This window comes from Choloepus didactylus, chromosome 6 (genome assembly GCF_015220235.1).
Source record: "Choloepus didactylus isolate mChoDid1 chromosome 6, mChoDid1.pri, whole genome shotgun sequence".
In the NCBI taxonomy this organism is placed as follows: Eukaryota; Metazoa; Chordata; class Mammalia; order Pilosa; family Megalonychidae; genus Choloepus; species Choloepus didactylus.
In genome coordinates this window covers 54,734,395-54,806,483 of record NC_051312.1, presented here as the reverse complement: position 1 = coordinate 54,806,483, position 72,089 = coordinate 54,734,395, and the positions used below count along the sequence as shown (strand labels likewise).

Sequence of the window (72,089 nt, the reverse complement as noted above, 5' to 3'; positions counted from 1 at the left end):
CATGGCCCCTTAATCAATTCCCAGATTTGAGACAGTTTACAGACCCAGAGCCCCTTGAATGAGGGGAAGGCCGGGTACTCTTGGGGAAGGACCCTGTTACACTGCCAAAAATTTATACTGTTAATCTTCCTCCCAGCCTTCCCCAAAGGGACCTACAGACTTTTATGAGGGTAACTGTGCACTGGGGAAAAGGAAACGATCATATATTTCAAGGATTAATAAACACTGGCTCAGAAGGGACATTAATTCAAGGGGACCCAAAACATCTCTCTGGTCTACCAGTCAGAGTGAGAGCTAATGGAGTTCAAGTGATCAATGGAGTTTTAGCCCAGGTCCATCTCACAGTGGGTCCATTGAGTCCCTGGACTCATCCTGTGGTTATTTCCCCAGTTCTGGAATGCATAATTGGAATAGACATACACAGCAACTGGCATAATCCCCATATTTGTTTCCTGACTCATGGAGTGAAGGCTATTATGGTTGGAAAGGCCAAGTGGAAACCGCTAGAACTGCCCTGCATAGCAAAATATTAAAGGAGAAGCAGTACCAGATTCCTGGAAGGATTGCAGAGATTAATGCCACTCTTAAGGACTTGAAATATGCAAGGGTGGTGATTCCCGCCACATCCCCATTCAACTGTCTTATTTGGCCTGTGCAGAAAAGAGATGAGTCTTGGAAGATGACAGTGGATTATCATAAGCTTAACCAGGTGTTGATTCCAATTGCAGCTGCTGTTCCAGATGTGGTATCATTGCTTGAGCAAGTCAGCACATCCCTGGTAACTGGTATGCATCTATTGATGTGGCAAATCCTTTTTTCTCAATAGCTGTTAGTAAGGACCCCTGGAAACAGTTGGCATTCACTTTGGGTTTTGGAGACAACATATTCCTCATTTGAATGTGTTACTCCAGCCCATTTACTGAATGACCAGGAAAGCTTCTGCTTTTGAGTGGGAACTGGAATAAGATGAGGCTCTGCGACAGGTCCAGGGTTCTGTGCAAGCTGCTCTGCCACTTGGACCATATGATCCAGCTGATCCAATGGGGCTGGAAGTGTTAGTGGCAAATAGAGATGTTGTTTGGAGCATTTTGACAGGCTCCTATAGCAGAATTACATCGTAGGCCCTTAGGATTTTGGAGTAAAGCCTTACCATCCTCTGCAGATAACTACCCTCCTTTTGAGAAACAGCTTTTTTACCTGCTATTGGGCCTTAGTAGAGACAGAACTCTTAACCACAGGCCACCAAGTTATCATGAGACCTCAGTTGCCTATCATGAGCTGGGTGTTATCTGCCAAGCCATAAAGTTGGGCATGCACAGCAGCACCCTATCATAAAATGCAAATGGTATACATGAGATAGAGCTCAAGCAGGTCCTGAACGCATGAGTTAGTTACATGAGGAAGCGGCCCAAATGCCCATGACCCCCACTCCTGCCACATTATCTTCTCTTTCCTAGCCCAGAGCTATGACTTCTTGGGAAGTTCTTACAATCAGTTGATTAAGAGAAAACTCTGGCCTGTTTTACAGATTGTTCTGCATGATATGCAGGTATCACCCAAAGGTGAACAGCTGCAGCACTGCAGCCCCTTTTTGAGATGAGCATAAAGGACGGTTGTGAGGAGAAATCCTCCCAGTGGGCAGAACTTCAAGCAGTGCACCTGATTGTTCATTTAGCTTGGAAGGATAACTGGTCAGAGGTGTGTTGGCATGCTGATTCATAGGCTGTTGCTAATTGATTAGCTGAATGGTCAGGGACTTGGAAGGAACACGATTGGAAAATTGGTGACAAAAATGTCTGGGGAAGAGGTATGTGGAAAGACCTTTCTGATTCGGCAAAAAAAAGTGAAGATATTTGTGTCCCACATGAATGCTCACCAGAGAGTGACTTCAGCAGAGGAAGGTTTTAATAATCAAGTGGATAAGATGACCTGTTTGGTGGATATAAATCAGCTTCTTTCCCCAGCAACTCCTGTCATTGCCCAATGGGCTCATGAACAAAGTGGTCATGGTGGTAGGGATGGAGGTTATGCATGGGCTCAGCAACATGGACTGCCACTCACCAAGGCCAAACTGTCTACAGCCACTGTTGAGTGCCCAATCTTCCAGCAGCAGAGACCCACACTCAGTCCCCAATATGACACCATTTCCTGAGGTGATCAGCCTGCTAGCTGGTGGCAAGTTTACTATATTGACCCACTTCCATCATGGAAGGGGCAGTGATTTATTCTAACTGGAACAGGCTCATACTTCAGATATGGCTTTGCCTTCCCTGCACACCATTCTTCTTCCAAAACTACCATCCATGGATCTACAGAATGCCTTATCTACCATCACAATATTCCACACAGCATTGCTTCTGATCAGGGAACCCACTTCACAGCAAATGAAATGAAAGAATGCTCATGGAATTATCTGGTCTTACCATGTCCCCCATCATCTAGAGGCAGCTGGGTTGATAGAATGGTGGAATAGCCTCTTGAAGACTCAATTATGGTGCCAACTATGTGACAACACCTTGGAAGGCTGGGGCAGTGTTCTCCAGGAGGCTGGGTGTGCTGTGAATCAATGAGCACTCTATGGTGCTGTTTCTCCCATAGCCAAGATTCGCAGGTCCAGGAATCAAGGGGTGGAAATGGGAGTGTCATCACTCACTATCCCTCCTAGTGTTCCACTACGAAAATTTTTGCTTCCTGTCTCTACAAACTTAAGCTCTGCTGGTATACATGTCTTAGTTCCAAAAGGAGTGCTCCCACCAGGAGACACAACAATAATTCCATTGAACTAGAAGCTAAGACTGCCACCTGGCCACTTGGGGCTTCTCATGCCTCTGAATCGATAGGCAAGGAGAGGGATTACTGTACTGGCTGTGGTGATTGTGTAGGACTATAACTACATAGTAGAGGTAAAGAAGAGTTTTCCTGGAATACAGGAGATCCCCATGGTGTCTCTTGGTACTACCATGCCCTGTGATTATTGGAAAACTTTCATGTTGCATGGAAAACTGTAACAACCCAATCCAGGCAGGACTACCAATGGCCCAAAAACTTCAGGAATGAAGGTTTGGGTCACCCCCCAGGCAAATAACCATGGCCAGCTGAAGTGCTTGCTGAGGATAAAGGGAACATGGAATAGGTAGTAGAAGGAGGTAGTGATAAATATGAACTACTATCATGTGACCAGTTACAAAAACAAAGACTATGATGGCATGAATATTTCCTCCTTGTTTTGTTATGAGTATGTTTGTATTTGTCCATAAAGCAAATATCTTTGTTTTCTTCTCTATCTTATCTCCTTGTCATCTGACATAACTTGTATTGTTCATTTCATGGTATTTAAGTTATAGGACATCAAGTGAATGTTACCAAAGGACTTGCACCCTATTCTGGAGACATTTAGGGCATTTCTGATTGTACACAGGACAGCTGAGTATTCTTAGGGGAAACATACGTCAGTTATTGTGTTCTATTTAGAAACTAAGTATAATTTAAGGTGATGTGTATAGCAGCCAAGTTGACAAGGGTGGACTGTGATGGTTAGTTTCGTGTGTCAACTTGGCCAGGTGATGGTGCCCAGGTGCCTGGTCAAGCAATCACTGGCCTAACCGTTACTGCAAGGACATTTGTGGCTGGTTAATAAACCAGAAGGCTGGTTTATTAATTCATCAGTCAATTGACTGCATCTGTGGCTGATCACATCAATAAGGGACATGTCTTCTGTAGTGAGAGAATTCAATTAGCTGGATTTAATCCAATCATTTGAAGACTTTTAAGGGAGAAGAGAGAGAACTTTCACTTCTTCAGCCAGCCAGCCTCTTGGGGAGTTCATCAAAGACCTTCATCAGAGTCGTCAGCTTGCTGCCTGCTCTACAAAATTTGGACTTGTGCATCCTGCCCTAAGGAATTTGGACTGCTGCATTCCCACAGTTGCATGAGACACTTTTATAAAATCTCATATTTACAGATATCACCTCTTGGTTCTTTTACCTAGAGAACCCTATTACATTTACTAAATATGGGAAAGAAAATAAAGTTAGTAGAGCATGGCTAGGCCTGCGCCAAACTAAGGCCATAGCAAGAAGGGCCTACGTTAGAGCAGGAAGCACAGTAGTGAGGCTCTCCTTTCCTCGAAAACAGAGTAATCCAATTCACCATTAAACCATAATCCAAGCAATGGACCAGACATCAATATCAGCTTAGATGCTCCCCAATTGGCTGTTGCCTTATAATGTTCTTGAACTCAAGATTGGTTTTTAATGCTTCAATATTATCCTTCACAAGTAACCAGCCTAATAATCAGTAAAATCACCTAATGTGAATAATATTTCTCTATCACATTGTATTAGTAGTAAGTCAGCAACAGTGGAATTATGTGGTTCCTCCCTTCGTTCCCTTTTTTATTATATATTTTTTCAGTTTGCATTGTGTCAGTGTTTCTCAAAGTATGCCTACAGAACTAAAATTAATTCACTATGTAATTTACTTAGTAAGTCTTTATTGGCTACCAATTAATTACTATATACTATTCTTATGCCAGGTATGGAGTTGTAAAAATACAAAATCAGTAATTTTCAAGGGACTTATTTTTTGACACGAAAAGTAGAGAAAAATAAATAGGAAGAGATGTAAATTATATGAGGTCAGATAGTGTTAAGTTCTAAAGAGAAAAACAAAGAAGACAAGACCTAGACAGCCTGAATAAGGTAGAGGATATAATTTTAAATGAGTTTTCAGGGAAGGGTCCTCCAAAGAGGTGACATATTAGGAGAAACTCAAACATGTTGGTGAATCAGCCATGCCGGAATCAGACAGTAAACTACTACAGGCAGAGAGAATATGCTGTGCAAATATACTGAAGTAGGAGAGTCCTTGGCATGGTAGAGGAACAGCAAAGAGCTCAGCATAGTTAGTGGAGGAAGCAAGAGGAAGAGTTGTAGGGATGTGATTGCAGAGGTAGCGAGCAAGTGGCCAAAGAAAAGGCACATGAAGATGATCCTAGAAAAAAGTAAAGAAGAATTTGTGACAAAATAAGATTTAGATAAGTAAGTTTTACCTTACACATCTTGATTTAGCTCTCTATTGCTATATTTTGCATTATGCTACCATTATGCCAATTTATAAAGTTGATATGAAAAATACAGAGCAGTAGAATATTTTAATAGAAAAAAATGTTGCATGAGGACTTAGTTTTCATTAAGAAGGAAGAAGAAATCTTTTAAGAAAATATAAAGAAAACAGAAATTGTTTATTTAATTAAAGGGTTAGCAATTTTCATTTTGACTTTAAAATGTAAATGCATTTTGAAAATTTGAAAGAAAATATTTTCGTTCAAGTATTTCTAATACAATTTTTTATACTTTTATACATAGCATCAGTGATATTTTGAAGTAATCACTTGGTAGAATTTTGGATGTTAATTATTTTTTCCTTGTTCAAATTGGTTGGTTATTTGTCTTGATTTCTGATTAATGAAAGCTAATTACTTTAGCCATGAATTGTTTATAGCAGTGTGAGAGAAAATAGGAGCTCTGTATGTGGTGGGTATGCACTGCAGATTGTCCAGCTAAGTTGGTGTAAATCTGAAGTACATTTTGAGTTAGATGTATATTTTAAGTCCTAGAGTAACCATTAAGAATATAACTCTAAATATATTTTAAAAAATCATTAAAGGAATTAAGATATTACTTTAGTAAATATCCGCTAAACCAAAAGAAGACCATTAAGGAGAAACAGAACAAAACAGACATGAGACATGTGCAAAACAAAAAACCAAATGACAGACTTAAGTCTAACTATATCAATAGTAATATTAAATGTGAAACAATCCAGTCAAAATACAAAAAGTGTCAGATTAAATAAAATATACAATCCACACATATGCTGTCTGTGGGATAGGCACTTTAGACTCAAATATACAATTAGTTAGAGAGTAAAAGGACTGTAAAAACAGATATCATGTAGACAGCAACTATAAGAAAGCTGGAGGGGGTATATTAATACCAGATAAATAGCTGTTGAAACAAAAAAGCTTACTAAGGATTAAGAGGTACACTTTATGAGGTATAACACAACCATTGGTCTGGCTTCTAGCATCATAAATTGGTTTTGCCTGTAGTTGATTTCATACAGATGGAATCATGGAATAGGTAATACTTTATGTCTTCCTATTTTTCATTCAACTTGCTATTTTTGGGATTTATGCACGTTTGCATATATTTGTAGTTTCTTTTTGCAGTTGAGTGAATTCTATTTTATGAATATACCCCACTTTGTACATCCATCTTTTGAAGGACAGTGGGCTGTCTCCAGTTTAGGCCTATTGTGTATAAAGCTAATATAAACATTCTTATTTAAGTCCATTTGTGGACATGTTTTCATTTCTCTTGAATTTCTGGGTTACCGAGTGGATACATATTATACCTTATAAGAAACTGCCAAGAAACTTTCCAAAGCAGTTGGATTATTTTATACTTACTCCAGCTATGTACGAAAGTTCCTGTGGGTCCTATGTATGATTCTGCCACATATTTATGAATTTAACAAACATGTATTGCAAACACTGTGCAAAGCATTAAGCTCAGCAGTTAGTGTTTGTGGGAGTCATGATGCTGATGCCATCCTATGTAAACTTACATTTATGGAGGGTCTAACAAACTCACTGTTAGCCCATATAAGTTATTGTTTAAATATCACATATATTACCTTTCTTACTTACAAGTGGGAGGACTGCCTATTCAGAAATTATGACTTACTCATTATCACATTGAGAGTCAATGGGAGAACTAGGTTATGAAACTAAGCATGTCTAATTACAAATCTCAAGCTTACTGTGCTTGACTTTTTTGAGAATATATAGTCATTTCAGAATTTTTCTTTTCTTGAAACCTGTATTCTCTGTCTAAATTTCAGATAAAGGAGCTCACTTAAGTATTTTCATAAGAACAATAAGAAACGAAGAGAACTATTTACCTAAGTGTTTTTTGTGGGTTCTGAATGGCAACATAATTCATCACTATGTGTAGCAGTATAGTAGCTTCAAAACAATACTAATTCAAAAGAAAAGAATTAGTCCTTAAATTCTATATAGAAGTTATATTGATTGAAATAGACCAAACAGATATTCATATTTGTAAAAGCCTTCAAAGAAGATATTGATGGAAATTGCAAGTTGCAGAAAAATATGTGTAGTATAATATCATTCAGAACAATTTACAGAAAAAATACTTGCTTACAGATAAACACATGTGGAGCAAAGGCATAAAATATTGGTGCAAAAGATACACTTCACCTTCAGGGTAGTGGTTCTTCTAGGAAAGGACTCTGAAGAGCTATAAAGAAGACTGAAATTGTGATAATAGTTTATTTCTTAAAGAAATTATCTGTATTGAACAGGGAAAAAATGCTATCATATGTTAGCTCCAAAAGTTTATCCCTTGATCTAGTAATTTAACTCCTGGGAATTATACTATAAAAATAAAAACGCCAGTGCATCAATATTGGAACGTCTAAATAAATTGTGTTATGTTCAAACCATATAATGAAATTTTAAAATATCATATGACTTAGAATAATTTCCATAGGAAACTATTGAGGAAGCAAAATCAAGACTCAGACTAGAATGCATAAGATATGCTTTCTGCAAAACTACCTGCGAAAAAATATGTGTATTGGCAGTTAAATAATTATGTTAATACAAAGGCTCAGGGGGTAAATAGATTATGGAATCAAAATTCAAATCTCAACTCTTAATAGCCATTTTACACCTCTTTTGTTTTATCTTATGAGGTCTAACTGAGTTGAGATGCTGGGTCTGGAGAAAGACATTTGAAAATGAACTCTGTGGTAGGGGATATTCCCTTCCCTGGGACCTACAAATACAACCTGTGCTCAGGACCAGGTTATCTCAGCCTGGCAGGATAAAGCACAATCCCCTAGTAGTTAAGGGGAGTGTCTGCACATTCCTTCCCCTATTGACCTGAGCATATGTAAATATTCACTGGAGACCATCTGACTCTGGGGGGCATGTTTTATATAGCCAGGCCATAACCACATGGGGAGGGAGTGGGCTTGCTCAACTACAGGGAACACAAACACAAGAGAAGGGTGCTCTGAATAGAGCGTTTCCCTCTGTGGGCCATCCATTGAGATCTGCTGGCTATGGGGAACCACTCCTACTAGTGAAGCTGACCTTGCTCTGTCTCTTCTCTATGAGATTAAAACATTTTACCATCCAGTGTTGTGTGAGCCATGCTTCTGTTGGAGACTCCAACACCTGTCTTGGAGTGGGTTGACATCTGTGAAGGTGTCTCTCCTTCTGGCCAACACTCTCCAAAAAGGCAAATTTTGAAGACATGTATCAATTATTTTAGTTTAGGTTTCTGAGTGCATAGCCTTAACAATGCCTTCTTTTATATGAAATGATAAATTTATAAAGTCAATCTACAATGTGCTTTAGCATATTAAAATTATCATAGATTCACTTAATGTTTAAGTGTCTGTGCAAAAATTGTCAAGATTTATGTAACAAACACACATTAATAATAATAATAATATTTTATATCCAAGCTGAAAGCCAGTATACAGCAGAGCCCAAAGTGAGAAGTAAAGTGCTGACTTTCTATTTGGTAGTTAAAATATATAGGACAGTGAGTATGAAAGAAAAGAAAATGTGAGGCGGGGAAAAATGTTATCAATGAGATGTGACATATTGCAGCACTATCTACAGCTATGTGATATTCCACAAAGAACCATAGCAGATTGTTCTGCAGGTGGCTTCACTTAGAATATGGAAATTCTTGTACTAACTGCAGAGAGAAACCATTACTTCAAGATAGAGGGGAAAGGGGGAGAGATGTTTCTCTCTGTCTCTCTCCCATCTCTTGATCTCCCCTGTTGAAACTTCAACCCATAGGAAATTCACTCCCCTGCATTTGAGGGTTGCATCAAAATACCCCTTCAGTGGCTGCTCAGTACTTCATACCCCACACCATGTGGTTTCAAGTTTTATTCATATTTGAAAGTAGAGGCAATCCAGAATGAATGGGGCAGAGACAGAGACAGAACAAGAAGGGAGTGGCTGAGGGGATCTGAGAAAGCTCATAAAGTCCCTGACTATCACAAGCAGCTTGAGTTTAGGTAAGGATTCAATGATTTGTCTAAGAAAACACTATTAGAAATATTGCCTTTTCGTAGGAAAGTGAGAATTTACTTCTATAAAGTTAAATCCCAATAATAATTAAATAAACTAAGTCAATTCAATTAGGGACTACCAAATATGTTAATTTTAGGAACATAAGGAAAACTCCTCAAGAGAAAAGAAAAAGCACACAACGGCTTTTGTTTCCCAAGCAGTTTTATCCAGTTAGGATCCATGTTATACAATGCCTCATGACTGCAAGTGGATCTGATGTAAAAGGGCCAGCAGTTCATTAATTGTTTATTCACACTTTAATAATTCACTTAAATGGAAGGAATAAGTTTGACTTTACTTCGTTGAAAAATAAAATCAAACTGAAGACTTTAAAATTCTTTAAAATGAGAGAAATATTCTAATAACATTTTTAAAAGAAATTTTATTACTAAATCAGATAATATTTTCTAAGGACCAAAAGATGCTTGCTCAATATATTTTGGTTCAGCTTTACACTCCATGTCACCCACCCCCACAAATGTGGGTTTGTAACATGATTCAATTTAGTTACGTCTGGATGACCCGCTAACTTGCAACCTTTATCAGGCAGAATAATTGTCAGTCAGAAGGAGAGACAACAAAAGGGATGTCAGCCCACTCCAATACATGTGTTGGGATCATCAACAGAAGCTTGACTCACACAGCACTGGAGAGAAGAGACAGAACAAGGTAACCTTCACTAGTGGACACTGGTTCTGTATAGCCAGTAGTGTCTCAATCCATGGCTCACGCAGGAAGATGTTCTACTCAGAGCACCTCCTCTCTTGTGTGTTTGTCCTATAGTGGAGGAAGCCCACTTCCTCCCCACCAGGGGCAGATGTACCACCTACCACCAAGGCATGAGCCAAATACCATATGACATGCCCACTTCAATCAGACACTCTCCAGTGAATATTTACATATGACCTGACAATAGGGAAGGAATGTGCCAAGCCCCCTCACCTACTAGGTGAAAGAATTTATCCTGCCAGGTGACACATCTGGTCCTGAGCACAAGATGCATTTGTGGGTCCCCAGGAAAAATAGCAGCCATGCTAGAACTGTCCTCTACCACAATAACAAACAGCAGGTTCAAATGCTTCAAGTCTGGAAAGAATTGATGAATCCAAAAGAACTGAAAAAAGGCATTGTGGCAGAGCAAATATGTTCTTGATTAAAAGGTTTGCTTATTATTTTAAGTTTAAAAGGGAAGCCAGTGAAACGTTATAGGCAGCGAAATATAAATCTTATGTACATCTGACAAAGATTTTGGGTTGCTAGGTAGATTAGAGTGTATCACGAGTGAAAGCTGGGAGATGATTCGAAAGAGGTGCCCACACTGGAGTCAGCCCTCATTTAAGGATTGGTTGATGTGGGGATGGAAAACCACAGCTCCTTTTCCTTAATTCAAGACAATTCTGAAGGGCCGTCTGGCTTCCATCTGGAACTAGCTGATACATGGTGTCATCTGTGTCACAATTAAATTATCCCTCTATCGCACCTTCTTCCTTCCTACTTTCACAAGTAGTGTTCTAGTAATTCTCCCCATAATATTCCTGCACACATCATTTCAGTCTGTTTCAGAGGAAGCACAGATGTAAGCCACAGATTGCATTCAATTTCAATTTATAAATAAACTAACTGTATATTTTTTACCTGTCATATCTAAGAACTGTGCTGCAAAGAAATAATATTCAGTAGGAGCAACTTAAACAAGTCAAAAGAGGCTTCATGGAGGCACTAAAACTGACTCTGCTTCTGAGTTCACAATCACCTGCCGGGCCATTTCTGAATAGCCAGCCAATGTCCCATGACTATTAAATGGTGGATTGTAAAGGCAGGCTCATTTTAGCCCAACTTGATAAAACTCTGAAGGGCCATTTTAGTTCTAGAACTCTGTATTAGATGCCAGTATTGTCACCAGGCTTACACAACTAGACTTGTCTTCTGTGATGGTGAGGTTCACGTGTCAACTTGACCACGTGATGGTGCCCAATTGTCTGGTCAAGCAAGCACTGGTCTATGTGTTGCTGTGGTGACATTTCATGGACTTAAATCATCAATACATTGATTGCATCTATGACTGATTACATCTGCAGTGGACCAAAGGGAGTGTCTTCCACTATGAGAGATCTTTAATCTAATCAGTTGAAGGCTTTTAAGGGAGAGGTGATAGCTTTAGCAATCAAAAAAGAGACACTTCGTCTCTACTTCAGCCAGCCAGCCTTTCCTGGGGAATTCATCGAAGGCCTTCATTGGGTTGTCAGCTTGCATCCTGCCCTACAGAATTTGGACTTGTGCATCCCCACAGTTGCATGAGACACTTTTATAAATCTCATACTATTTACAGGTATCTCCTGTTGATTCTGTTTCCCTAGAGAACCCTAATACAACTTTCTATGACCATTCTTACTTGCTTTCACTCCCTTAAAAAGGTGCTGATTTCAAAGACACTCCTTAATAATTATCCTGCATGCTAAATTTCATCTCAGAGACTGCTTACTGAGGAACCCACCTTCTGATAGTATTTTTAATCTGATACTTAAAAAATCAATACATCGTAATGACTGGCAATCTAGAGAATAGGAGCCTGAAGAGGAAAGAATAAGATTTTTGAGGGAAGTCCAATAACATTCTATTTCAGTTTTGTCAGCAATCATTTATTGAATAGTTCCAATATACCAGAAACAGAGTTATGTTATGTGCTTGGGAAATAATGGTGAACACAAAGATACACAGGCCCTACAATCAGACTCCTTACAGACATTAGTAAAATAATCACAGAAATATGACATTATACAATATTATCATGAAAGAGGAAACTATTGTTGTATGGGACAGAGAAACTTACCTGAAGAGACAAAAAGGATTACCAAGACAAAGATTTTTGAACTGAGACAGGAAAATAATATTAAAGAGATTCAGTGTATGGGAATGGCAAAGAATTTCAGGCAGAAGAAATAGTATGTACAAAGGCAGGTAATATGATATATGCAAGGAACTGAACCAGACCAATGTGGCTGGAGCTCCAGTTATGGAGTAAGTAAGAAATGCAAGTGGAAAACTAGGAAAAGGCCTAATCCTATCGGACCCTGTAACCAGCGTTGTCATATAACACAGTAATTCCTCTCCTAGGCATATAACTAAGATAAATGAAAACATATATCCATGCAAGAACGTGTACATGAATGATAACATAGTAGCATTATTCATAACAGCCAGAATTTGAAATAACTCAAATGTCTATCAGTTTATGATGGGGTAAATAAAATATGCTATATCCATGCAATGGAATCAACATGGGTAAGCCTTGCTAAGTGAAATAAGTTAATCACAAAAGACCACATGTTATATGATTTTCTTTATATGGAATGTCCTGAATGGGCAAATCCATAGAGTTAAAAAGTAGATTAGGAGTTGCCAGGGACTGGGAAGAGGAGGGAATGGAGAGTGACTACTAATAGGTATGGGGTTTTTTAATGAGATGATGAAAATGTTCTACAATTAGATAAGAGTGATAGTTGCACAACTCAGTGAATATACTAAAACTCACTAAATAGTACACATTAAATGGTGAATTTTATGATATGAAAATTTTATCTCAGTAAAGCTATATGAAACAATTGGCTGCTGTCAGATGAGTTTATGGGATTACTGGAGGTATCTGTAATTTGTATCTGTTTTTGCTTAGGGCAAATCAATTCAAAGTAGCTTAAAGAAGCTGTTAAATTTTATGATGAGATGATGGGTGACTAGTAGATAAGGTAAGAGCCTCAGTGTAAAGTAACATCTGGCAAACTAACAGCTGCAGTAAATTGATTTTTGTTTACTGCAGCCATGCATTTACTAAGTGTTTTAACGAGTGTGCAATGAATGAAATGGATTTTAATAGCTAATTTTCCCCCTTCTCTTTGTTATATCCTCTTTTTGCATAAGGTTTTTGTGGAATAAAAAAATAAAAAGCTAAAACATTGACTCATCCTAGTGAACAGGAGGAGAAACAAGATCAATATTGTAATTAAGGAAAAATTGTAAGAGGAAATTATCTTTCAGACTTAATCAACACATAATTATTTTTCTCAGCAACATTTGAATTATTTAAAGAGTTAGGGATTTCTGCAACTCTGTATGAACCAAATATTGCAAGTCTTGAGACTAAGCCAAATGCTGCTCTTTCCAAATGTGAATTTCAGTATGTAGTTGCCTGGATTTGTTCTTTCTTTTTTCTGAAATTTTTGAAAATTGAGGATACTTATAACTAATCTTGATGGAATTTCTTGCTCATTGTCCATATCACATTCCTGTTTCTTGTTTCTCCTTTCTCAGGACCAATCTAATGTCTGTAACCTATATATTATCCACTCACTGTCAGAAGTCAGAGCAAACTCACTTTTAAAGTGACCCTCCTACTAACACAGAAATAAAACTCTCTTTTCTATGTTTTCTAGTGTTTAAATTCAGGACTTTAACAAAAAGAATAAAAGAGTATCCTTTTATTCTGATGATTAAAGAGGTAAAAACATACTATTGGGGTTTAGCTAGAGAAAACAAAGTTTAAATAGTTTAAATAGTTTAAATCTATAAATTCTTGAAATTTCCTTGTTGCCATGATAATCTTAACTAAAATGTTTTATTATTTCAAATATAAATATAAAAATGTAATGTGTAACATGAGATTTTTAATGACCCAACATTCTGCTATAAGAAATTATAACCTTGATCTAGCTATATAATGTTTGTTTCAGGAAATTGTATTGTACCCTTAAGCTGTGAACAAATTCACCACATTTATTAAAATTCACCCAACACTGCCAATTATCTCTTTATCTTTATGTATTTTATCTTTTATTGACCATTGCATCTAGATTCTCTTAGCAGTCTGGAAGCTTTTTTGTGTGTGTGCCTTTGCTTTACTTTCATCTGAAAGACTACTAGGATTTAGGAGGGCTTCTAATACCTTCCAATCCTAGCTTCATGAAGCTCCATGTTTGAGTGACAACAGCAAGAATGCTGTGCAATCTTTTAAACTTAAACACTTCAAAAGGCTCACAACAAGGAGGATCTTGGTAGATTAGGCCTCCTTAGGGATCACTGGAAGTTTGGCCTGCAAACTCCCACAAATTATTTCTCACATTCAATTTCTAGATTCTCAAAAGGATCTGTACCTACCCATCTACCCTCTCCAAATTAAGAACCACTATCTTAAGAGGTTATTTCAGTGTATTACAGCAATGGTATTGGTTATGATGACAAGGGTGATGAAACTGGATCATCTTGAGTATTTGATAAACTTACAAATTTTAGACCCCACACATGACTACTTCAATGTGTCTGTGTTGGGGGTTAAGAATTTCTTTGTTTTGAAACATCCATAAAGTATTTCCTTGCAGTCAGTTCATAAACTAACATTTAGGGAAAAAAGTATCTAAATCCTACCAAACCATGTGTGGTTAGCTGTGTCTTGTCTCCCACAAAGACATGTACAAGTTCTAACCCCTGGTCCTGTGTGTGTGAACTCATTTGTAAATAGGATCTTCGAAGATCCTGTTAACATGAGGCAAAGTTGAATCAACTTGGGCCTTAATCCAATATGACCAGAGTCCTTATAAGGAGAAAAAAACCCAGACAGAGATCCAGATGACTGAGCAGGAAAAATAGAAGCCAGAGGAAGACAGAGAAGGAGACATTGCCATGTGACAGAGGCAGAGACTGAGTTAACACCAGAAAGCTACAGACTTTGGAGAAAGCAGGGCCTGCTGATAGTGTAAGGACTTCTAGTCCCTGAAACTGTGAGACCGTAACTTCCTGTTGTTTAAACCAAACAATCTGTGGTGTTCTGTTATAGCAGCCCTGGCAAACTAAGACACTGGGGGCTTCTGATTAGCACATTTATTGTATAATCTTTAAAAGTATTGTATACTCTGCTTATAAGAGTTGAAATTCACTTTTCGCCTCCACAACCAATGTCTTTCTATGTAATCAAAAATATGAAAGGAGAAAGACTCAACATAGGGACTCTTTTCACCTTGTCTTTATTTTCTACAGTTTCTATGTCTGAACAGTCTCTTTCAGAAGCAAGTTATAAAATCAGGATTAATAAAGATTAAAAACAAAAGACCTGATGCAACTTAAAATGACTACCTAGAATAACCCCATCAGAAATGAGACTCAGCAAAGTTATATGACTTTTCCAAAGTCACTCTCCTTCATGGTTTCAGAATTGGGATTTATATAACTCTTTTGAAATTCAGCTCAAAACACTTCTTATTATACCATACTGTTCTGTAAGTAAAGAAATCAAGGACTTATTGCTTGATTTTTTCTATTATATGAAAAATCCAGGTATTCCTTTCCAGACATAATGTCATGAATGTCATAGCCACAGGGAATTTGGACATTTAATAAACCTATAATAATGCAAAATTTTCACCCTTTCCCCATTTGGTTAGCTAAGGTTCCTTCCCAAGCCCCTCTAGGCCCATCACTCTAACACTTTAAAGATCCATTATATTCTATTTAATTATTTTGAAGTAATTGACGTGATCTATCTCATGTCATTCTTGGCTATTCAGAAATATCTTGTCATTTTTAACAGGTATTTTTAAGAAATATGGGCCTTTAAAATGTGGTTTATTCTGTGGAAAACACATTTTTTTCTTTTATAGCTTTTTTAGTCAAATTTACTAGATAGTACAAAACAGAATAATTCATACCAACTATTATACTACAGTTTCAAGAAACGGCAGAATTCTTTAGGGATCCATCAAATATCATATTCATACAGGGGGATTCTAATATTTGTGCCCAGATTCATCTTGTGAAATTGTATTTTCATAGCAAAAGCTCTCTAGACCATAATTTCTAATAAATGATGGCTTCTCTTCCATACAGCATCATAAATCACAGAGGCTTTTATGGCAGTGGGTAACTGATAATATTTGAAAATAATTTTCAGATACTTCTTGTGATTTATAGAAAGTTAACTGCCATGTTTTTGTACTATTCAGGACTGACTCTAAAGATATAATTTCATTAAGCATCCTTGTCATTTTACCTTTCATATTCCATGAAAAATTAGAATATTGTCAGTAGTAATTACTGTTCATGTAAGTCACAGTAAATGGTGTAATAGCAAATTAGTTACCTTACAGTTTGAACAGATGGATACAAGTGTAACAAATTGTTCACAGGGATAGAATGAATTGACCTCTAAAATGGGTTCATGAGACACAAACAGAATTTCAGGGACTCGGCTCTGCATCTGTGAACAAAACACATTTATGGATTTGATGACATATTACCAGCATTATTAAAGAGCAGCATAACTTCATTTTATGAGAAAAATAGTTGTTTGGTAAATGGTCAATTTTTTTCTTTTAATTTTTGTTCTACTAACGTATATACTATCTGAAATTCCCCTTTTAACTACATTCACATATATAATTCAGTGCTATTAATTATATTCACAGTGTTGTGCTACCATCACCAGCATCCATTACCAAAATTTCACAATCTACCCCAATAGAATTCTACACAATTTAAGCATTAATTACCCATTCTCTTTCCCCAGTCTAGCCCCTGGTACCCTATATTCTTGATTCTGACTATGAGGTTGCTTATAATAATTAGTTCATATCAGTGAGATCATACACTATTTGTCCTCAAGTATCTGGTTTATTTCACTCAGCATAATGTCCTTAAGGTTCATTCATGCTCTTGCAGGCATCAGGACTTCATTTCTTTAAACAACTGTATAATATTCCATTGTATGTATATACCACATTTTGTTTATCAGTTTATTGGTTGGTGGACACTTATGTTGCTTCCATATTTCTGCAATTATGAATAATGCTGCTATGAATATTGGTGGTAAAATATCTGTTTGAGTCTTTGCTTTCAGTTCTTCTGGGTATATACCTGGTAGAGGGATTTCTGGGTCATATGGTAATACAATGCTTAGCTTCCTATGAACCCCCAAACTGTTTTCCACAGCAACTGCACCACTTTCCATTGCCACCAGAAATGAATGAGGTTCCTATTTCTCACATCCTCCCCAAAAGCTGTCATTTTCCGTTTTTTTAATAGTAGCTATTCTGGTGGCTGTGAAATGATATCTCACTGTGGTTTTGATTTACATTTCCTAGTAGTGATTTTGAGCATCTTTTCATATACTTTTTAGCTATTTGTATATCCTTTTTGGAGAAATGTCCATTCAAGTTTTTGACCATTTTTTTTTTTAATTTGGGCTGTTTGTAATTTTATTGTTGATTTGTAGGATTTATTTATATAATCTGGATATTAAGTCCTTATCAGATATGTGGTTCCCAGATATTTTCTCCCATTGAATAGGTCAGCTTTTTCTTTTCTTGATTACATCCTTTGATGCACAGAAGTTTTAAATTTTGATGAGGTCCCATTTGTCTATTTTTTCTTTCATTGCTTGTGCTTTGGGTGTAAAGTCTAAGAAACAATTGCCTATCACAAGATCCTGATGATGCTTCTCTGTTTTCTTATACTTTTATCATTCTAGTTCTTATATTTAAGTCTTTGATCCATTTTGAGTTAATTTTTGTATATGGCATTAGATAGGGTCTTCCTTCATTCTTTTGTACATGGATATCCAGTTGCCCAGCACCATTTGTTGAAGAGGTTATTCTTTCCTAATTGAGTGGGCTTGGCAGCCTTGTAAAAAATCAATTGGCCATAGATGTGAGGGTCTGTTTCTGGACTCTCTCAAGTTGATTCCATTGATCTATATATCAGTCTTAGTGCCAGTGTCATGATGTTTTGACCACTGTAGCTTTGTAATAAGTTTTAAAGTCAGGAGGTATGAGTCAGTCTTCCAATTTCTTCTTTTTCAGGATGGTTTTGACTATTCTTCTGGATGAATTTGGTGATTAGCTTTTCTACTTCTGCAAAGTAGGTTGTTGGAATTTTGATTGGGATTTTACTGAATCTGTAAATCATTTTGGGTAGAATTGACATTTTGACAATATTTAGTCTTCCAGTCCATGAGCATGGAATGTCCTTCCATTTATGTAGATCTTCTTTGATTTCTTTTAGCAATGTTTTGAGTGTTCCATGTGTAAGTCCTTTACATCCTTGGTTAGATTTATTCTGAGATATTTGATTATTTTTCTTGCTATTATAAACGGATTTTTTTCCTAATTTTCTCTTCAGTTTGCTCATTGCTAGTGTTCAGAAACATTACTGATTTTTGCCTAGGATGGAAATCTCTTACTTGGTTTTGGTGTTTCTCTTTTTTTTCAATTCAGCATTTGTGGAGTCTATCTCTATTTTGTATCATACTCCAGGGATCCCAGAAAGTGATATTTTCCTGTTAATCATTGATTCTGAAGGGAGGTATCTTATGTCACTATATTGATGAAGTCACTAGCATAAATGATCAATTTTTATCTTCAATCATTTTAAGTCAGTGAATCTGGAAATTGTAAGTTGACCCATCTACTAGAAATCTTCTGTTGGCCTTTCCAATAAAAAACTAAATTGTTTTCTGCTCTAGTCTGTGCCTAACATAGCTGAACTATGTAAAAGATATAGACTTTCTAGCTTCTGACTCTTGTTTGGGTTTCACCAATGGAGAGCACCAGCAATAAATAGAAGAGAGAGAAAACAAAAACAGCCAGTAGATTTGTTTCCACAGCTTCATCACTGAATTTTGCCTGAGGAAGCTTCATCCTTTGAGCAAAGACCACAGTATCTGTCAGATGGTCCTCTCTCTCCACATATATCTATCTCTTTGTTCAGGTAATTGCTATCTGTTTTTAGCCATAGGGATGTTGACCATGTCCTGCTGATAAGAGCCCCTTGGAATTATACTGACACTTGTGGTTTTCTTGCATCCTGCCCAACCATTTGTAAAACAAACAAAAAACCCTTTATTATAAATGTTCTTTAAACTACCCAGTTTGCATCTGTTTCTTGCCCTATGAATAATATAACTCATATCCTTTGTTTTGCTTAAACCACAAATAGAGCGCATTCTCTTACTTATTTTACTACCCTTCTCCTCTGCTGACAGTTCTTCTTCCTATATCCCCCTGTCTTATGGCAACATTCTAAACAAAATATCAAAATCCAAAACTAGGAGACTTTACATCCCAGAATTTTTCCTGTATCTTACTTCTAATGACTAACTACTTATGATCTATAGCCTATCTTTGCTGATGGAGATCCCTCAACTTGGAAAGCCTTTTCTCCTTTTTTCCCCTGGAAAATTACTATTTTTATTTTAAATACCAGTTCAGGTAAAACCTCTCCCAGTTTTACCTGAAATGATCCTAAACCACTCACCCATCCCAGGTCTAACTAATTACTCCCACCATGCCTAAGAATCCCATTGTTTTTCCTATTTTTATTCTCATTGCATTGTACAGTGTTTTATTTGCTATCATACCAGGTTTCCAAAACCAGGTAGAGAGTTCCTTGAAGGCAAAAACATATCTTATTCATTTCCTATCTCAGAAGTTTACCAAAGAGCCTGAGAATGTGTAAGTGCTCAGTGAATGTTTATTAGTCAACCTAGGGTAAAATCAATGTCTGATTTGTTATTTTTCATCCAACATCCTCAAGATATCAGAATTCATAGGCCATAATTTTAAAAGGTGAAGGAGCACCTTGATCTGCATTTCTTACCTACGACAGATGGTGGGGAGAAGAAGGAAGTTTCTAGGGAACCAAGAATTAAAAAACAGAGGGGTCAAAAATTACTAAAAACATTCCAACTGTGACAAATCTGACTGCTGTACAGAATGTGTAATATTAGCAAAATGCTGTAAATAATGTTGTAAACAACTCTTGCAGTTCTTGAGATGATCATGTGTGTTTTTTCTTCATTCTATTAATGTTGTGTGTTACATTGATTGATTTTCTTATGTTGAATCACCCTTTTAATCTCTTTTCACTTTTTTACATTCTTTTTCTCTCTGATCCTCAAACCTAGTAATTTCAATAGAACTATCTTTAAGTTTGCTGATTCTTTCTTCCACCAGCTCCAATCTGCTGTAGGGAATTTTAAAATTTTAGTTACCACAGTTTTTCATTCCAGTTTTTCTGTTTGTCTCCTTTTTATGATTTCTATCTCTTTACTGAAATTCTCATTTTGTTCCTATTTGTTTTCTTAATTTCCATTAGTTCTTTGTTCACGTTTTCCTTTAACTCTTTAAGGCTATTTAAGAGGCTTTTGTTTTTGTTTTTGTTTTTGTTATTTAAGTATTTATCTGATTTGTACAATTGTCTGATCTTCCTCATTGTTGGTTTTTGTAGCTTTACTTTGTTCTTTGGGTGGGTCATCATTTGCTAGTTCTCTGTGTGCCTTCTGATATGTTTGCTGCATGCTGGACTTTTTAATATTTTAATACATTATATCTGGAATTTTTTCACTGAGTATTTGTTCTTTAAACTTTTATCTAGCTGGTTTTATTACAAAGATTTCTTTGGATGCCAAGAGTTAACACACACACATGAAAGAAAACACCTTTTCCAGTCTTTGAAGATTTGCTCTTTGCAAGTACTTTCCTTTGACATTTAGCCAGCGTTAAGTGAGCCTAAAGAACAGTCAGATACAAAAGCACAGGGTCCTATCCAGTCTTTCTGAGCATATGTCTTATGACATGCACATGTGTCCTTATGAATGGATATGGCACTTTTAAATGGATATTCTGAATGTCCCTCTTCCCCCAGAAAGTTTGCAGTCTTTCCTTTCAATTCCAAGGTCTATACTATAGGTCTCAAAGCCAGTAATCCTTTGCCCTAACCAGATGTGCTTTGACTGTTTTCTTACAGCATTTTAGCTGCCCTGTAAACCTCTTCAACATACAAAAAAAATTCTGGGACAGTGAAACAGACACAGGCATCCTGGTTGTTACTGAGGCTGTGATTAGATGGGTTGATACAGACATACACACACCCCAAGATGCACATAAAGGTTATCTGCTCCCTCTGGAACTGACTAGTGAACCACAGTGGGAGTGTGTACTGGCTCTACACTGAGCTTTGAAAGGGTGAGGTAAAGGTGAGCCAGGGTGCCACAAGTTTTTCCTACTGCTTTTAGGTTACAGTTCTCTAGAACTTCACCTAGTTCCTGCAAACTTTCCATTGCTTTTTGAAGCCCTGAGAAAGATGATTCCGCCAGTTTTTGCTTGTTGTTCAAGTATTCTGTGTGGGGACGGAACTCTGGAGTGTATCACTCTGTCATCTGGTTGCTGTCCCTTCTGCACCAATATTTTGACCTAGTTTAGGTCAAATATCACTTCTTGTTTATTCTATTGGCCAAACAGAGTAGTAAGGCAGAGTAGATAAGGAGGAAGGAAGTTAACCCCCCACACACACACTTAATGGAAAGATTGTCAAATAATCTCCTGCAGTTTTTAATCTACCATAAACTTAATACACAGCAAATTTTGTGTTGAATGGTAGAGTTATTTTAATTCTTTCCCAAAGTGTTGCTACGATGACCTATTCTGCAAATAATCTAGCCTTTTCCAACAGAGAAATGAATCAAGGAGAAAGCTCTAATGTCAGTGAAAGTAATAGAGAACAACAACAATCACAAAATCTTGGCACAGGCTATTCAATGCTGTTCAGAAACTCAACTTTTGAAGAGAACTGGCACTGAGGAGTGACAAATTGCCATGCTTGCAAACATCAATAATGTCTTGAAGGGGAAGAGAAACAAAAACAATCAGAGGGTCAGATACCAGGCAGCTTATATTCCTGTTCCACTTATGGTACAATGGACTAGAACACAATGTCTGGACATACTGTTTTCCAAAATTTTAGATCATACATCTTGGACAAGAGTGGGAAAGAATTTATATTGCATCTTGAAGAAATCATATGCCCTTGTAGTAGGCAATGGCAAACTTTTCCAATGTCCATCACAAAAATAGCAATTACAGATGTGTGTGGTAATACTTCAAAGCTATGTATAAACTCAGTGACATAAGGTCGAATTTAACTCCTATAAGCCAACAAATTAATGAGTAAGTATGAAATAACTAGACTGCCCTCTATTGAGGCTGCTTAACTAATCCTTTTCCCAAAAAAGTAATTGAGACTTTATACTGTACCCGTGCTGGTCCCTGAGGATACAAAGATGAAAAATGAGAAAGTGAATGAAAGATGTCTGATATAGCACCCAGCACAGAGTAAGTTTTACCTAAATGGGAGTGGCTTCCTTCTAATATCCTTTAATGTTCATTAATTTTGGGCATTGAAATCAAATTTCTTTTTAGAAGGTATCTGCATTATACCATGAAGATGATTTGCCACTCCTGTAGATCAACATCAACAACAAAAAGAGTTCTAGTTTCTTTTTTTAAAAACCATATCATCAAAACATCTGCATTAAAATACTGAACACATAAATATTTTATTGCCTTGATGTTGATCAACTGGAAAAACTGGTCTTCCACCAGGTATTTACTGGGCAACCTCCCTGAAGATACTATCAAAAAAAAGTAAAAAACGGCTCTTGCTTACAATGGCTTTGCATTATAGTACAGATAGGGAATGTTCACAAAAGGAAATATTAAAGATGAAATAGAATATCTGAAAAACAGAATCATGGATTAAGAGAACACCATAAATTAATTGTTTCAACTAATATCCATTTGGGAAATGGGGTTGAAATTTCATTGAGACATGCTTATGTTGGCAGGCAATGCTTCATGAATATTGTCCCATTTCTGCAAATTCTGGGCTTTATGAGTGAATAATAAACATATCTTAGAAGTTAAAGATATTATATTGTTCTGGAGGGATTTCAAATCTGGAGTCATTTGCTTACTTGCAGGGTAAAGATTTTCCCACTTTCCAGAGTGAAGGCAAACATCTCTCTTTATCCAGAGGGGTGAGGAGCAGATATGTCAGTTGCCTTATATATACCTCTGAACTTCACAATTTAGGAGTTCCTCTCCTGTTATCTATGACCCTCATTGCGTCACATATGGGGTATTTAGGTGTGGAGTAGTGATGCAAAATGCTCTGTCATTAAATGGCCTGTTCCTTGATCCACAGTTCTCAATGAACACACATTCACAAACACATACACACACACACAACTGTGGCAGGATAACTTGTTAGTTCATATGTTGCAAGTAGGATATTGTATTAGTTAGGGTTCTCCTTGGAAGCAGAATCAGTGAGAGATGTCTCTTATTATCAAATTGTAAAAGTGACTCACGCAACTGCGGGAGCACACGAGTCCAAATTCTGCAGAGCCGTCAACAAGCTGTCAACTCCAAGGAAGACGTCCGACTAACTCCTCGGAAACGAACCGACAACTTTGACGAACTCCTCAGGAAACGAACCGACAACTTTGACGAACTCCTCAGGAAACGAACCGGCAACTTTGACGAACTCCTCAGGAAACGAACCGACAACTTTGACGAACTCCTCAGGAAACGAACCGGCAACTTTGACGAACTCCTCAGGAAACAAACTGACAACTTTGACGAACTCCTCAGGAAACGAACTGGCAACTTCGACGAGCTCCCCAGGAAAAGCTTCACTGAGCAGCTGAAGAAGAAGTGAAGGTTCTCTAACCGTCCGGCTTATAAGCCTCCAACTGATCACCCGGACCAAATCCAGCCAATTGCATTCTCTCACTGTGGAAGCACACCCCTTGATGAGTCATCAGTTAGCTGCAGTCAATTGACTGATGATCCAACAAACCAACCAGCCTCAAATAGCCTCACAGCAATCATCAGGCCAATGCCCGCTTGACCAGACAGCTAGGCCACGTAGCCAAGTTGACACATGAACCCAACCATCACAGATATCATCTCAAATCTTTCACAGCTCCTAACTTAACAAGTTACCTTCCTGTGCCAGTTTGTATATACATTATGTCCCCCAGAAAAAGCCATATTCTTTGATGCAATCTTGTGGGAGCAGATTGATTGATCTTTTTGATTAGGGTGTGACCTCTTGATTGAAAGTTTCCATGGAGATATGACCACCCAACTTTGGGTAATACCTTTAATTAGACTATTTCCATGGAGGTGTGGCCCCACCCATTCAGCCTGGATCCTAATATAATTGCTGGAGGCCTATAAGAGCTCAGGCAGAAGGAGCTCGCTGCTGCAGCTGAGACAGATATTTTGAAGATGGCCATTGAAAATAGACTTTTGCTATTCCAGAGTTTGCCTAGGAGAAACTAAGAGAATACCCCCAGATGCCTAGAGAGAAATGTCCTTGGAGAAAGCCATTTTTGAAAGGCAAACTGGGAGCAAAGGAAGAAGACACCAGCCACCTGTCTTCCTAAACAACACAAGTGTTCCAGACACCATTGGCCATTCTTCTGTGAAGGTACCCTATTGTTGACGCCTTAGCTTGTATGTTTTTATGGCCTTATGACTGTAACTTTGTAGCCAAATAAACCCCCTTTATAAAAACCAATCCATTTCTGGTATTTTGCATAATGGTAGTATGAGCAAACCGGAACACTTCCCCAATGAGTTTCTAGTTTTGTGGAGCTTACAGGAGATAAATGTGAATATCAAATTGGCTAAAACATGCATCAGCAATCACTGTGCATTCTCATAAGTGCCTTTGCAGAAGTAATTGTAGTGTGATATAGGAAATCAGAGAGGGAGCTTACTGATAAGCCTAGAGGTAATGGAAGTTACTGATTTTGTTTGTTCATTTACTTTTCTTTTCTTTTTTTTTTTCTTTTTTTGACTCTAATAAACACAGAAGAGTGAAAACCAATGAAAAAGGAAGAAAACTTTCCTAGTAAAAGGAAACAGCATGAATGAAAGGCAGGGAGGGAACGATTATGTGATTCATTCAGATTAAACTGAGATTATTAATTGTGAAGCAAAAACAATGTATGTATTATGAAGAGAATATCTCTCAAGCTCCTATGTTCCAAGTACTAGATAATTTACATGTATTAAATTATTTAATCTTCACTATATTCCTGCTCTGTGAATTATTATCCACATTTTATAGATGAGGAAATTAAATAAGAAATAGAAAAGAAACAGTGGAATTAGAGTACAAACTTGTGTCTGCCTGACTCCAAAATCTGAACCCTTTCTATTAGACTATGACACTGAATAATTAAATATTAAGACAATGACAAAATATTTCCAAAACTTTAGATGTTCTCTATTTTATATGAACTGGGCAGATTTACCCTTACTATTATTATTTTTAAATTTTCTTTTCATAGTATCTAATTTTGAACAGAGCTCAAATAGGGGATCAAAAAGAAATATATGCTGACTCAGAGGTTAGTTCACATATTCATTTGAATTATTTTTATTTGGGGTGAGTCATGTGAAAGCTCTCTCCCATTACCATGAATAAATCAGAGATTAATTATGAATATCAAATCATTTCACTATTAAAAGAAACTGCCATAAATAAATAAAGCAATTTACTTAAAATAGAAGATTGATTTTTTTTCCCAGAGAGCATTCATTATCTAGTATAAAACTGAATGATTTACCTGATGAATGGATAAGCAAAATACAGTATATCCATACTATGGACTATTATTCAGTCATAAAACAGAATGAAGTGCTGATGCATGCTACAACATGGGTGTGCCTTGAAAACATGTTAAGTGAAAGAAGCCAGACCCCAAATACTGCATATTATATGATTCAATTTTTATGAAACATTTAAAATAGAGATGGAAAACAGATTAGCTATTTCCAGAGGATTGGGGGAGGGAGGAATTGATAGAAATGGGGGTTCCTATGGGGGTAATGGAAATGTTCTAGACCTATTAATGATGTTTATACAATATTGTGAATCTAATAAAAAATAAATTACAAACTTTAAAATGATAAAAATGCTTAATTTTATGTTATGTGTATTTTACCTCAATAAAGTATTTTTTAAAAATAAATGATGTGATATCAAATACTGGTACAGGTTACAAATATTCTCTTCTATGCTGATGGGAGACATTGCTTACCTCTCAGAACAGTCTGCTCTCTTAAGTGTAACAGAGCTTTAGAATTCTTTTCAATACATACAGTACTCCAGGAAGTTCAGTGGACCAAATAGAGAATCTATGTTGATATTTATCTGTCATCACTGGTGTGGTTAATCTCTAGAGTGTCTTTCAACCTTAATACGCCCTAAAATATTATTGTGGATTGCTCAGTAAATGTTTAATTAATGTGACTATGGCAATACAAAGTAGTGAAGGAATCCCTAAATGCTAGAATGTACATGGTTCTCTCATCTCTGTGACTTCATGGAGAACTGTTTCCTAGATGAGGAAGTGAAACTCCTCAAGAAGTTGGGCAACCTGCTGTACGACTTCCACAGACTGGCCAGTCTGGGTGAGTAGCTCTTTGAAAGGCTCACCCTCAAGCATGACTAGGAGCCTCTGGAGCCCAGAGGCCTTCAGGGGGCCCTCTGCATTTCTCTGGCATCCAGTCTTTTGCCTGATCCCCTCCCTCCAGCCAGGAGGCATTTTCCCCCAATTTTAGTGAGATATATTCACACACCACACAAACCATCCAAAGTATGCAATCACTGACTCACAGTATCATAATATAGTTGTGCATACATCCCCATGATCAATTTTAGAACATTTTACATTACTCTAGAACAGATATAAGAATAAAAAATAAAACCAAAATCCTCCCATACCCCTTATCTCCTCCTATTGTAGATCCCTAGTATTCATGTAGTAAGTTTATTACTGTTGATGAAATAATATTAAAATATTACTGTTAACTATAGTCCATAGTTTGCTATAGCTGTGTTTTCCCCACATACTCCTCTATGTTTTTTACATTTGAAGTACTTCATGCAAGAACTCATTTACATAAATGATTTTAAACTACCACATTCAATAGAATTCTCCTACAATATATTACTATTTCTTACAATCCCAAGAATGAGCTACCATCACCTCTATTCATTCTCAAACATTTAAGTTCAACCATGTTAACACTTTGGTACGTATTACATAACCACTCCCCCTACTCTAGCTACTTTGTATCTCTAGTTACCTTATATTCTACCTTTTTTCCCCATGCATGTCTTTATTTTATTTCTCATCTAACCATACTCTGTGTGCTGGTTTGAATGTATTATGTCCCCCAGAAAAAGCCATATTCTTTGATGCAATCTTGTGGGGCAGACAGAATAGTGGGGATTAAGTTGGAATGTTTGAATTAGGTTGTTTCCATGGAGATGTGCCCCACCCAGCTGTGGGTGGTGACTCTGGTGGGATACTCCCATGGAGGCATGGCCCCACCCATTCAGGGTGGGCCTTGATTAGTGGAGCCATATAAATGTGCTGACTCAGAGATGGAAGTGAGTGCAGCTGTGAGTGACGTTTTGAAGAAGAGCAAGCTTGCTAGAGAAGAATGTCCTGGGAGAAAGCCATTTTGAAACCAGAACTTTGGAGCAGATGCCAGCCACGTGCCTTCCCAGCTAACAGAGGTTTTCTGGACGCCATTTGCCATCCTCCAGTGAAGGTACTTGATTACTGATGTGCTACCTTGGACACTTTATGGCCTTAAGACTGTAACTGTATAGCCAAATAAACCCCCTTTTTATAAAAGCCAGTCCATCTCTGGTGTTTTGCATTCTGCAGCATTAGCAAACTAGAACAGATTTTGGTACCGAGAGAAGTGGGGTGCTTTTGCTGCTGAGTTTGCAAATACCAAACATGTTGGAATGGCTTTTTAAGTGGATAAGGGGAAGACTCTGGAAGAATTGTGAGGAGCTTGATAGAAAAGGCCAAAACTGCTTTAAAGAGACTGTTTGTGGAAATATGGACTCTAAAGATACTTCTGATGAGGCCTTGAACAGAAATGATGAATGTGTTGTAAACTGGAAGAAAGGTGATCCTTGTTTTAAAGTGGCAGAGAATTTGGCAAAATTGAGTCCTGGTGTCAGATGGAAGGAAGAATCTGGAAGCAACAACCTGGAATACTTAGCTGAGGAGATCTCCAGACTACATGTGGAGGATGTATCCTGGCTTCTCCTTGCAGCTTATAGTAAAATGCAAGCAGAGAGAGATAAACTTAGAACTGAACTCTTGGGTTCAAAGAAACCAGAAGCTGATGGCTTGGAAAATTATGAGCTTCCAGGGGGTGGAATCCCAGAAACTACAGCCCAACATGAGGATGTAACCAAACATGGAACCCAGCCACCATTTCAGTACAAGCCAAGATTGGAAAAGGAGTTAAGCAGAAAGGATTTGTGGAAAGTCCTATTGTCTGATGGCTTTGACCCCTGTGTGCTTCATGCAAAGCCAACAGAATTTTTGCGAGATCTTTATAGACGGAGCCATTGCCAGTCTGGACTGGAGGAGACAGACAAGGAACAAACTGAAGGAAAAATTTCTTCAAAGACAGAGCCATGGAGGTTGAGGTCTGGAGTCAAGAGGTCTCGGACTGGGAGAGTGGAGCGGCCCACATGCATGGCAAGGGTGAGTTTGCCCCAGAAGTCGAGGGTGGTCTTTCCTCCTCGATGCTCTGGAGGAGTTTTGCCACCCCAAGCACCAAAGAGGGTGGAGCATATTCCCAGGGAATTGGGGAGAGCCTGGCTGCCACCACACTGTTCTGAAGGGGTTGAGCGTGTGCCCCGGAGATGGAAGGGAATCCAGGAGCTGCCCCGATGTTTGAGGAGGGTGGGGCTGAGAAGGTGGTCTCCCCAATGTGTGGATATGTTGAACACTCACCCAAGCATTTGGAGAGGAAAGGGCTGCTGCAAAGGCCCTTAGGAAGGGTTAGACTCCCGCTCTCTCAAGCCCCAAGGATGCAACGTTGTTCTATAAATGACTCTCAGACTTTGAATTCTAATGGAGTTTGTCCTGCAGGTTTTAGGAACTGTTTTGGTCCTGTTAACCCTGTTTTCCTTACTCTTTCCCTTTATGGCAATGGGAATGTTTATCCTGTGAATGTCCCTCCTTTGTATATTGGAAGCATATAACTTGTTCTAAGTCCACAGATCCAAAGCTAAAGGAGAATTGTGCCTTAAGACCCACCATGCCTGTAATTGATTTTGATGGGATCTTGTACTTAATTTTTGTTACTGAAATGATTTAAGTTTTTGTGATATTGTGATGGGATGAATGTATTTTGTATTTGGAAAGAATATGTTTTTCTGGGGTCCAGGGGGTGGAATGTGCTGGTTTGAATGTATTATGTCCTCCAGAAAAAGCCGTATTCTTTGATGCAATCTTGTGGGGCAGACAGAATAGTGGGGATTAAGTTGGAATGTTTGAATTAGGTTGTTTGCATGGAGATGTGCCCCACCCAGCTGTGGGTGGTGACTCTGGTGGGATACTCCCATGGAGGCATGGCCCCACCCATTCAGGGTGGGCCTTGATTAGTGGAGCCATATAAATGTGCTGACTCAGAGATGGAAGTGAGTGCAGCTGTGAGTGACGTTTTGAAGAAGAGCAAGCTTGCTAGAGAAGAATGTCCTGGGAGAAAGCCATTTTGAAACCAGAACTTTGGAGCAGACGCCAGCCACGTGCCTTCGCAGCTAACAGAGGTTTTCCGGATGCCATTTGTCATCCTCCAGTGAAGGTACTTGATTACTGATGTGTTACCTTGGACACTTTATGGCCTTAAGACTGTAACTGTATAGCCAAATAAACCCCCTTTCTATAAAAGCCAGTCCATCTCTGGTGTTTTGCATTCTGCAGCATTAGCAAAGTAGAACACTCTGGATAAAGGGGGTATCAATCACAAGGTTTTTACAATCACATGGTCACAAGATAAAAGCTATATAGTTATACAATCATTATCAAAGATGAAGGCTACTGGGTTGCAGTTGAACAATTTCAGTTATTTCCTACTGGCTATTCTAGTACATTAGAAACTAAAAAAAAAAATCTTTTGTTTAGTAACGCTAAATCATTTGTTAAATCCTAACTTCTCTGTTACAACTCCTCCCTCTCATTTGATCAATCTCTCAATCTTCAGGGGTATTTGGGCCATGGCCATTCTAACTTCTTCATGCTGAAAAGGGGTATCAACATTATGGGGTAGAGGAATCCAACTGGTCACTGTATTTGGAGAGACTGGTACCCCTGGGTGTCAGGTCTTATCTGGCATAAGAATAACCTGGAGGTTTTAAGTTTCTGAAAAAATGAACTCTACAAATAAAATTTTATAGAGTCTTAGATAGAGCCCATAGTATTCTTTAGGGTTTTCAAGAATATTGTTGGTTGGGGCTTGGCATCCCATGGCTATTTGCTATATCTGGCTGAAGCTTGCATAAGAATAACCTCTGGAATCTCTGAGCCACTGAAAACTTATTTTGAAATCTCTTAGCCACTGAAACCTTATTTTGTTTCATTTCTTTTCCCCCTTTTGGTCAAGAAGACATTGTCAATTCCACTGTGCCAGGGCCAGGCTCATCCCTGGAAGTCATGTCCCACATTGCCAGAGAGACTTACATCCCTGGAAATTATGTCCCATGCAGAGTTTGACTTAGAGAGAGAGGTCACATTGGAGCAACAAAAGAGGTTCTCTGGGAGTGACTCTTCGGCCTAATTATAGGTAGGCTTAGTTTCACCAATACAGAAATAAGTTTCATAAAGAGAAGCTTCAAGATTGAGAGCTTGGATTATTAAATTGGGAGTCCATAATGCTTGAGAGAATATTAGAAATTTCCCAGGTGGGGAAGTTTAATAGCTCTATATATTTTCTCCAGTTCTTCAAAGGGACTTTGCAAATATTGTGTGTGTGTGTGTATGTGTGTATCCAAAATACTCTGGGATGTGTCAGGGTATTACATTAAACTACACAGAATAACAAGGTATCATTCCCTACTCTAGGCTCCATGTATTTAGAATGTTTAAATAACCTGATCTGACAGGTTAAGTTAGATTGTGTTCTACAGAAAATTTAAGTTTTGGACAAAATAAGGACCTCTTCCTTTAGTCTCACACAGAAGTTGAAGATTGAAAATACAGACAGTATCATCCTTTACCCTGTATTCTGCTTTTCCTCAGCCCTAACCAGATAAGTTTCATTTGTATCTCTAATTGAAGTCTGATCTCTTTTTTAGCTTCTTTAACAGTTGCTGTGTGGAGTAATGCTTTCAGAGCTGCAGCACTCTTACTCTGAGTCTTAGGTGTCACACAGGTGCACAAAATTCCAGGGAAATACTAAGTTATGAACGTAAAGCACAGCATCTCAGAATTTGGAAAAAATAATTAAAACTCAGGAATAAATGTGACTGCTACAAGAACTTATAACCTAGGCCCTAATTTTCTTAAAAGCATTTTCTAAATGAGACCATAGAATATTTCTCCGTTTGTTTCTGCCTTATTTCATTCATCTCATTGCATGCCTCACAACTTCATTCCTTTCTGTAGCTGCACCATATTCCATCATATGCATCAGGATGCATCTTTTTAACCAGTCATCTTTTACCATTTTATATATCAACTCCATCCATAATTGCTTTATCAAAAGCACAACATTTTAGCATGCTGGGAATGCTTTGACCTGAGTCACTCAATTAAAATCATTGTATCTTATATTTTCTTACCAACATAATTTTTTATGTCTATACTCACCATCTTCCTCCACCTGTGTTTTTTTCTATTACATTATTTCTATTCATTCTCAAAGTATTTAAGAGTGAATACATGAAATAACCACAGAACAATCTTAGGTAAAATGTACTATAAAGACCAAGTGCTTTAGAAGGGATTTGGAATTCTCTCAAAGGAAGGATGTTAGCATTTGGAAATCTTTCTGTGATAATTGTAGCTGAGCCATGTACTTTGCATTATAGCATTCTTTATCCACCTTGCATATGGATTATTGAACCAAGTTCAGAGTCACTCAAGGCTGCAGTGAGATCCAAGTGTTTCTATTTCCCATTTTTAAGTGGAAATCCAATTGAATTTTGTGACATTGTGGTGCGTCCAAATGAATTCTCCATTGTAGAATGATGACAAAAGGGTGCAGATGTTTAATTGCATTGACAGGATGAGATCTGGAGCATAAAAGCCAGGAGACAGTTTCACCACTCAAAAGCACAATATCCACTTATAATATAATAGCATTGATAACAGCTCTGCAAAGCAAGGGTACTTGGCTGAGGATGTTAAGGATTGCTGCTTCTGTCATGTTTTATCTCCTTTGTGTTGGATGCTAACTTTTGTGAAACTCTCAAAACACCACCCACTTCTTTTGCATGAGGGTCAACAGTTCCCAGAGGGAAATATTTAAATTCACTTTATATTTATTAAGCCACTTACAACGTATATATCCATGTGTTTGGCTATTTGCTCACCACTTTATGTCCTACTAAGTCATTTGCTGCCCTCAAGAACCTCAAGAAGTGTGTGTGTTTGTGATGGGAGATAAGGGTGCTGTATGCTCACAATTAACTGATAACACAAGGGAAAAAGGTTCTCCTTATTTTCTCTCTAGACTGAATCAGGCTTAATTGTCCTACAGCTTGTACCAGCTACCTGTTTCAAGAAAAACATGCATGTTTCCTCTTTGAAAATTAGCATGCAGGAGGCGGGGCAAGATGGCGGTATAGAGAGGAGTGGAAGCTAAGTAGTCCCCCTGGAACAACTACAAAAAACCAGAAACAACTAGTAAATAATCCAGAATAACTGCTGGGGGACAAATGAGACCATCCACTCATCATACACCAACCTGAATTGGGAGGAATGCCCAAGAACACAGCATAAAATCTGCAGATCCAAGTCGTGAGACCCCCTCCCCCATGGCCCGAGCTGCAAAGCCTCGTGGTGCCAGAGAGAAGCTCTCTACCAGCAAGCGAATATAGCTCAGCTGAGCTCCAACTGGGGTTTTAAGTAGCGAGTGTGAACTGCTCACTACAGGTATGCATCCCCAAAAAACAGAAAGAAGCTTTGGGTGACAACTGACCTTGGAGAGCTGGAGGGTCGCCTTGGACTGGGTCTGAAGGGGACTATCTGTTTCTTTTTCAGCTCAGTGGAGAAAGCCCCAGTCATTTTCAGTTTCCAGGGCTGTGACTCGGAGAAGGGTGGAGACAGCACAAGCAGAGAACGAGACCACTGAAATGCTAATGACCTCCACCTGGGGGGTCTGTCTTCTCTAGGAGGAAAGGGGTGGGGCCCTCTCCATTCAGAACCAGACCCCAGAGCCTGGGGGAACATAGACATACCTCCTCACACCAGTCAAGAATTATAGGCTCACAGGTATCACCTGCTGGGCAGAAAAGCACAGTGACCTGAGGCATCAAAGGGTGGAGCAATTTTTTAAGACACACCCACAGGGAAACCAGATACTGAATATTTCTTCCCTCTGGGACCTGAGCCTGTTCTGGTCTGGGAAAACCTGATTTGGATAACCAAGGAAACCATGCCTAGACAACAGAAAATTACAACCTACACTAAGAAAAACAAAGTTATGACCCAGTCAAAGGAACAAACGTACACTTCAACTGAGATACAGGAATTTAAACAACTAATGCTAAATCAATTCAAAAAGTTTAGAGAAGATATTGCAAAAGAGATAGAGGCTGTAAAGGAAACACTGTGCATATATACGGCAGAAATCAAAAGTTCAAAAAACAACTAGTAGAATCTATGGAAATGAAAGGCACAACACAAGAGATGAAAGACACAATGGAAACATACAACAGCAGATCTCAAGAGGCAGAAGAAAACACTCAGGAGCTGGAGAACAAAACACCTAAAAGCCTACACGCAAAGGAGCAGATGGAGAAAAGAATGAAAAAATATGAGCAACGTCTCTGGGAACTCAAGGATGAAACAAAGTACAAGAATGTATGTATCATTTGCATCCCAGAAGGAGAAGAGAAGGGAAAGGGGGCAGAAGCAATAATAGAGGAAATAATCAATGAAAATTTCCCATCTCTTATGAAAGACATAAAATTACAGATCCAAGAAGCGCAGCATACTCCAAACAGAAGAGATCTGAATAGGCCTACGCCAAGACACTTAATAATCAGATTATCAAATGTCAAAGACAAAGAGAGAACCCTGAAAGCAGCAAGAGAAAAGCGATCCATTACACACAAAGGAAGCTTCATAAGACTATGTGCGGATTTCTCAGCAGAAACCATGGAGGCAAGAAGGAAGTGGTGTGATATATTTAAGATACTGAAAGAGAAAAACCGCCAACCAGGAATCCTATATCCAGCAAAGCTGTCCTTCAGATATGAGGGAGAGCTCAAAATATTTTCCAACAAACAGATAATGAGAGACTTTGTGAACAAGACACCTGCCCTACAGGAAATACTAAAGGGAGCACTACAGGGTGATAGAAGACAGGAGTGCGTGGTTTGGAACACAATTTTGGGAGATGGTAGCACAACAATGTAAGTACACTGAACAAAGGTAACTATGAATATGATTGAGAGAGGAAGGTGGGGAGCATGTGAGACACCACAAGAAATGAGGAAAGATAAAGACTGGGACTGTGTAACTTGGTGAAATCTAGAGTATTCAACAATTGGGATAAAATGTACAAATATGTTCTTTTACAAGGGAGAACAAGGAAATGTCAACCTTGCAAGGTGTTAAAAATGGGGAGGCATTGGAGGAGGGATGCAATCAGCATAAACTAGAGACTGTAACTAATAGAATCATTGTATTATGCTTCCTTTAATGTAACAAAGGCGTTATATCAAGGTAAATGCAGATAAGAGGGGGGATAGGGGAGGCATGTTAGACACTTGACATTGGTGGTATTGTCTGATTCTTTATTCTACTTTTATTTAAGGTTATTTTTCCTTTTGCTGCTTCCTAGCTGTCATTTTTTTTCCTCTTTCTTTTGCCTCTCTACCTTCTTTGACTCTCCCTCCTGCCTTGTGAAAGAAATGCAGATGCCCTTATATAGATAGTGGTGAAGGTGGTGAACACATAAATGTATGACCATGCAGAGAACCATCGATTATTTACTTGGGATGGAATGTATGGCGAGTGAACAAAACCATATTTAAAAAAAAGGGGGTTGATGACAAAACCTCGAGGGCAATATACTGAGTGAAATAAGCCAGACACATAAGGACAATTATTGCAAGGTCTCACTGATGGGAACTAATTATAATATGTAAACTCATAGACATGAAATATAAGGTACCAAGATATAGGACGAGGCTTAAGAATGGGGAGTGGTTGCTTAGTATGAGCAGAATGTTCATTAGGACAAACTTAAATGTTTGGAAATGAACAGGGTTGTTGGTAGCAAGATGTGAGAATAACTAACAGCGCCGAATGGTGTGTGAATGAGGTGGAAAGGGGAAGCTCAGAGTCATATATGTCACCAGAAGGAAAGTTGGAGGTCAAAAGATGGGAATGTATAAAACTGAATCCTATGGTGGACAATGTCCATGATCAACTGTACAAGTACTATAAATAACTTCCATGAACCAGAACAAATGTATGACAATAGAATTAGAAGTTAATAATAGATGGGCATATAGGGAAGAAATGTATACCTATTGCAAACTATATACTATAGTTAGTAATAGTTCAACATTTTTTCATAAACAGTAACAAATGTACTATACCAATACTACGAGTCAACAATTGAGGGGGTTTGTTAGGGATAGGGGAGGATTAGAGTTTCCTTTTCTTTTTTTCTTTTTTCATCTTTCACTTTATTTCTTGTCTGGAGTAATGAAAAGTTTCTAAAAATTGAACAAAAATTAAGTGTGATGGATGCACAGCTGTATGAGGGCACCCAGGGGCAAGTGATTGTACACTTTGGATCTTTGAATAATTGTATGGTATCTCAATCTCAATAAAAATGAAAAAAACAAAAAAAAAAACATTACACCAAGTGAAAAAAAAAACAAAAAACCAAAAAAAAAAAAAAATTAGCATGCAAGTTTTGCCTCAAATTATGATAACATGTGAATACAATCCCATTGTTTTTAATGCTAAATAGCCAATGTGAAATGGATTTATTGTCTGAGATGGGGACAGAAGTGATTAATCCCTGGTAGTGAATGGACTTGGGTAGAAACTGGTGATTACCAGTTTCCTCTTGAGTGTGCTCCATCTGGGTTACTGCCTTCATGTCATTACTAATGCAAACAAATCAGTGGCTTATTAAATGCCAGGGTTTGTCTTCCAATCCTTTATCATGTCAAATCTTCCATAAGCTGTTTATTTCACATCTTCTTGAACTTATTTTTTGCACAATTCACTACCTTGTTCATTAATCTGGGTTGTTCCTTGAGTTTCTCCAGCAAAATTTCTATTTGGTTGTGATTATATACAGAGCATAGAATGCAGCTGGCATGACAAAATGATGAATCCTACAGGCACTGAAATAAGGTTTCATACATTTGGCCACAGACGGTGAATTAAATTTTCTTTCCTTCTTTTTATACAATAAAACCAAGAGAACAGACCCAACCTCTACAGAGTTTTTCAATAATTCTGCAATTTACCCAGCATTTGGATCATCCTGAAAAGCCTAATCACTGTCAAATTCATTCTATGCTCAGCAAATTCATGATTTGTGGCAATAAATATTGAAGCATATATGGTTATACACACAGAGCACAGCATCTCAGAATTTAGAAATAACATATAAATAACAGAATTTAGAAATAAATATATATTTATGGTTAAACTTTCAAATGACTTCTTGTGCCTAAAATTACTCATCAAGGGAAAGCTGTGTGATCCTGTTATATCACAGAGGTGATAAATTTACTTTACTATCACTGGGACAGAGCTGCTATTTTTCCTTTCTGTCCTCTCCTCCAACCTAATTCTTAATAAATTTCAAGATTTACTCAGTGTCTACCTATCTAGCTGTTTCTGATGATTTTAACTCCCATCAGAGGTGAAGTGATGTAAAGTCTTAGCCCTGAAGGCAGACAGAACTGGATTGAAACCTTGGCTTCATCTATTGCTGGCAGTGGAACTTGGGCAAGTTTCGTATGTCTTTCATCTCATCTTCCTCACTTGAGAAATGAGAATGCTCTCAGCACATTTATTATAAGGTTGTTTAGAGAATTACATGTAAAGAACATGGCAAATGTATAGTGCACTTTAAATATTCAACTTGAACTACCATCATCATCATCAATAGCAAAATTTTAAAATTCTGACTATATCATCTCTACCCCTCTCTGGACCTTTCTTGTATTATTTAATTCTCCATACATTTGTACTTTATCACTTTATTTTTTGTTTTTTATTAGAGAAGTGGTGGGTTTATATATAGAACAATCATGCATAAAATACAGGATTCCCTTATAACCCCCTACCACTCCAACTCCTTGCATTGGTGAGGAACATTTTTTACAATTGATGATAGGACATTTTTATAATTGTGCTATTAATTAATTTAAGTCCATGGTTTAACTTAGGGTTCTCTGTTTGTGTAGTATAGTTATATGGATTTACAAATTTTTCATTCTCTGATATATATATACATTATAACATTTCCCCTTTTAATTACATTGAGATATATATTTCAGTGCTGTTAACTGTGTTCACAATGTTGTTTTACCATCACCACTATCCATTACCTAAACATTTTCATCATTTCAAATAGGAACTCCATACATTTTAAGCCTTAACTTCCCATTCTCTATTCCTACAGCATACCCTGGTAACCTATATTCTAGATTCTGACTCTGAGTTTGCATAGTCTAATTGCTTCAAATTAGTAAGATCATACAATATTTGTCCTTTTGTGTCTAGTTCATTTCACTCAACATGATGTTCTCAAGGCTCATCCATGTTGTCTCATGCAACATGAGTTCATTACTTTATACAGCTGAATAATATTCCACCGCATGTATATACCACATTTTATTTATCCATTCCTTGGTTGATGGACACTAGGGTTGCTTCCATCTTTGGGCAATTGTGAATAATGCTGCTAAGAACATATGTATATCAATGTGACTATATCACTTCATGGCCCTGCTTTTAGTACTTTTGGGTATATACTTAGTAGTGGGGCTGCCAGGTCATATGGTAGTTACATACTTAGATTTCTGCAGAACTGCCAAACTCTCTTCCACAGCAGCTGAATCATTTTATATTCCCACAAGCAATGTATGAGTGTTCCTATTTCTCTGCATCCTCTCCAACAATATTATCTTCCAACTAGTTATTTTCTGTATTTTTTTTATCAGCACCAATCCAATGGATGTGAATTAGTATCTCATTGTGGTTTTGATTTATATTTTCCTGATGGGGAATCACACTGAGCATCTTTTCATGTGCTTTCTGGCCATTTGTGTATAATTTGTTGAGAGATGTCTGTTCAAGTCTTTTGCCCATTTTATAATTGCTTATCTTTTTATTTTAAATTGAAGGATTTCTTTATATTTTTTGGATATTAAACCTCTATCAGATATATGGTTTCCAAGCATTTTCTCCTGTTGTGTAAGTTGTCAGTTTGCTTTCATGATACAGTCCTTTGAGGCAGAAAAGGTTTTTTTTTTTTTTTTTAATTTTTTATTTTTTTTAGTTTTGAGGAAGTCCCATTTATCTATTCTTTTCTTTTGTTGCTTGTGTTTGGGTCTAAAGTCTAAGAGACCATTGCCTAACATAAGGTCCTGAAAGTGCTTCCCTATGTTTTCTTTTAAGAGTTTTAAGAGTTTGATAGTTCTACAACTTGTATTTAGATCTTTGATCAATTTTGAGTTGATTACTGCATATGGTGTGAGGTAGGGGTCCTTCTTCTTCTTCTTACCTCTCTCTCTCTCTCTCTCTCTCTCTCTCTCTCTTGCAAATGGAGATCCAGTTTTCCCAGCATGATATGTTGATGAGGCTTTTCTTTCCCAATTGAGTGGTCTTTGCCACTTTGTCAAAACTCAGTTGGCCATAATGTTGGGATTGATTTCTGAGCTCTCAATTAGAGTTCATTGGTCCATATGAATGAAATTTCCTTATGCCTCTACCATACTTTTTTGATTAGTGTGGCTTTGTACTAAGTTTAAAGACCAGGAAGTATGAGTCCAACTTCATTCATCTTTTTCAATATTTCTTTAGCTATTCAGGGCCCCTTACCCTTCCATATAAATTTGATTTCTTTTCCTGTGAAAAAGGTTGTTGGAATTTGTATTAGGATTGCATTGAATCTATAAATTACTTCAGGAAGGATTAAAATTTTAGTGAAAGGTAGTTTATCAATCCACGAACATGGAATGTTCTTCCATTTATATAGGTCCTCTTTGATTTCTTTTAGAAATTTTTTGTAGTTTTCTGTGTCCAAGTCCTTTACATACTTGGTTAGATATATACTTACATATTTGATTCTTTCAGTCACCATTGTGAATGGAATTCTTTTCATAATTTCTTCTTCAGATTGTTCATTGTCTATATTAGAAACATACTAATTTTGGGGTGTTGATCTTGTACCTCACTACTTTTCTGTATTCATTTATTAGCTCTAGGAGCTTTCTTTTGGATTTTTCAGGATTTTTTGTAATAGGTTCATATCATTTGCAAATAGGAAAAGTTTTACAACTTCCTTTCCAATTTTCATGGATTTTATTTCTTTTTCTTGCCTAATAGCTCTGGTAAGAATTTCTAGTACAGTGTTGAATAACAGTGGTGGCAGTGGGCATCCTTTTCTTGTTCCTGATCTTCGAGGGAAAATTTTCATACTTTCACCATTAAGTATGATGTCAGCTGTGGACTTTTCATAAATGTCCTTTATCATGTTTAAGAAGTTACCTTTTATTCCTAGTGTTCTAATTGTTTTTATCATGAAGGGGTGCTGGATTTTGTCAAATGCTATTGCTGCATCAATTGAGAGAATCATGTTATTTTTTTCCCTTCATTCTGTTAATGTGGTATATATTACATTCATTGATTTTCTTATGTTGAACCACCCTTGCATACCAGGGATAAATCCCACTTGAGCATGGTACATAATTCTTTTTACAGTGTCATTGTATTTGATGTGCTAGTATTTTGTTTATGATGATTGTATCTATAGTCATAAGAGATATTAGTCTATAGTTTGTTTTATTGTGGTATGTTTTATCTGGCATTGGCATAAGAGTGATGTTGGCCTTGTAGAATTTATTAGGGAGTGTTTCCTCTTCTTCTATTTTTTTGGAAGATTTTGAGCAGTATTGGAGCTAAGTCTTCTTTGAATGTTTGGTATAATTCCCATGTGAAGCCATCTGTCCCTGGGCTTTTGTTTCTTGGGAGGTTTTTTGATTTCCGATTCAATCTCTACTAGTAATTGGTTTGTGGAGATCTTCTATTTCTTTTTGAGTCAATGTAGGTAGTTTGTGCATTTCTAAGAATTTGTCCACTTCATTTAGGTTATATAATTTAATGGCATAGAGTTATTCATAGTATCCTCTTATAGTCCTTCTTATTTCAGAAGGGATGGTAGAAATGTCCCCTTTTTGATTTCTGATTTTCATTATTTGCATCCTATTTCTTTTTTTCATTGTTGGCCTAAAGGTTTGTCAATTTTATTGATCTTTTCAAATAACCAACTTTTGGTTTTATTGATGCTCTCTGTTCTTGGCTTTGTTGTTGTTATTTGTTTGTTTGTTTGTTTTTGATTTCATTTATCTCCACTCTAATCTTTGTTAGTTCCTTCCTTCTGCTCATGTTGGGTTTAATTTGCTCTTCTTTTTCTATTTCTTCCAGTTTTGAGGTTAGGTCTCATTTTTTTTTAACAGGAGCATTTTTTAATATAATTATTTAGAGCTATAAATTTCACTCTCAGCACTGCCTTCACTGCATCCCTTAAGTTTTGGTGTGTTATTTTATTTTCATTCATCTCAAGATATTTTCTAATTTCACTTCTGATTTCCTCTTTAACAAATTGGTAGTTTAGAGCATGTTGTTGGGCCAACTGGGACTCCAGAGTCCAGTGGCAGCAAGAGGTTTGTAGGTAGATGTCTGACCCCATGACCTTGCCTCTTTCCCCCTCCCTTTTCACCCTGAGGCCATGATACCACTGGGAGGAGTTCAGCCACATAGCCAACAAGCTTAGCCTTGCAGAGCCTGTGAAGGCACAAGTGATTCTCAAATATAGGCATTCTGATGGGAGTCTGTGTATTAAAATAACAGATGATTTAGTTTGGTGTATAGAACAGAACAAACTCAAGATGTAAAGAAGATTGAGAAATTCCAGTCAATTAATGTGACTTATGGTAGCCAAGGAATCCTGTAGTGTTGCCATGGAAACCAACCGAATGGTTTGAAATGAAGACTATGTGTAAATAAATATCTTTTGAATTTGAGGAAGTGTTGGGACAGAAAATACTTTTTGTAACTGTTCTGATTTGCTAATGTTGCCATTAGGCAAAATACCAGAAATGGATTGGCTTTTATAAATGGGATTTATTAGGTTAAAAAGTTGCAGTTCTAAGGCCATAATAGTGTGAGGTGAGGTCCACATCTTCACAGAAACAACCCAAAGTCCTAACCCACAGTTGGGTGAGTCACATCCCCATAGAAACACTCAATCAAAAGGTTCCACCCTAATCAAAAGACTAATTTGTCTGTCCCAACAACATTGCATTAAAGAACATGGTATTTCTGGGGGACATAATAGATTCAAACTGGCACAGTTTTATATCTCTAAGTGAGATATAAAAAACCAAGAGATCATTTTTTGTACTTTGGTTTTTAATGTTTACTTTAGACAGTGATGAATGTAAATGCTTTCAATTAGAAAGCTTCTATTTTTTGAAGTTAAACATGAAATGCATCTATCTGAGAAAATTTTTGCAGATTATTGAATGTTAGGCAAAATATTTAATTATTTTTTTGGTAAGTTTTTGTCAGTAAATTGAAAAGATATCAAGAGGAGCCAATCTTCCCTTAATTTATTGCATCTTTCTTTAAAAGAAAAATAAATCTAGCCATTTTACAGGATCAATAATTCTTTTGGAGCATAAAAATTGTGCTGTTGATGACCAGTAAATATATAATATGGTACATGGAATTACCATGCATAGTAATAGTAAGTCTAGTAGTGTAGTCTCAATTATATCTAAAGGCAATGATGAATTATAAGTATTCCTTTAGCTTAAACTTTCCAGATTTAAACTATATTTTGAATGTAAGTTATTTATAGTATCCTTAGCTCATTGAGCTATAATTTATTTGAATCCAGTTTTCAGTGATCAAAAATAACTGCAATTACTTTGAATGCATGAATTGAATGACTGAAATGACTGAACCAGTGGCTGCAATCACCATATTACAGAAATATTTACTATATATACTTTCTAAAATTTCTCAGAAGGGCTAAGGATTATTTGAACTGTTAAATTTTTGCATACCTCTGTTACACCCATGCCCATTTTCTCTTTACTCAACCAAGGTGTTAGGCAAGACTGTCAAAACTGTTGGTTTTCCAGTGAATCAGAAAAATGACACTAATTGACATTAATCTTGGAATTTGTTACCGGAGTTTTACCACCTAAGTGTAATTTTCACATGTTAATTCCTCAAGAGTAAAATGAAGGCACTATACATCAAAATAATTTTTGTTAGAAATTTTTCATATTGAGCAACATTTTAGCATGGAAAGTTATATTGGCAATTATGAATTCTGGAATATTTCAAAGAGGTCAGCAAATAAAAACATATGAATATTTTAAAAAGAGTATGTTGTTTAATTTCCACATGCTTATGAATTTTCTATGTCTCCCTCTATTATTGATTATTAGCTTCATTCCACTGTGGTCAGAGAAAATGAATTGTATGTTTTTGATATTTTTGAATTTATTGAGATTTATTTTGGGACACAACATATGGTCTATCCTGGAGAATGATCCATGTGCACTTAAGAATGTGTGGTTTATTTTGCTGGGTGTAGTGTTCTATATATATATCTGTTAGTTGGTTTACAGTATCATTCTTACTTAATGATCTTCTGACTAGATATTCTGTCCGTTATTGAGGGTGGTATATTAATGTCTCCTATTCTCAATGTAGAACTGCCAGTATTTGCCTCATATATTTTTGGGCTTTGCTGTTAGGTGCATATATATTTCTAATTGTTATGTCTTCCTACTGAATTGTCCCCTTCATCAATATATAATGACCATTTTTGTCCCTCATAACTGTTTTTGTCTTAAAGCCTATTTTATCCAATATTGTCATAGCCACTCCAGCTCTCTGTAGGTTACTATTTGCAATATATATATATATATATATATATATATATATATATATATATATTTCCCTCCTTTCACTCTCAACCTACTTGTATCTTTGAATTTAAGGTGTGTCTCTTGCAAACAGCTTATAGCTGGGTCATGCATTTTTCATCCATTCTGCCTACTTCCACCTTTTAACTGGAGAGTTTAATCTATTTACATTTAAAGTCACTACTGATGATACAGAACTTTCTTCTGCTTTCTTCTTCCATTCTGTCATTTAGCCTTTGAACACCTTAAAACATTTTGTCCCTCTTTCTGTTTAATGCCTACTTTTATATTTATTTGATTTTTTGCATTGTACCATATTGAATGCCTTCTCATTTCTGTCTGGATATATTTTCCATCTATTTATTTGTGGTTACCATAGGGATAAGATTTAGCAATGTAAATATATAACAAACATGTTTAGTTTTACATCAACTTAACTTCAAAAACATGCGTATACACTTTTCCTATATCCCTCTTTCCCCCCACCATTTTTTGTACTTGTAACCACTTATATCTTTGTATACTGTACATCCAAAAACACAGATTTATCATTACTTTTTGTGCATTTGAATTTTAGTATCTGTAAAAAGAATTGGATTTACATACCAAAAAGTACACTACAATAATACTGACATTTATAATTACACAAATGGTTATCTTTACCACAGCTCTTTTTTTTTAATTCCACTTTGAACCAGTCTAGTTTCCCTTTCTTTCAGTCTTAAGAACTCCCTTTAACACTGTTTTTAGGACAGGTCTATTGGTGATGAATTCCCACAGGTTCTGTTTATCTGAGAATGTTTATTCTTTCCCTCATTTTTGAAAGAAAGTCGTGCTGGATATAAAATTCTTGGCTGGCAGTTGTTTTCTTTCAGAACTTTTATTATTTTTCCCTCTGTTATTTATTATTTCAACCCATTGCCTTCTTGCCTCTATTGGCTTCTGATGATAAATTGACCACCAATCTAATTAGGACTCCCACATATGTAACACAGGGCTTTTCTCTTGAGGCTTTCAGAACTCTCTCCTTGTCCTTTGCATTCAATAGTGTGATAATACATGATGGGGTTCATTTTTCATCATGTTTATCCTGTTTGGTGTTCTCTGGGTTTCTAGTACATACATATTCACATGTTTTGCTAAGTTTGGGAAGTTTTCTTCATTATTTCTTTGAATATCCTTTCTGTCCCTTTCTTTCCTTCTTCTCTCATAAAGAGAAGACTCCCATAATGCATATACATTGGTGCTTTTGATGATGTCCCAGAGGTGTCTTTGGCTATTTTCACTCTTAATATCTCTTTTTTTTTTAATTTGTGGTTCTCAGCTTGTCTCATTTCAAGTGTATTGTCTTCAAGTTAACCAATTCTTTCTTCTGCTAGCCCCAATCTGTGCTTAAAACCTTCCTGAGTATTTTTCATTTCAGTTATTATGGTCTCTGATTGCACTAGTTGTTGTTGGTTCTTGTTTAAAATTTCTATGTCTTTACTAAGACTCATATTGCTTGTTCATTGTTTTCCTAAATATACATTAGTTCTCTCTTGGTATTTTCCTTCATCTCCTTGAGCATTTTTAAGATCATTTTAAAAGAATTTGCTTGATATGTCCACATTCTTTTCTCCTTAATTGGTGTTTTCTGGATTTTTATCCTCTTCCTTTCGGTGGGCCAGGATTTCCTATTTATTTCCATGTCTGTACACTTTTCTTGCACACTGTACATTTTAATATCTTAAAATGGTAATGTGATTCATTCCCTGAGATGTCTGCTTCTGAGTGTTGTAACCAATGAGTGATAAAACAGAGGTTTCCTTGAGCTTCCAGCATTCTTATCAGTAAGATCTGCCCAAGGCAAAGCAGTGTGAAGGGATTTCTATGTCTTTCTGGGCCTCTGTCTTGACCTAGGTTTTTGCTTGTTAGTTTTTTTGGAGCTCCCCTATTAACCAGATTTTGGTTTCCCCTTTGTTTTCCAGGAGACAGACTGTTCTCTCCTGGATGTTTGAAGTTGGCAGGCCTTTCCTCTTAGTCTGTCCATGTGGTAGTTAGGTTCATGTGCCAACTAGGCCAAGTGATGGTACCCAGGTGTCTGGTCAAGCAAGCACTGTCATAACCATTATTGCAAGGACATTTGTGGCTGGTTAATAAACCAGCAGGCTGGTTTATTAAATCATCAGTCAATTGGCTGCAGTTGTGACTGATTACATCAACAAAGGGTATGTCTTCCACAATGATAGAATGTAATCAACTGGATTTCATCCACTCAGTTGAAGACTTTCAAGGGAGGCAGATAGAGGACCTTCACTTCTTCTTCAGCTAACCAGTGGAGCATTTCTTGAGGAGTTCATCCAAGTTGCCAGTTTGTTTCCTGAGGAGTTCATCAAACACTTTCATCAAAGTTACCGGTTCACTGCCTGGGGAGTTCAGCAAATATCTTCATCAGAGTTGCCAGTTTGCTGCTTGCCCTATGGAATTTGGACTCATGCATACCCCCAGTTATGTGAGACACTTTTATAAAATCTTATATGTATAGATATCTCTTGTTGACTCTGTTTCCCTAGAGAACCCTAACAATAGAGCTTGGTATGGGGAGTAGTCCTTGAGAAACAGAGCATTAAAATGGGCTTTTACAATTGGTTTTCTACTCTGATTAGATTCAAAGGCACTAAAGACTCCATTTCCAATAATCAAGATGGCACCAACAGTCCATGGCATGAATTGGCAATGGAGATACACAAAATATCACCATTTGATTCTCCTACTCATACTCTTGTATAAAATAAGACTCTGGGTGACAATGTTTTTGACATCTTAACAGAGTTCTGCAGAGTTAAGATGTATAATGATGTTGGCTGGTTGCTCTTAGATACACCGGATAAAGTTATAAGAGAAATGGATGAGCTAAATGTTTCAAATTTGAAACTTAAGTGCTGTATGATAGATGTAAATGTTTCCATGTGTGCCCTGAAAGAAAATCTTAATTCCTATGGCCAGAGACTTGAGATTTCTGAAAACCAGACCCAGAGTCTCATTGTGTGAGTGGCAGATTTACAACATAAACTAAAATCTCAACCTCACAGAGTGTCAGCTATTAAAGTAAAGGAATTGATTGGAAAGGAATGGGATCTTGAAACTTGGGTTGGGTACATATGGATTGATAATAATGGCAGTGAGGACATTGGAACCCTGGATTCTGCTGAGTCTTTGTTAGATATACCTGCAGTGGTTTGTCCTGAGGAAAGAGCTCACCCACCTCCAGTCTGCCCAGAGGAAACAGCTTCCCAACCCCCAGTCTGTCCTGAGGAGCCTACCATCCAACCTCCACCTAAAGAGATTAACCCTTCAATGCCTGCTAAACCTATAGTAACCTCCCCTGAGGAAGGAGTCTCTCTCTGGAGAGATTAACCCTGTTTCAGGAGATGAACTGCAGCAGAATGTCCTGAGGTAAATGGCTTGAGAGATACTTCCAATTCTTTTCATGACCCATCCCTAACACTAGTCTTTGCTTCAAGGCCTATAACTAGACTAACAACAGGCCCTGACGGGTGAGGTACAAAGTGTGACCCGTGAGGAAGTACACTACACTCCAAAAGAACTGTATGAGTTTTCCAACTTATACAGATAGAAATCAGGGGAATATGTGTGGGAATGGATATTAAGGGTTTGGAATAAAGGTGGAAGGAAAAGAAAGTTGGATCAGGCTGAATTTACTGATATGGGCCCACTAAGAAGAGATTCTGCATTCAATATTGTAGCTCAAGTGGTTAGAAAGGGTGTTAACAGTATGTTTGGGCGATTGGCTGAAACATGGATCAAAAGATGGCCAGCAGATGGAAGGGACTCATCAGTTGTGGCAGCGGTTTCTGCGCTGATTTTTAGTGTTCATTTGCTGCCTGAGGGTTGGATTACACGGCTGTAGCATGGTCGAGGTAAAGAGACACTAAAATGGACAGGGGAGGTGCAGAAACATTCTGTGAACACACTTGTAGCAGATAAAGGGAAAACTGTACCTTTGGATGAAGAAGGATACAAATGAAAAATGTCAATCAAGCTTCATAATGAATATGGTCCTGTGTTGCATATGCCTACTTCAAAAGAAAATTTTAAAGAGATGAGCCCTCCAAGTGCAGCAGATTCGTATGGTCATAAACAATATCCTGCCAATCAGGGACAAGAAGTTGAATATTTGGTGACAGGTACACATCCATATCCACCAGGGCCTTGGGTCGCTTTGACAGCCAATACTAAAATCCAAAGAATGCCGAGTGAATCTGCTGCACAGTCCTTAGCTGTGGCATTACTTTCTTCTCAGGCTAGGGATGACGCAAATCATACTGCACCTGGTGGAACTGAATATAGACATCCTGGGGCTTCTGATTATTCACAGCCTGCAGTGATGACTTCAGTTATTATGGAGGCTGGTAATACCAAGAACTCTGCACTGATGGCCAAAAAGCTCCCACAATGCCAAAACCCCAGTGGCATCCACCTTGGAAACTCTACCAGGTTATTAGCAGGCATAAAGGCTGGGTTCATTGTATTGCTGTGGAACCTGGAAATCAGTGGTTTGTTACTGGATCTGCTGACAGAACAATAAAGATCTGGGTCCTTGCTAGTGCCATATTAAAACTGTCATTGACTAGGCATATTAGTATCATGCGTGGTGTGATAGCACAAGGAGCCCATTCCTGTTCTCTTGTGGAGAAGACCAACAAGTAAAATGCTGGGATCTTGAATATAATAAGGTTATAAGGCACTATCATGGATATCTAAGTGCAGTGTATGGTTTGGATTTGCACCCAGCAATTGATGTGCTGGTAACCTGTAGCAGAGATTCAACTGCACGTTTTTGGGATGTGAGAACTAAAGCCAGTGTACACACATTATCTGGACATACAAATGCAGCTGTTACAGTGAGGTGTCAAACTGCAGAACCACAAATTATTGCTGGAAGCCATGACACTACAATATAATTATGGTGGCTGGAAAAACAAGAGTCACATTAACAAATCACAAAAAAATCAGTCAAGGCTGTGGTTTCACATCCAAGACATTACACATTTGCATCTGTTTCTCTGGATAACATAAAACAGTGGAAATTCCCTGATGGAAATTTTATTCAAAATCTTTCTGGTCATAATGCTATTATTAATACATTGATGGTGAATTCTGATGGAGTGCTAGTATCTGGAGCTGACAATGGCACTATGCATCTTTGGGACTGGAGGACTGGCTATAATTTCCAGAGAGTTCATGCAGCTGTGCAACCTGGGTCTTTAGACAGTGAATCAGGAATATTTGCTTGTGCTTTTGATCAGTTGGAAAGCTGGTTACTAACAGCTGAAGCTAATAAAACTATTAAAGGGTACAGAGAGGATGATACAGCTACAGAAGAAACTCATCCAGTCAGTTGGAAACCAGAAATTATTAAGAGAAAGAGATTTTAATGTGGCATTGTCTTCATGATGGTTCTTTTTTTTTTTTTTTTATGCTTGGCTTTGATAAGGATATTCATTCACTTTGTACTCTGGCTAAGAATATAAAGCAGAAATTCACTTGCTTGAATCATTGCTGTTTCATTATATTTTATAAAAAACTGTCCCCCATACCCCCCCCCCAAAAAAAAACACATGGCCAGCATTACCTGAGGTCAAAATGCTATAACTGCCCTGGTATAATGTAGAGGAGGGTATTCAAAGGCTTAGAGCAATTGGAATGTTAGAGTGGATTTATCATGCAAGACCTGCTCACACACCCCTGGAATGTCCAGAGGATGCACCTTTTACCAGGACGGTAAGGAAGAAATTTGTGAGACTGGCTCCATCATCCCTGAAGAGCTCTGTAGTTGCCCTTCTCTGTAGGTCATATATTACTGTGGGAACTGCTGTCACTGAGCTGGGATCCTTAAACACAATGAGGATAATTGGATCCTGAGTCAGTAGCAGCCACATGGCTGCAGTTAATCATCAAAGACAAAGTGGGCATGGCTACCATAATGGAAAACAGGCTCAAGGCAGCTGTGAAAATAATCTCACTCACAGAGTCTTATGGCATTGGCTAGTAGAACATAGGGTATCTAGTGGTAAAATAGATGGGCAGTCTACTAAATTCTTGTTTGAGCTGTATAAGCAAAAGAATTCTAGGTCAAGTGAACAAAAGTCTACCTTGAATTACAAAACAGAGTCATGGCCCCTTAATCAATTCCAAAACTTGAGACAGTCTACAGATCCAGAGCCCCTTAAATGAGGGGAAGGCCACGTACCCCTGGGGAAGGACCCTGTTACACTGCCAAAAATGTACACTTTTAATCTTCCTCCCAGCCTTTCCTAAGGGGTCCTATGGCCTTTTACCAGGGTAACTGTGCATTGGGTAAAAGGAAATGATCAGATATTCTGGGAATTATTAAACACTGGTTCAGAAGGGACATCAATTCCACGAGACCAAAAAAGTCACTTTGGTCCAGCAGTCAGGGTTGGAGCTTAGGGAGGTCAGGTGATCAATGGAGTTTTAGCTCAGGTTCATCTCACAGTGGGTCCAGTGGGTCCCCAAACCCATTCTGTGATTATTTCCCCAGTTCTGGAATGCATAATTGGAATAGTCATACTCAGCAACTGCAGAATCCTCACATTGGTTCCCTGACTCTTGGAGTGAGGGCTATTACAGTGGGAAAAGCCAAGTGGAAGCCACTAGAACTGCCCCTGCCTAGCAAAACAGTGAACCAGATGCAATACTGGATTCCTGGAGGGATTGCAGAGATAAATGTCACTTTTAAGGACTTGAAGGATGCAGGAGTGGTGATTCCCACCACATCCCCATTCAACTCTCCTATTTGGCCTGTGCAGAAAACAGATGGGTCTTGGAGGATGACAGTGGATTATCATAAGCTTAACCAGGTGGTGACTCCAATTGCAGCTGCTTTTCCAGATATGGTATCATTGCTTGAGCAAATCAACATATCCCCTGGTACCTGGTATGCAGCTATTGAGCTGGCAAATGCCTTTTTCTCAATAGCTGTTAGTAAGGACCACCATAAGTAGTTTGCATTCAGTTGGCAAGGCCAGCAGTATATATTCACTGTGCTACCTCAGGGGTATATCAACTCTCCAGCCCTATGTCATAACATTGCAGGGATCTTGGTCATTTCTCCCTCCCACAAGACATCACACTGGTCCATTATATTGATGATAGCATGTTGACTGGACCTAGTGAGCAAGAAGTAGCAACTACTCTAGATTTGTTGCTAAGGAATTTGTGTGACAGAAGATGGGAGTTAAATCCAACAAAAATACAGAGACCTTCCACCTCAGTAAAATTTCTAGGTGTCCAGTGGTGTGGGGCATGTTGAGATATCCCTCATATGGTAAAGAATAAGCTGTGGCATCTGCCCCCTTCTACAACCAAAAAAAGGCACAATGCTTAGTTGGCCTCTTTGGATTTGGGAGACAATGTATTCCTCATTTGGGTGTGCTACTCCAGCCCATTTACTGAGTTACCAGAAAAGCTTCTAGATTTGAGTGGGGACCAGAACAAGATGAGGCTCTGAGACAGGTCCAGGCTGCTGTGCAAGCTTCTTTGCCACTTGGACCATATGACCCAGCTGATTCAATGGTGCTGGAAGTGTCAGTGGTAAATACAGATGCTGTTTGGAGCCTTTGGCCAGCTCCTATAGGAGAATCACAATGCAGGCCCTTAAGATTTTGGATTAAAGCCTTACCATCCTCTGCAGATCACTACCTTCCATTTGAGAAACAGCTTTTGACCTGCTATTGGGCCTTAGTAGAGACAGAATGTTTAACCATGAGCCACCAAGTTACCATGAGACCTGAGTAACTATCAGGAGCTGGGTGTTGTCTGATGCCAAGCCATAAAGTTGGGTGTGCACAACAGCACTCCATCATAAAATGGAAATGGTATATATGAGATAGAGCTTGAGTGAGTCCTGAATGTACAAGTAATTTACATGAGGCAGTGCACCAAATGCCCATGGCCCCCACTCCTGTCACATTACTTTCTCTTTCCCAGCCCAGAGTGATGGTGTCTTGGGGAGTTCCTTATAATCAGTTGACTGAGGAAGAGAAAACTCAGGCCTGGTTTACAGATTATTCCCCATGACATGCAGGCACTATACAAAAGTGGAGAGAAGCAGCACTGCAGCCCCTTTTTGGGATGTCCTTGAAGGACAGTGGTGAGGGGAAATCATCCCAGTGGGCAGAACTCTGAGCAGTGCACCTGGTTATTCACTTTGCTTGGAAGGAGAACTGGCCAGAGGTGCATTTTTGCACTGATTCATGGGCTGTTGCTAATGGTTTGGCTGGATGATCAGGAACTTGGAAGGAACATGATTGGAAAATTGATGACAAAGAAGTCTGGGGAAGAGGTATGTGGATATACCTTTCTGATTGGGCAAAAAACATGAAGATATTTGTGTCCCATGTGAATATTCACAAGAGGGTGACTTCAGCAGAAGAAGACTTTAATAATCAAGTGGATAAGATGACCAGTTTTGTGTATACCAATCAGCCTCTTTCCTGAGCAACTCCTGACATTGCCCAATAGGCTCATGAACAAAGTGGTCATGGTCATAGGGATGAAGGTTATGCATGGGCTTAGCAACATGGACTTCCACTCACCAAGGCTGACTGGCCACAGCCACTGCTGAGTGCCCAATCTGCCAGAAGCAGAGACCTACACTCAGTCTCTGATATGGCACCATTCCCCAAGGTGATCAGCCTACTACCTGGTGGCATGTTGATTATATTGGACCACTTCCATCATGGAAGGAGGAGCATTATTTCTCACTGGAATAGACCCATATTCTGGATATGGTTTTGCCTTCCATGCACAAAATGCTTCTGCCAAAACTACAATCCATGTGCTTATGGAATGCCTTATCCACCAAATGGAGTGAGGGAATGGGCACATGCTCATGGAATTCTCTGGTCTTACCATGTTCCCCATCATCCAGAGGCAGCTGGCTTGATAGAAGGGTGGAATGGCCTGTTGAAGACTCAGTTACAGTGCCACCTAGGTGGCAATACCTTGCAGGGCTGGGACAGTGCTCTCCAGGAAGCCGTGTATGCTCTGAATCAGAGTCCACTTTTTGGTGCTGTTTCTCCCATAGCCAGGAGTCACACGTCCAGGAATCAAGGGGTGGAAACAAAAATGACATTACTCACTATCCCTCCTAGTGATCTACTAGTCAAATTTTTGCTTCCTGTCCCTGCAAGCTTAAGCTCTGCTGGTCTACAAGTCTTAGTTCCAAAAGGAGGAGTGCTTCCACCAGGAAACACAACAATATTTCCATTGAACTGGAAGTTAAGACTGCAACCTGGCTGCTTTGGGCTTCTTATGCCTCTGAATCAACAGGCAAGAAAGGGGATTACTGTATTGGCTGGGGTGATTGATCCTATCAAGGGGAAGTAGCACTGTAACTACACAACGGAGGTAAAGAAGAGTTTTCCTGGCATAAAGGAGATCCCCTAGGGTGTCTTTTAATACTAACATGCCCTGTGATTAAAGTCAATAGAAAACTGCATCAACCCAATCCAGGCAGGACTATCAACAGCCAAGAAACTTCAGGACTGAAGGTTTGGGTCACCCCATCAGACAAAGAACCATGGCCAGCTGAAGTGCTTGCTGAGGTGAAGGGAACATGGAATGTGTAGTGGAAGAAGGTAGTTATAAATATGAATACAACCACATGACCAGTTACAGAAATGAGGACTATGATGGCATGACTATTTCCTCCTTGTTTTGTTATGACATGTTTGTATTTGTCTGTAAAGCAAATGTCTTATAATTCTTCTCTATCTTATCCCCTTATTATATGACATAAGCTGTATTGTCCATTTTTCAGTATTTAAGTTAAAGGAAATCAATTTTAAGAGTTAATGTCACCCAAGGACTTGCACCCTATTCTGGAGAGATTTAGTGCATTTCCTGCTGTATGCAGGACAATGGAGTATTGTTAGGCAAAATATTGTTATTGTTTTTTACTTAGAGATAGAGTATGGTTTAAGGTGATGTGTATAGCTGCCAAGTTGACAAGGGGTGGACTGTGATGGTTAGGTTCATGTGTCAACTTGACCGCAGGATGGTTCCCAGGTGTCTGGTCAAGAAAGCAATAGCCTAACTGTTACTGCAAGGACATTTGTGGCTAGTTAATAAACTAGCAGGCTGGTTCATTAAATCATCAGTTAATTAGCTGCAGCTGTGACTGAGTACATCAATGAAGGGTGTTTTTTCCACAATGAGAGAATGTAATCAGCTGGATTATTCCAATCAGTTGAAGGCTTTAAAGGGAGGCAAATAGAGGACCTTCACTTCTTCTTCAGCTAACCAGTGACGCATTTCCTGAGGAGTTTATCAGACACATTCATCAGATTTGCCAGTTTGCTGTCTGCCCTACGGAATTTGGACTCATCTATACCCACAGTTACATGAGACACTTTTATAAAATGTTATATTTATAGATATCTCTTTTTCATTCTGTTTCCCTAGAAAACCCTAACTAATACAGTCCCTCTCTACAGTTTTTTACACTCCTTTTGTTGCCTCAGTTGACTTTGGCAAACTGGGAGGAGGACACAGTGGAGAAGACTTTCCCAAGTCAGTCTTTCCCAGCCAAAATAGGCCAGGGACTCAATAATCTGGTGCAGACAGGCTCCGAAGTGTCTTGAAGTGGGGATGAAGAAGCACCAAGAGTTTCTCTGATGGTTCCAAAGCAGAGGTTTCCTAGTCTGACCAGCAAGTGCAGCCATTCAGCTAATTCTCCCCTGCAGCCCTGAGAGGCACAGCGTCTTTTAATTTCCACCACCACTGCCCCTTTCCAGGGCAGATTGAACCATGGCTGCCCTGAAGGCTGGCTTGCAGCAATCTGAATTCGCTAATCAAAAGCTTTGCTCATGACCAGCCTGTACCCCCATTCTTGGGGAAGAAGATTTGGATGTCCTTTTCTGTCAACAGCAGCTAGCCAAGGGGCTGGACTGCATGGTGGCCTGCCATGACAGTGGGGGTTTGGGCACTGGTAGTTGCCACATCTCCTTGAGCATTTTTAAGATCATCTTCAAAAGTACTGTTCTTTACTGTAATTTATAAGCCTCTTCCTCCTTTTCTTCCCTGGATATTGTACAGTGTTTTTCTGGATTCTGGAGTTTCAAAATAGTTGTTTCAGACAGTTCCCACCTATTTAATAGTTGTTTTGGTGGAAGGACTGACTGTTGGAGCTCTCTACTCTACCATCTTCCCACAAGCTTCTCTATCTCCTTATTCTTTAACATCCTTAAACTGAGTGTTTTCATATATTTGTGTTGGGGTATTATAAGTGATTGGGCAATAAATAGTGTCAGGAAACTGGCCTCTGGGAAGGGAAGTCTCAGTGAAACTGAGAGTTAACTCTTTGCCTGGGAAGAAATATAAGTATTTTGTAAAGCAGTCACTTGTATGTACACATGCACATGAAAAACATTAAATTCTTCCCACAAACACTCTATTTTCTTTCCTCAGGCAAACATTCTATTTTCCTTCCTCAGGAAAATAGGTTGTTTGATGACCACAGAGCTGTAGGCTTCAGAATAAATAGAACAGATCATGCCATCTGAAGGAACTGGAGAGTAAAATTCAGGTACTGATCCCAAAGTAGAGGAAGAAAATTTGTGACTTACATTGTGAGTGCCAATGTGACTTTAACAGGCATCCAGGTGGTCAGAATGTTAATCTTTCCCTTATCTCAGTCCAAGTAGTCAGCATATTAATCTTTCTCTTATCTTATACCTAGTCACTGTATTTAATAATTTGTAGACTGGGGAATTTAATTTTATTATGTACATACCTCCTGAATGAATGATAAGATCACCATTTCATTAATAAAACCATTTCCAAATTAATTAAAATCCTGGGGATAGATTGTGTGTATGTGTGCCTGTGTGCCTGTGTGTGTGTGTGTGTGTGTGTATTGTGGGGATGTATGTTGAATTTCCAATACTGTAATTTTAAATAATATTAATACACAGGAAATTCACGTTTCTGGGTTTTTGTATTTTTGTTTGAGTTTCCTTAAAATGAGCAATCTCTAGGAGAAGAAACAATAAAAGCATCTCAGGTTAAATCACTCATATATTTTACTTATTTCAACAGTGAATTTAGCCTGTTTTGTAGCCTAGAAGGCACCACCATTTTACAATGGAAGACTACAGTCTTGATCTTAAAGGCCACTGTTATAGAATATTTCTGTTATCCAGCCTGTCCTTGTCTGATGAAATTTCAGGATGTCACTATTAGCTTGTTATCTGGTTAGGTAGCACTTGTTGTCTGGCCCAGAGGAAAGCTATCCACTAGTTCCTTCATTCAGCAAATATTTATTGAGAGTCTACTGTGTGTTTTACACTGTTCTAGGATGCATTTAAGATACATATAAGGGGTTTAAGATGCATCAATGAACAAAGGAGATAAAGATCTCGGGACTAATGGGGCATACATTCTAGCAAGTGGAGACAAACCATAAACCAACATACTGAACAAGTAAACTACAGCATACGTTAGAAATTAATAAGCGCTATGGAAAAAGAAAAGGAGAGTAGGTTAAGGGGAAGTAATTAGTGGCAACTTTAAATAAGTAACCAGAGAAGGACCTCATAGAGAAGTTAAATTTGAACTCAGACTCCAAGGACATTAGGGAGTGAATCATGGGGACAACGGGGCAGGATCTTTCTTCACAGAGGAAAAATATCAGTTTAAGGGCCTGAAGGCAAGCATATGTGCAGTATTAAAAAAAACAGCAAAGCGTACAGTGCATGTGAAGCAGATTAATGAGAAAGGAAACAGTAGGGAATGTAGACAGAGAGGTAAGGGGGTACCGTGTAAATCTTATAGCTCACTGTAATGAATTTGACAATGTATCTCTCTTAGGTCCTTGTTGATCTCTCCACCCCATGATAAGAATGCAGTTAAGGATAAATGAAGGATCAGTGGGGATATTGAAAAGGGAGAGTGAAGTTTTAGAAAGGACAGCAGTTTTCTTCTACATTGCTGCATTATCTTGTTCCTTTCATGGTAGTAGCTTAATAGATGGTGGCCAGAGATGGGAGGGGTAGGACGAGGTGCCCTTTAGAATGGAATGCTCAGGAAGGTCTCTCCATGCCTGCATGTGTCCCTGACCTAGAGAACAAGGAAGAACAAGCTACATGAAGGCCTGGGGATAAAGCAAATGCCCTGAGATGAGGAGTCCTTGGTATTGTTGGGGAAGAGACAGAACGTCAATGAGGCTGGGTTGGGGTGGGGGTGGTTAGGAAAGGAGCAGAGATGAGGGAGGTAGAACTCAGATCATATACCGTGTGATGACATAATGTTTCACTGCGGAAAATGTATACAAACATAAAATAGAAAACAAAACTGTACAGAAAGAAAAAAAGAAAAAAGAAAAGAAAGAAACAGGCAATTATACCACAAGAGACAACTGCCAATAGAGTTTCAACATTTCTTCCAGTGTCTGGCTCAAGAATTTTTGTGTCTCTGCCTTTTCTATTTCAAATTCCATTTCTATTTCTGTCATCTGTTTCCTTACATGTGCATAGGGGATCATAGATCCCTCAATTCTCTCTCACAATCTAATTGTTCTATGCCTCTACATTTTGCATCTCATAGAGGTACAGAACTTTTTTTCTATTTCAGTGTTATTGATATATATTCACATACCATACAATCATCCACAGTGTACAATCAACAGAAGTTCTTAACTGTAGTTCAGGATCCCCTAGTTTAAAGCTGTAAATATGGAGTACCAGCCATGTATCAGCCATGTACTGATAGCTAGTTCTTTATCTCCTTTTAAAATTTTTCAGGTTATAGCCATTATTTCTGGCTCTGTACCTATTATCTGCCCCATGTTGATGTGAGACAGTGGTCTGGGCTTTATATCTTCCTGAATTCAGCCCAAGGGACAGATAGGCTCATGTGATACTTGCTCTATCAAAACATCAAGACCCTTAATTTTGTTGCCAGGGTTTTGAGAGAGGAAACTCTAGTTAAGCATGGATTTTATCCTCATAAAACATTCAAATAAAGTACTAAAACTAATATAATAAAATGTGGTTATAATTAAACTGTGCACCTGTTAACAAAGAATGTTTATTCTTCTGGAAATAGTTGTTATAGGGTCAAAGTAGTAGAATCCTATGGGGGAAGATTGAAGAAACTTCCTTTTATATAAGATTTGAAATATTGGGTCTAAATACCCTGATTTCTAGATCCTTTTGATCTTGCAGGAAGAATATAACATACAACCTCCATTTATTTTCAAAATTGTTCACCTCTTCACACCATCTCCATGTTTAGCATTATAAGACTTTCCAAATAATAAAAAAAAGAAATGACAGAAGCATACATTCTAAGATGTAGAAAGGATTTTAATGTCAAATCATCCTAATTTTTATGTTTTGGATGAATATCTTTTATACTATATATAATCAATATAGTTGACTGAGTATTGGAGAAGAGTCTCTGATCAAATTTATCTCTGCAACTTGTGCTAGACATCAGGCTTTAGGCAAACAGTTTCTCTTAGCTATTGTTAAATTGCTTTAAAATACAGTTTTCATTACTAACTTGCAAGGATATCATAATTATCACAACAATAAACTTTGTTCTAAAATTTCTAGGTAATCCTATGTAAGATAAACAAAGCTCAATAAACTGCATAAAGTGTTGCAAGTTCTTGGGGGCTGAAGAAAGATGATGCTCCCCCAAATCTTAAAAATGATAGAAATAATATTGTTCTCTAAGAGTTAAATTACAAGATCAATATATATAATTGGGAAAAGAGGAGATATACAAAGTCTCCTTAAGAAGGGTGATTCATTCTTGCATTGGCCAGAAATGGCTGAAACCAAATTGAATTAATAAGCATAATGAAAGGGAGAATTTGTCAATAAAATAAGCGGGTAGATCAGCCATGGATGTATAAATTAAGGAGAATCAGCAAGACAGGATTCTGGGGAGAAGGAACTGTGGGAATAAGGAATTCTATTCAAGCTTCAGAATGTCCCAAGGATGGAAGAAGTTTACTCAAAAGAATTCACTTATTGCATACAAGACCAACCCTAATGAATCAGATCTATGCTTTGACTTTTAGCCCTTCTCTCCATCTTCCCTCCAGAACTCTCCATACACATTGCCTGGGTGCACACATCAAATAAATTTGGAAAGATTTCTTGCTTCACAAAAAAAAAAAAATAGTTTCAATTATTTCCATTAGTTACAGAAGGATACAGTAAGTAGCTTTTCCAGGCTCTAGGGAAAACAAAGAAACTAAAACAAAACAAAACAAAACAAAATGCAGTACAATTCTTTAAGACCTGAAACAAGTAAGATCATCATAATCAATCTTCAGAAAAGTCTTCTTAACTCCCTTATCTAAGCTGCCTTACCAAGTCTGATTAACTTGTTTTTCTTTCTAGCATGTGTTGCTATCTGGAATGATTTTATTTATTTTTTGTTGTGATTGTTTATGCATCCCTTGTCTATCTCCTTTTCCACTCCACTTCAGAAGGGCAAGGATTCCTTTTTCTTTCTTGCCACTGAATCACAGGGGCATGATAACTGGCAGTCATTACATAAATATTTCTTGAGGGAATGAATGAAAGGATGATTTATCTTAGAATATAAAGTTAATTTCTAGAGAGGAAAGGGGGATTTTTTGCTAAAAAAAAAAAAATCTCATTGCTTTGTAGGAGGCGAGGATTTGAGACTCTATTACCTAAATCTTGGGCTTCAAAATTAGGAAAATATATAAGGTGGAATAGGGCCAGCCTGAGAAAGTTCTGCTTAGCAAAAAGCCCTTGAAAGAGAACTCATTAAGAGATATCTTGGACAATGCACAAGAAATAGTGGGTAGTGGCTGCTCCATGTACAGTACACTTTAGGGAACAATGGATGAGTTTGCAAGTATGAAGCACAGAAAAAAAAAAGATCCTGGTTGTGAGAAACCACAGCAAGTTGGGCCACAATCTTAAATGACAAAGCATCATGGTGGCAGTGGACTGCATCTCACTGACAGCGTATGGTCAAGTCCAGCAAGGCCACCATGTTGAGGAGAAATCCTGGCTACGGCAGACTGATCTGCTTCTCAAGCTTTCTACTTGGTGCTTAGAAGCAGAAATGGCCTCTTCAGTTTTGAACAATTTTAAGTGGGCAGGGAGGATATGTTGATATATATATTTTTAAGTATAAATGGATGCACAAGTTTGTGTGGCTCATTGCATATCAAAGGAAGCAAAGCCTTCTTAGCAGGGGACGACCAAATACAGAGGAATCAGGAAGACCCCATGACAGAGCTGACCTGCATATGATTTTATGCTTCCTCAGGAGCATTATGACTCTGATTTTGCAATCATGTAGTGTATTCTGAATTTTTGTTGTTTGTTTTTGTTTGTTTTGGGGGGGTGGTAACAGGTTTATTGAGATTTAAATCACATAACATACAATTCACCCATTTTAAGTATACAATTCAGTGCCTTTTAGCATATTCACAGAGTTGTGCAATCATCACCAGAATCAATTTTAGAACATTTCTTCATCTCAAAAAGAAACCCACATCCCTTAGCTACCACTCACAACTCCATAGCTCCCAGTCCTGGGCAATGACTAATGTATTTTTTTCCTCTACAGATTTGCCTTTTCTGGATATTTCATACAAATGGAATCATACAGTATGTTGCCTTTTATAGCTGCCTTTCATTTTGCACTGTAGCTTCAAGGTTCATCCATGTTATAGATAGTATCAACACTTCATTCCTATAAAATTTCAAATAATATTCCATATATGAATGCAACCATGTTTTAATCATACATTCATCAGTTCATGGACATTTGGAGTGTTACCAATTTTTTGCTATTATGGAAAATACTATTATGAACATATGAGTACACATTTGCAATTTCTGCCTAACATTCATAGATTAGTCAGGGGTGAGAAATTTCTTGGCTTTAATATGTATTTTGGCACTCTTGTTATGTCCAACTTCTAGCTAGCTGGAATATTGCTGAGGTTAATTGTTGTAAAAATATTTTCCAAGGATTAACCAGCTGTCCCCAGATAGTTTCATTTTCATCATTTCAGTGGATTTGAAGGGTTATGCAATATCCAAGAAACACAGGAACAATAATGGAGAATGTACAAATGCTCATCTGGAGCATCAGGAGACATGAACTTAGGCCTCTCTCTGGTGGGCTCTATTTATATAACTTCAAAAAGTTTCTTCTCCTCCCTTGCCCTCAATTTATTCATCTATTAAAAGGGAGGGGAGATCTGCATGGCACCTTCTTGTTCCAAGTTATTGTGAACCTCACACTAAGGAAAGGATTCTAGACTTCTCAACCACAGAGTACAACTACCCTAAGAATACACACCATCCCTACTGCCACTTTACTAGAAGATTTCCACTATATAATGGATTTTTAACCTGCCAACATACAGTGTGGTATTTTACCTATATTTTATAAATAGGGAACAAAAACAATACATTAAGAACCATGTCACTAAAGATGGTGGAACTGGGACTGAAATTTGTGTCTGTCTGACTTTGGTACACATCAAAAACTTGAGGATATAGCATGAAATCTGAGATCCCAGGAAGCATTAAACTTTACAGGTGATGCTATTTTAGCCAGAGCAGGAGATGCAAACTTAAGGAAGATTTCCCACTCATTCAGAATATTCTTTCAGCTCTTACCTTTTGCCTTACATTACAAGTGAGAGAGAAGCACATTTAATTATGACAATAAAATTATACTGTAGATTGGTCAACCTGTGGGAACTTCTTACTCAAGTATGCTTACTCAGGATAATTTAAATAAAGGGTCTATAATATCTTTGACAAATCAGGATCTTTCTATATAATTCCTTTGCAAAAATTCTGTTCTTTCTTTCTTTTTATAAACCTCCTCCTTGTTTTGATAATCCTTGATGTACATTTTCCTAAAATCAGTGTAATCAATTACATCTCAAAGACACCTTCTATGTTATTTGCATTATGTGCCCCATGAGAAATATAGTCTGCCTTTTAAAATTGTGGATTCAAAAGAAATTGAGAGGAGGAGCTAAGATGGCGACAAAGAGAGGAGTGGAAGACTGTTAGTCCCCCCTGGAACAATTCAAAAATGATCAAAAAACTTGTAAATAACCTGGAATAACTGCGGGGAGACAAATGTTACTGTCCACTGATCATCCACCAACCTGAATTGGGGAGAATGCCTGAGATCGCAGCATAAAATCTATAAGTAAAAACTGCAGACCAACACCAAGAGCCAAGACCCTAGAGCCCCTGCCTCATGGAAGCCTCTTGGTGCTAGAGAGCAGCACTGTCCAAACAAGCTAGTATACCTCAGCCCAGCTCCAACTGGGGTTTTAATGTTAACTGCTCAATACAGACAGTGAATCCCCAATAAGCAGACAGAGGCTTTTGGTGACAACTGACCTTGGGAGAGTCAGGGAACATATCTGTCTCAGGACAGGGAGCCCAGAGGATCAGGTGCTATCTCTGGCTGATGGGTGAATCTGGGAGTTTCTGTCCCTTTCTTTCTCTGTGGAGAAAGCCTCAGCTGTTTTCAGCCCACAGCACTTTACAGTAAAGAAAGCCTCAACCATTTTAAAATCACAGCACTTTAACCAGCAGAGTCGGGGAAACAAAGAACTTATTGATATAAAGATGACCTCTCTGTGGGGGGGGGGGGCATAGCTTCCCAAGAGGAAAGGCTCTACTGCCTACCTTACCGGAACCAGACCCCAAAGCCTGGGGGAAGAGAGCCACAGGCCACACCCCTTTACACCAGCCAGTGACAGGCTGACAGGTACACCTGCCAGGCAGAAAAGCAGGTATGTCAATCCTCTAAGAAAAACCATCAGGGAAACCGGATACTGAATATTTCCTCCTTCTGTGACCTGAGCCTGTTCTCATCTGGGAAAACCTGAATGGGATGGCCTAGGAGGTCAGATGCCTAGACAACAGAAAACTACAACCTACATTAAGAAAAATGAAGTTATGGCCCAGTCAAAGGAACAAACGTACACTTCAACTGAGATACAGGAATTTAAACAACTAATGCTAAATCAATTCAAAAAGTTTAGAGAAGATTTGGCAAAAGAGATAAAGGCTATAAAGTAAACACTGGGCATACATAAGGCAGAAATGGAAAGTTCAAAAAACAACTAGCAGAATTAATGGAAATGAAAGACACAACACAAGAGACAAAAGACACAATGGAAACATACAACAGCAGATCTCAAAAGAGGCAGAAGAAAACACTCAGGAACTGGAGAACAAAACACCTGAAAGTCTACACACAAAGGAGCAAATAGAGAAAAGAATGAAAAAATATGAGCATTGTCTCCAGGAACTTAAGGATGAAACAAAGTACAAGAATGTACATATCATTGGTGTCCCAGAAGGAGAAGAGAAGGGAAAAGGAGCAGAGGCAATAATAGAGGAAATAATCAATGAAAATTTCCCATCTCTTATGAAAGACATAAAATTACAGATCCATGAAGAGCAGCATACTCCAAACAGAATAAATCTGAATAGGCCTATGCCAAGACACTTAATAATCAGATTATCAAATGTCAAAGACAGAGAGAATCCTGAAAGCAGCATGAGAAAAGCAATCCATCACACAGAAAGGAAGCTTAATAAGACTATGCAGATCTCTCAGCAGAAACTACGGAGGCAAGAAGAAGTGGTATGATATATTTAAGATACTGAAAGAGAAAAACCACCAACCAAGAATCCTATATCCAGCAAAGCTGTCCTTCAAATATGAGGGAGAGCTCAAAATATTTTCCGACAAACAGCCAATGAGAGACTTTGTGAACAAGACACCTGCCCTACAGGAAATACTAAAGGGAGCACTACAGAGTAATAGGAGAAGACAAGAGTGCGTGGTTTGGAACACAATTTGGGGAGATGGTAGCACAGCCATGTAAGTACACTGAACAAAGATAACTATGAATATGGTTGAGGAAGGAAGGTTAGGAGCATGTGAGACACCAGAAGAAAGGAGGAAAGATAAAGTCTGGGACTGTGCAACTTGGTGAAATCTAGAGTGTTCAACAATTGTGATAAAATATACAAATATGTTCTTTTACGAGGGAGAAGAAGCAAATGTCAACCTTGCAAGGTGTTAAAAATGGGGAGGCATCGGGGGAGGGATGCAATCAACGTAAACTAGAGACTGTAACAGAATCATTGTATTATGCTTCCTTTAATGTAATAAAGGCGATATACCAAAGTAAATGCAGGTAAGAGGAAGGGATAGGGGAGGCGTGTTGACACTTGACATTGGTGGTATTGTCTGACTCTTTACTTTGTTTTAAGGTTATTTTTTTCCTTTTGCTGCTTCCTAGCTGTCATTTTTTTTCCTTTTTCTTTTTTGTTTTTCTTTTGCCTCTCTGCCTTCTTTGACTCTCCCTCCTGCCTTGTGGAAGAAATGTAGATGCTCTTATATAGATAGTGGTGAAGGTGGTGAACACATAAATATGTGACCATACAGAGAACCATCAATTGTTTACTTAGGATGGAATGTATGGTGTGTGAACAAAACCATCTTTAAAAAAATGGGTTGATGACAAAACCTCGAGGGCAATATACTGAGTGAAACAACCCAGACACATAAGGACAAATATTGCAGGGTCTCACTGATAAGAACTAATTATAATATGTAAACTCATAGATATGAAATATAAGGTACCAAGATATAGGATGAGGCTAAACAATGGGGAGCGGTTGCTTAGTATGAGCAGAATGTTCAACTAGGATGAACTTAAATGTTTGGAAATGAACAGAGGTGTCGGTAGCAAGATGTGAGAATAACTAACAGTGTTGAATGGTGCACGAATGAGGTGGAAAGGGGGAGCTCAGAGTCATGTATGTCACCAGAAGGAAAGTTGGAGGTCAAAAGATGGGAATGTATAAAAGTGAATCCTATGGTGGGCAATGTCCATGATTAACTGTACAAATATTAGAAATCTCTTCCATGAACCAGAACAAATGTATGACAATACAACTAGAAGTTAATAATAGAGAGGCATATAGGGAAAAACTATACACCTATTGCAAACTATATAATACAGTTAGTAGTATTTCAACGTTCTTTCATAAATAGTAACAAATGTACTATACCAATACTAGGAGTCAACAACTGAGGGGGGTTGGTTAGGGATATGGGAGGATTCGAGTTTCCTTTTCTTTTCTTTTTCTTTTTTCATCTTTCACTTTATTTCTTGTCTGGAGTAATGAAAAGGTTCTAAAAATTGAACAAAAATTAAGTATGGTGATGGATGCACAGCTGTATGAGGGTACCAGGGGCAACTGATTGTACATTTTGGATCTTTGGATGATTATATGGTATGTGAACAACCTCAATAAAAATTAAAAAAAAAAAGAAATTGAACTTGTTTTGTTCCTTAACTTTGTCTTTCAAAAGCAATTTTTTAAACTTAAACTTCTCAATTTTATTTTGCCCTTTAAACATTTTAAGCCTAGTCAATAAGACAGCTTTATCAAAAGAGTTTCTAGAATCATGAGAACTCTCGATATGCTCTAGGAATTTTGTACTCCAATGCTCCCACTGATCTTGCAAATATCTGACTTCATGGTATCATGCCATGTATGTCATGGATGCACCAACGTAGCAAATGGAAATGCCAAATCCATCATAACTACCAAAAAAAGAGAGAAAATATTTAAATGCAATCTTCCACATTTGGAGCTAAAGTATGAAAAAGGAATGAATGTAAAATGGTCAGTTAACATAAGAATAAGGGTAGCAAATGTGTACCAGTAAAAATAAATGTTTACTTTTGAGAGTGAGAATTATGTGTATAAATGTATTTTTGAGGAAAAAGAAACGTGTAAATGGAAGCTCTCTTTTTACACTGATGCATTATAAAAGTATAATTGTAGTACCCATTGCTAGTAAGATGAGGTAAAATTAGAGCATAATTACACTACTTTTTGCATTGTAAAGCAGTAAAAACTTTTTGAAAAACAGCATGGACACGTATCAATAGTTCTAATGAATTCATAATCATTCTTTGGAGAATTTTTCTACCATTACAGCTTAACAGGAGCAAAAATTTCATGCATGGAGATACTTCCCAGTGTATCATTTATCATTAAAAAAAAACTGTAACAATTAAAAGGCACATTTCTACAACTCACCTTCCATATCTATTAGATTATAATTATTATAAATAAAGAGTATAGCAAACCATGGAGGGAATATTTGTAATATTATATGAAATCATAAAATAAAGTTAAACTTATACTATGATTACAGTTGTGTATGTGGGGGTACACAGAGACATATATGCATCTCACCTTCCCCATTAGAATAGGGACAAAATATTATTTATCTCATAATTTTGTGGCAAGGATTAAATGTGATAATGTGTATATGGTGCACAGAACAGTGTCTAACTCAGAAAACTTCCATATTATTTTTGTTTGTTGTAAACTGATATAAGCTAATTTGAACTTCACCATTTTGGGTTCTTACTGGTAGATGTGACAGGCAGACTCTTAAGAAGGCCTCAGTGATCCTCACCTCCTGATAATCATGCCTTCCTATTGTCCCCTTCTCTGAAGCATGGCTTGGGCCTTGTGACCCACTTGTAAGAAAAAGAATCAAGCAACTGTGGTGAGAAATCACTTTTGTGGTTGCAAAATGACTGTGACTTCCTTCTTGGTTGACCTCTCTTGCTCCACATCATTCTCTTCCTCTCTCACATTGATGGTCTGGACTCTATCTCCCATATTGTGAGCTTCCCATGGAGAGGCCCAGGTGGCAAGAAACAGATGTGTCTGGACATAGCCAATAGAGACCCGAGGCTTGACAACAGTTTTGTAAGCTGAGTAGATTCTCCTCTAGTCGAGCCTTGAAATGACTTCAGCCCTAGCTGACACCTCGATTGCATCCTTGTGAGAGACCATAAGTCAGAGGAATCAGCCAGGTACACCTGGATTCTTGAACCACGGAAACTGAGATAATGAACGTTCATTCTTGCTGAGTATTGGGATAGCGAGTATTGGGATAATTTGTTATGAAGCATTGGGATATGAAGTATTGGGATGCTGAGTATTGGGATAATTTGTTGTGAAGCAATAAATAACTGATACAGTAGATATCAGTGGCTACTTAGAATTATTGAAGATGAATATGTCTCCATCTGCACAACCTCACTGTAATGTGATGTTTAAATGAAATCAAGTCTTACCTTGTATTTATTTTCCTAGGATGCTTAAAGCAAATACCATGACATGAGTTGCTTAGACAATAGGAATTTTTTAGCTTACTTTTTGAGGCCAAGAAAATGTCCAAATCAAAGCAACATTTTCTTCCTGAAGACAGGCTGCCAGTGATCTTTGGCTCCTCTGCCACATGGCAAACCACATGACAAGGCACATGGCAGTGTGTGCTGGTCTTGCCCTTCTCTTCTGGGTTTCATTGCTTTCAGCTTCTTGCTTCCCTGGCTGTCTCTCTTTGTCTTGTTTCCATTTACAAAGAACTCTAGCAATAGGATTAAGACCCATCCTGAATGAGGTGGGACACATCATAACTGAAGTAGCCTCATCAAAAGGTCTTACTGTAAGTCTATGCCCAAAGGAATGGATTAGATTTAAGAACATATTCCTCTAGGGTACATTCAGCTTCAAACCACCACAGTTTGGATCCTGCCTTCATAGAAAGTTTCATTAGCAAGAGGCAAAATTCACACACACATGCACACATACACACATATACACAACAATAGTTACGCAGTGTTGACTTTTTAAATTTAATAGTTTTAGTTCTGTGGTTTATAGGGATTTCAGCAAGTACATTTCATGAAAAGTTCTCTTGAGGCAGATATAGAAACATTAAAACAGCCAGTTCCACCTAATTTTCTGGTTCAATCAGGCAATAAAATTCTCTAGGACACTGTGCCCAGTGAACTTTTTCTGCAATGATTGAAGTTCTATATCTGTGCTGTCCAGTTCTGTAGCCACTTGCTACATGTGGCTTTTGGACACTGCAAATGTAGCTAGTGTGACAGATATTACATTTTTAATGTTAGTTAATTTTAACTGATTTAAATGTAAATAGCTGTATGTGGCTGGTTTCTATCAAATTGGACTGCACATCTCTAGAAGGTGCTGTGGCATAGGACAAATATGAGTACAAGGCAAGAAGTTCTGCTCTGAGAGGAGTGGCTGCTAAATCACAAGATTGTTATATGCTTAATAATATCAGGGCAGACAATACAACTTTTTAACTAATCCACTTTCCTTAATTTCATTTATTTCATCCATAAAAAGTAGTTCATATTCTTGATAATGAACAAACTGTCTCATGAAGAACTTATTGAAATCTGAGTACAACAACATCCTGGAGAGTGGATTGCTTATTAGAGAGATTCCCGCATTAACTAATTTTCATTAAATGGAGATGTGTATTAACACTCTCAGGTATTTAACAATGGCTATACTGAAGTAGTGTAAAGCAAATTACAGATAATATAATAAACATAATTGTGGAGACATGGAAGGCCCCCTGGCTTAACAAACTATAGAGCAGGGCCTTCCCAAATCTCTGGATGTCTGAAAGCAGACACTGGGCTAGGAAAAAGCCAAAAGCCTTGCATGTCCGAAAGCAGACTGCAATTTAGATGAGGGAATAATCTCTGAGCTCCTGCTGGACTCCTTCCATGCTCCTGTCTCCCACCCCCACTGTTTCCCGTCTAGCCCCCAAAGATATTGTCCCTTAAGACTAAAGATATGTAAATACACCTCATGGCTTTAGAAAAAATGAACTCTCCCGGAAACACCTTAAAGGAGTCATGTAGGAAACTACCTTGTATGCTATAAAGACCTGTAGAAATGAGTAGAATAAAACTTTCTTTTGCATGAACACTGAAGACGGAGTGTGCTCCCCTTCTTTCACACGTAATTATTATTATTATTTAAAATTTTTATTACACATATAAGTGTAGAAATAATAACTGTATAACAAAATCCTGGGTATTGCTGTGAGAAGGATGGGAGTGGGGCATGATATTTTAATACATGAGGCGAGAGTGTCAGTAACTTCTGCATAAAATAAGATGCTTTAATAGAAATAATTCTATTTAGACATTATTTTCCTGCTCAAAGTCAGCCTCTATTAACACCCCCAATCCTGTTGAATTGCTCCAGACAGCTGTTCCATGCATATTGGAAGAAAAGAAAAATTTCCTAAGGTTATCCTAAGCTTATGCTTTATCTAAACTGCAGAGTAGCTAGTAGGAACCAGAGTACACAAACCAATATAAATAGCCAATGGAGACCCTGACTATGCTACTGTGCAGAGAGATTTAGACCTCTTTATAATATTTTTACTATAATTATAAATATTTATAATTAGCACAGATAATCCAGTATAAAAAAGTAGCTATTTAAATGAAAAGTGATGTGAGAATCTGGAGATAAGTGAGTGACAAAATTATAATGAGTTAGAAAAGGAAAGGATGTGGGTAGGAAAAGGTCTTTGCTATTTTCCTTTGCTATATTCTGCATAATAGTCTCAGCAATTATCTAGCGAGAAGGCAATAGATATTAATATGAGGACTTTACTGAAAATTATTTTTTAAAATTTAAGGTCTACACACATAAACATGTCCATTCATGCCTGAATTATAATACATTAATTATAATTCCATCATGACACTTCAGCTATTCTCATTTATCCATTCTGGTAATTTGATATAACATCGGGTTAAATTACCTCCTGTGTTGTGGATAAAAATATATATTTAATTTGTTGTCTCCCACAGTCAGCAACACTGCTCCTTTTGTGTCTGGGTTTCCTCATCTGTAAATTGAGGACAATAATTATACCTAATTCATGTTTATGTCAAAAGATAATACAAGTAAATTGTGTGGCATATCTTAATTACTTTGTGAAGGATAGCCTTATCATTATTTATTTGACTAAGTTGAAAACCTGTTACATGTACAATAAACAAATTTAATTTTCTACTGTGAATCTTTTGCATTAAAATATGAGGCATTTATTTTCTATCAAAACTTATGTTTAATTATAGCTTTTTAACAATCTCAACTTATTTTAACTGTAGACTATTATTGAAAAATATTATGGTACTATTTAAAAGGGTCATGTTTATTACCATCTATTATTGGTAATAAAATTTTAAACAAAAATTCATAATTTTAGTAAATCTAAATGTTCATTAGGAGAGAGCTAATTTTTAAATTTTACTTTAATAAAATAAGGGAAATATTGGAAAAAGATGAATGATATTCATTTTTATGCTAAGAAAAACAACTATATTTAAAACTGATTTTCTAAAATACATGTTTTAAAGTGAATTAAATATAAAGTGCAAGAAAAACAATAACTTATATTTACATCTCTGTATTATTGAACTTTGTTTAAAAAGTGTGCCTTTAGTTTGGGCAATTCCTAAGCAGAGATAGTATAATATTAAGCAGAGAACCAATCATTTTATAACATTTAGTGGAAACCACATCTGCTATCCTTGAATTTCTGTTTGAGAAGATACAGGAAACCTAATTGTAAAAGGAAGATCAAATGAGTCTCACTATTCATAAAATGTGCCTCTCCTCAACAATTCTGGAAAATGGAAGCCAAAACCCATTTTCCATTCCAAATATAATTTGTAATTATGATTACACATACTTAGGATTTATATCTCATTTTCTCCAAATCTAAAATAATTTGAAGCAACTTCCAGACCAAACATAATGCAAGAGTAGGGCAATTAGACATACAAGTTGATAGAATTCATTGAAAAGGAGCAGAAGGGTCAAGAGGAGCTTCTGATATTCCCAGAAGAAGCTGGTGATTATAGTTTAGCACAAGGAAACCACTTCACAGTCTCCTGGCAGCTGAAGTAAAATGGGCAGAATAATAATATATTGTTTGTACTACTTGACTGATTAACTTTGTCGCCCTTAGTAACTTTGGTGAGAGAAAAGCAGAAAATTGATGAGAACAGGGTTCAGCATTGGGGGGGAGGGAGGTGTGAAGTACACCCCCAGTGGTCCTCAAACTCACTTCCCAGGCTTTAGGTGGCCTGCAGTTCCATGTCACAACTCCCTCCCATTTTCTAAAGCACCTACTTTGTGTCAGATATTTGGGGGTGTCAGATCATCATGCAGCTTGCATACTGCACCACTCTAGGGGGCAACATTCCCTTGGTGGTCATAGAAATTACTACAACTTTACTGGCAGATGGCAGTAAAATATATTGAGGAAGAGACCATTTCTTTTAATGCTTTCAAAGGTACCATATAGGCTAATGGAGCCCTGACGTGCTTAAATATGACATATATTATTGTTTGATCTTTTAAATAATCTTATAATGAAGAAATATTTACTTCATTTCACAGACAAAGAAACTGAGGCTAAGAAAAATAGAAAGTTTCCCAATATCAAATGTTAGTTGAATCCAGGGCATTCTGATCCCAAAATTCTAAACTTAAGGCATAAACATGCAGGGTCTCATGTGTCTCTATCTCTATCTCTATCTCTATCTCTATCTCTATCTCTGTCTCTGTCTCTACCTCTCTCTGTCTCCATCTAAGTTTCTGTCTCTGCCTCTTTTTCTCTCTGAATCTCTATATTATACACATCTTTATCTATCATCATCTATCTAATCATTTATCATCTATCATCTTCTATCTATATTACAGGATGAGTAAAAGGTCTAGGATTATACTAAGAATATGCCTGGAGCATGTACCAAGGGACTAGGTACCCATAGTTGTTGGGAGGTGCACCAGCCATGTTGGTAAATGCTCCTCTGTCAATTACGTAACAGAGTACGTCACCAGCAAGGCAGGACTCTAGCTCGGCAGAAAGAGGTTGTTTCAAATAACTTATTCTGAATATATCATATTCTCAGAAGAGGTGAATGTGTGAATACTTGCCACATTTACTAATCCAATGCAATTGTTTTTTCCTAACCTACAGACATGGATCATTCCAACAGGGATTTTTATAAATGCAAAAATCACAGTGGCTGTTAAGGAACAATTTTATTAATATACGGACATAGTGATGAATAAAATCGTTTCAAATGACGTTTTGTTGTCAGCCCCTAGTTTCCAAACTTAACTTTTGAATACATTTGCACTTTCATATCTTGCATCCATAAATGACTATTTTCATACAAACTCAGTTGACTCCTGAATTATTGAGAACTCACTTTGCCAGAATGCTTCTACGAACACTAACAAATGTGCCCAAATATGGTCAATCCATGAAGCCTGCATTTTGAGGATCTAAATCTCAGTTATGTTGGTTCAGCTGCAGAATGTACTGTATTTAGTATTTCCAGAACAATAAGCAAATTTATCTCTCCTATCCATTGTTCTTTTGTGATTTTTTTCACGATGACTTTCATGTTAAATAATTATTAAACCTTTTAAATTATTCTTAGATACAGTAATTTGCAATATTTACTACATAAATATATTAAATACTCCACCAGGTTTATCTCTTAAAAGGTCACAGCAAATTTAGAATTGGGTACAGTAATTATTACCATTTTATTGGTGGTGAAGCTAAGACTCAGAGAACCACCCAACACTATCAAGTGCTAGAGATAGGAAACAAATCCAAGTTGTTATCACCTATTTGCATTATATTTCATTTGTCTTTTAATAAATTATCAAATCATAATGAAACAAGCTGTGGAATTTATTTTGTGCTTCTATTGTTTCACCCATTTCCGTATTAATCTTTTTTTTCAGGCCAGCATCATTATTCCTCAGAT

At 37.6% G+C, this 72,089-nt stretch overlaps 1 pseudogene; it reads left to right on the top strand.

Annotated features, from left to right (window-relative positions):
* Positions 1-26,405: 26,405 nt before the first annotated feature.
* Positions 26,406-48,711, top strand: LOC119536935 (annotated as a pseudogene).
* Positions 48,712-72,089: the final 23,378 nt, after the last annotated feature.